Source organism: Trichosurus vulpecula, chromosome 3 (genome assembly GCF_011100635.1).
Source record: "Trichosurus vulpecula isolate mTriVul1 chromosome 3, mTriVul1.pri, whole genome shotgun sequence".
NCBI classification, from domain to species: Eukaryota; Metazoa; Chordata; class Mammalia; order Diprotodontia; family Phalangeridae; genus Trichosurus; species Trichosurus vulpecula.
In genome coordinates, this window is record NC_050575.1 from 376773134 (window position 1) to 376845222 (window position 72089).

A 72089-nucleotide genomic window follows, 5' to 3' on the forward strand; every position below is an offset into this window, starting at 1 on the left:
ACTCTTTTACAACTTAAGGCTTAAAGAGCTGCATAGGGCACCAAAAGGTTATAGGATTTGCCCAGGGTTACAAAACCAGGGGCTAGAGCGCTGGCCCTGGAGTCAGGAGGACCTGAATTCAAAGTCAGCCTCAGATACTAACCATGTGACCCTGGGTCAGTCATTTAACCTCATTCGCCTCAGTTTCCTCGTCCACAAAATGAGCTGGAGAAGGAAATGGCCAGTATCTCTGCCATGCAAACCCCAGCTGGGATCACAAAGAATCAGACATGAGTGAACAACAACATCTTGTTTGCATGTAGTTGTTTATATGTTATCTTCTCCATTTGACTGGGAGTTCCTTGGAAGCGGGGTCTGTTTTTGCCTTTCTTTGTATCCCAACACTTCACACGGTGCCTGGCACATCGTGTTTGTTGACTAACTAACTGACATCTCTTCCCCAGGCTGAACATCTCTAGTTTCTTCAGACAACTTTCATTTGAGGGCTACTTTCCAGCAACTGCCTGGCTTCAGGCCAGAGCAAAAAAAGGCCAGGATGAGCCCTTGCCAGGGTCTGAGTCTCGGACTTGACAGACGATTCTCACCCCAGCCTCTCTGCTCTTCCAGAGACAGCAGTGTGGGTGAGCCAGACTTCCAAACCAGTTTCTCTTTTGCTTCTTGCTGTCTTTCTGTACTTCCTCTTTTGACAGACTCCTCCCAATCTGAGCCCTCTCTGACAGCCAACCACCTGGGTCTTCCAGTGGGGGAACCCTAGCTGGCCAATCACAGGGCAATGGGAACCCTTGCCAATGACTTCCTCCTTCAGGCCCCAGGGTGCCCCAGACAGGAGGGGAGCTCTCTCTCCCTCTCCCTGCCAATGCCTGTCCTCTGACTCCCAAAGCCATGAAAGAGACAGACCCAGGAGCCCCTGGGCAGGAGGCACTGGAGCTTTTCCAAGACTACATCACTTACTACCGGGCAGGAGGCCGAGATGGAAGGCTGTGGGCCTGCAGGCAGCCAGCTGTCACCCAGAAGGCCAGGAAGCTCCTGGCCTCAGGGGCCAGGCAGCCCCGAGGACTTTGCTTGTATGAGGAGGCAGTGACTGGGGGCTCCTGCCAGGGGCTTCTGGGACAAGGAGAGGATGTATGTCCAAGGCTGGTGCCAGCACTGGAATTCCTGGAGCTCATATGTGTCAACCTCTTTCTCCTCCCTTGGAGGAGAGAAATAAAGTCACTGAAGGTAGGTACTGATCCCAGCAAATAAGAGACTGACCATCAGGGCTTTTAACTTAGTTATCAGCCCTGAGTCAGGCTCGGAGGTGGGAGAGGAGTGCGGGGGAGAAGGGAGGGGAGTCTGCAGAGAAGAGGAAGGGATGAAAAGGGAAGGGAAAGGAGGGGAAGGATTAAGAGGGTAAAGGTGGGATCCTTCGGCTCCTTAGGAGTCAGAATCATGGTACCATTAGGTTCAATGCTAGAAGTCCAGCCTAGCCCTGACTTCAGCAGGGAAATGGTTTTTAGGAAAATTCCAGAGATGAAGTAAAAAGGAATCAGGAGATCTGGAACTAAATCCTTGGTGCCACCACCTGTGGACTTGAGCAAGTCACCTCTTGGTTCTGTGCCTCAGTTTCCTCATCTGTAAAATGGAGCTAATAAAACTTCCCCAGCCTGCCTCACAGGAGTGTCATGAGAATCCAATGAGATGGTTTATAAAGCACTATGTAAATACAGGGCACTGGGAACCCCTGACAAGGACTTCCTCCTTTAAGGGGAATATGTAAACATGCAAAGTACCATGTAACTTATTATTAGTCTGGTGGTTATGTGATGGAAAGTCTTTCAACCACGATAGTGACAGCAAATATTTATCAAGATTCTAATATTGTCAAGGTCCTGTTCTCAGCATTGTAGAGCAAAGTGTCCAACGTGGGGCCCCACAGCCTATCATACAACCAGATTAAAATGTAACTGGAAAATATTTAACAAAATAAATAAAAGTACAATATAATAAAGATAACATTATATTCTTGGTGATCCCGTTTCTATTGGAGTTTGCTACCACTGGTGTAGGGCACAGGAATCAAAGTAACTGCTGTTTCTCAGGGAGAATCATAGATTTAGACCTGGAAGGAACCATCAAGTCCCTCCCCCTCTCCCTCCCTCCACCCCCATTATATTACAGATGGGGAAACTGAGGCTGAAGGAGATTAAGTGACTTGCCTGGAATGACACAGCTAATAAGAGTCTGAGGCAGGATTTGAACTCAGATCTTCATGACTCCAAGCCTAGCACTCTATCCATTCATGTCACCTAGTTGTCTTCCAGAGGAGAGCCATAACCAGCACAAGACCACCAGGGGTTTTCCAATGAGCACAGACATGACAGATCACACTACTCCCCCCCCCAAAAAATATTTAATTTGGGGGAACATGCATCTTTCTTTCACATGCTGTTCTATGTAGAGCTGATGGGGTACTACAAGACACACAGGATTGCTGTGGGGATGAAGCAGTTTCCTTCCCCACAAATCACGAAACAACACCTCCTCCATGGTCTCACCACTGACGTACTACTCTCTTACCCTCCCCCACTACCACAACTACATTCAACCATAACAGAAAGTCCCTGGGCTATCTGGTCTGGGCACCTGCCTTGTCCCACGCAAGCCATCTTGGCTTAGTGGTGTGCATCAGGTGTGGGATGTCTGTGAAATTATAATAACCAAGAACGGCCGCAGAGAAGAAGTGAGAAAATGTATGTGCCTCCCTTCTTTGCAGGGGACTAACAACGTGGAACACCATATCCATGTCATGTCTGGTTTGGTTGATAGGATGGTTAGTTTTGCTAACTTGTCTTGTCCCCCATCCCTCCCCACTTTCTTTATCCTTTGATACAAAATATAGTTCTCTGCATGGGGTGGGAGAGGGAGAGAATGTATTTGGAAATGAAAGTGATACAAAACCAAAAAATCAATTCAAGTTTTTTGGTTTTTTTTGAAAGAGCCTTGCACTGAAAGTGAGGACTAAATTGAAGTCCCTTGCTTTGAGATTTACTCCCCATACCAAGCTGAGAAAGTAACTTTCCTTCTCTGGATAGACCTCAGTTTCCCTATCTGTAAAATGAAGTCTGACTTGATCTTTCCATTCCCTGCCAAGTCTTACATTCTATATTCTAATATTCTATGTTTGAAGGTCCTCTCTGGTTCTAACAGTACTATAAGGTACTTCTCAGCTGTGACCTTCTATTCTGTGTTCCAACAAATACCTTCTTTTGTCACGTGCCTTTCAGCTTTAACATTTTACGATCTTTATTCTAGCATTTTTATGGTCTATCTGTAATCTAACATTCTATGTTCTTAGATCCCATTCCACTCTGATTTTCATTGTTTTAATGTCCCTTTCAACTCTATTAGGTTTCTTTGATTTTTGAGGTCGCCAGTCCCATGATTCTATATCTCCGGCCATCAAACCCTGGGGACCCCCAGTTCTCAGACAGTAAGCAGGATCCCCCTCCCTTGATTGTTTGATTTTCCTCAAAGGTTTCCCTCACTCCTAATGCCTTGTTTTGTTTCAGACATTTACAGGTAATTTTGTCTACTCAGTTCGGTCTGTGCTTCCAGAAAACATTGTGGAAATGATCCTGAAGAAAATAGGTTATGTTGCCTTAACAGCCACGGAGTTTTCACTTGTCAGAAAAATAAATGAGGAGGAAGCAATGCAGACAGCATTTGAAATCTTCCTCACCAGAGTTGAATGTGAAACCATCCTTGAAATGTCTCCTGAGTCAGGTCACAGGGAGGAAGTGGGCACCCTTCTACAAAATGCCCAGCCATCCAGGATTCCAGAATGCTCGAAAGACATGGAGACTCATCCCAACCAGGCGGCCAAGCTCATGGGCAAGAGGGAGACAAACAATTTGCTTTCCAACCTAAGGGATGCACAGGACCCAGCAGACAAAGGCAAATTTGAAAGCCCATGGAGTGGGAGAACAGAGGATGGTTGTCATTTGAAATCAGATCTAAGTCTGCCCAGGGGAACATCTCCCACCGAGGTCCTCACCCAGAACCAGGAAGTGGTCCAAGATGTTCACAAGTGTTCAGACAGTGATGAGTTCCTAAACTGCTACAGGGACATCTTCATTGGCCAGATGCCCATCTTCCCCAAGGACCTCCCTCCAAGTAGCCAGAGGAAGCCCCAGTCTCAAGGTAGCTGTACTGACCAAGGCATCTTGGTCTCTGACAAGGCTGCTATGTCCAGAGTTGTCTCCATCCTGCCCCCTCTGGCATGCAGTGGCCCCCAGGCCCTAACAGTCTTTGCAGATCCAACATCTGATGGCCCACAGGTAAGGCCTAAGCCAGCAGAGGTGGCAGGCCTTGGCAGTACCACTAAGCCCACCCACCCAGGCACAGCTCCAGAGTCCCAACCTACCAACATGGCCCTACCCCTTTGTGACAACGCTCCCTGGGAAGATGGCTGGTCCAGTGAGGATGACCTTGATGACCTTTCCTCCTCCTTTAGTAGGCTCCAAATTAAAGCTCACAGTACTGAAAGCCTTGAATATCCTGTTGAAGAGACCAGGAAGGTCAATAAGAGTCAGACTACTGGAAGCCCCAGTCATTCTGAGGGAGGGCACAAGCATCTTGATGTAACTAGTAAAATACATCCCACCACCCAGCCAGGGTCAGAATTACTGTGTGGACCCTGGGAGAATGGCTGTTCTGAGAGCAGGAGGCAGCAACTGCAAGGAACTACACCATCCTTCCGACATGTCCAGGAACCTCCAAACATTACCTACATTCCTCCCAGAAGTCTAGAGGTGCTTGCTCCAGATAGCACCATCAGCACACACCATCAGGATGACTGTCAATGATTGGCTTAAACCCACTGGGTAACAAGGCTTTGAAACATGGGCTAGGCAATGTAATTACACTCCCTGCTTGACTTTCTGAATAGGGACAGTGCCAAGGGCTCTAGGCTGAGGAAGACTGAAGTAAGGAACACAGAAACAACACGTCCTTCCCATTCCCCTTTCAGGTGCTGTCACACAGCCATTCAATCTTATTTCTGCAAGGGAAGAAGAAGGAAGGAAGAAGACAGGAAAGCAGCAATCTAGAAGAGTTCAAAGAATGTGGGACCTGGAGTCAAAAGACCTAGGTTCCAACCCCAGTCCTACATCCATCTCTGGACCTCAGTTTCCTCAGCTTCATGCAAAACAAGTATGTCAGACTAAGGTGCAGCCCAGTGCCAATACTTTTATGTTTTAACATTCTAAGATCTCTTCTAGCTGGCATTCTATGTTCTAAGGTCTCTTCTAGCTCTGATCATTGCTCTATCATTCTATGTCCTAAGGTCCTTTCAAGTTATGACATTCTGTATTCTAAAGTCCTTTCTAGTTTGGGTAGGAAGGAGAATCACAGAGTTTACAGAGATTAGAGATTTCTCAAAGATAATTCAGAGAAGTTTCACTACCACAAGCACAAAGATGGTGAGTTACCACAGAAAGACCTAGGAGTGTATAACCGTGGAAAACTTGACTGTCATGCATTAGCCATGTGACTGTGGGAAGATCACCATATTTCCTTGAGCCTTGGTTTGCTCATCTGCTAAAAGTCAGCAGTAATCTTTGCCCCTTCTCCCTCCCAGGATGGATGTGAAGTCATATATAAATAGGACCAGATAAACACTGGGGAGCTGACATTATGGTGGACCCTTCTGTGGTAGCTGCTGCTACTTGACTCCTTTACTTTCTGCCCCTCCATTCTCCTACCTAGCAGAGGTGATTCCTCTGCCACCTGTGGGCACCAAGGAACCCTGACTTTGGAGTCAAAGAACTAGGTTTGGAGCCTGGCTTCTTTGCCAGCTATTACTATGAGTATCACTTCACCTCTTGTACCTCAGTTTTCTCAAATTTAAAATGAGGGAGTTGTGGTAGATGGTGATTATGGTCCCTTGCAGTTCCAATATTCTTTGATCCTATGAATTCTGTTGCATAGTCTGAGACCAGTCTTGGTCTTGGTTATCACGGAAGCCCCAGGATTAGTGGGTTTTTGGCTCAGCATCATCACTCTTAAGGCTAGTCTCCCTACAGCTGGAAATTTTGGCTTTAAGCCCTTATCTCCCAGTGCCTAAACCTTGAATCTTCATGATGCAGGTTCAGACCTCCTGACATCTTCTGTGCAATTGCCACGATATCACCTAGCTATCCCAGTGCCATCTATGTTTATTGCCTCAACTCTTCCCCACCCTCACCCCTACCCATGACACTGTCCATATTGACATCCCAGATCCTAGACTCTGCTCCAAATGCAGGATCCAGGGTTAGAGTTCCATTCTTTTGCCTGCAATTGATAAGCAAGTTGGACTACAGTTTCTTAAGTTTCCTTCCAGTTCAAACCCCTATGATTTCTGCCTTCTTGGTCTTGAATCTGCTTTCTAAACTCACTTTACTAAGTGGTCATCCCGAGATTAACAGTTGCTGCTTCATGGAATCTGCAACCAACTCTTCAACCCCTGCCTGACCCCACACATCTGCCCTGATGCCTATTTCTGGCCTTCCTCAGTCCAGCGCAGCCCATCCCTGCGATCTAGATTGGGCAATTACTATACTTTTCTAACAAATAGAGAGCAGGGACAATAGGGAGTGCTGTAAAGAACACTGGAGAAGTCCAGGGAATTCTTGTCTGGTTTTGGCACTAGCTGATGCAGCAAGGGACCACAAAAAGAGAAGAGGTGGCAAATGCCAGACAAGCCAAACCACTCTGACCACCACCATGTCCCTTCAGATCCCAGTGGAGTCAGCCCAGGATCCTGAGCCCAAGAGCCTTGGCACTAGCAACATATCCGCCTTCCCCCAAGATCACTAACCCCAATTCCAGCTCAGTCCCCAATGCAGGGAACTAACCCTTATGGAGATGTGACCTAGCCACCCCTTACCCTTCTCACCAGCCAAAGCTACTGATCTGTAAAGGAAAATTCATGCCACCAAAGTCCTTGGCACCTCAGGTAATTCAACATCCAAAGTGGAAAAGGTTTTATCAGTGTTAATGATCCCAGAGATGTATTCGTCTTCTTTGCCGCTGTGCCTATGGGGCCTTCCCATCCGACTTGCAGCTGGAATCTTCCACGTGTTGTCTCCCCTTTAGAACACGAGTGGCTTGAGGGAAGGGACTGGCTTGCTTTTTTTCTACTTGCGTCCCAGTGCTTTGCACATAGTAAGCACAATAAATGCTTTCTCATCCATTCGCTCACAAACTCATTCTGTGGCTTTAGACAAGTCACATCTCCCCTTCCTGGATCTAAGTTTCCTCTTTTATAAAATGAGGGGATTAAATCAGAATCCAATTCTGTTACTACGATTCTAAGCAGCTCTCAGTTCAGAAAGAAATAACCTTAACAAACAAAAAACCTGTTGATAGGCAGACCAACCCCATCAAATTAAGTCCACAAATTTGTCTTAGTGCTGGGCCTATGGGTCTTTTAAGGGGAGAAGGGAGCTGCTAGGATTTCACCCAGCAAAGGGTTTCTCTCCTCCCCTCCCCATATGATAATAGCTAATATTTACATAGTGCCTACAATGTGCCAGGCACTGGGCTAAGCACTTCACAGTTATCATCTCATTTGATCCTCACAACCACCCCAGGAGGTAAGTGATATTATTATCCTCCTTTTAAGACTAGGAAACTGAAGCAAAGAGGTCAAGTGACTTGCCAGCTAGTAGGTATCTGAGACAGAATTTTAACTCAGGTCTTTCTGACTCTTGGTCCAGCTCTCTATCTACTGTGACACCTAGTTCCTTGTCCTTGGTGGGCCTGACTGCAGAATGGGAGAGTGAGAATAAACATTGTCACAATGATAATAATAGCACTTACACAGCACTTTAAGGTTTACAGACCACTTTACAAATCTCTCATTTGATGTTTACAACAATTTTGGGGGACAGGTACTGTTATTATCCTATTTTACAGATGGGACAACTGGGGGAGCAGAGGTTAAATAATTTGCCCAGAGTCACACAGCTCCTAAGAGTCTGAGACAGGATTTGAACCTCAGGTCTTTCTGACTCCAGGTCTAGCACTTTAGCTGATGAGAAGGGCCTTTAGTCCAGGCTAGGAAAGTTTCCCAATAACGTTTTTTTGGAGGGGGGGTGGTCCAAGACCTGTGGTTTCACTGGTATAGAGAACTCCTGGTGAGGAACCTCTGTAATATATCACCTTAGTCTGGACCTGTGGCATACGGCATCACACAGCATGCACTAGAGGCTGGCTCTCCATGCTGCCTCTCATTGTAATAGCTGACACTTTAGTAGTGCTTTATCATCTCACTGAGTCCTTATGAGGGCACTAGGATCCAATTAACAATCATAAATGCTACAACTGATTTTGTCTGTCAACCTCCACCTGCTTATCCTGCCTTTCCTACTTAACAAGACTTTTTTCTCCTCTTTTTAAAGCAAGTTTTTTAAAAGTCCCCAAAATATTACAAGAATTTGGCAAAGATAAACTATTACATGAACTGAGAGTGTCTTGGGTTCCATAGTGTTAGAATCGCAGAACATCATGGGAAGCAGCTCCATGAGTTGGGAAAAGACCTGGAGCCAGGGAAGATGTTAAAAGATCCCAGCCCTCTTAAGGTGGTAAGTGTTCTCCACCTTAGAACACTCACCAGCTGGGTGATCATGGGAAAGTCACAATTCCTCCTCTTGGAGGCAAGAGCTATAATACCTTCCTTATAGGTTGTTATATGTCACATAGGTCAAATGAAAGTATATGTAATGGGCTTCAAGAGCCTTAGGCTGCTATGTCAGCTCCTAGGATCAAAGGTCAAGAGGTCATCAGGTCCAACTTCTTTGTTCTCCTGACCAAAAAAACCAAGGCCTACAGAGGTTTAGGTCCCACATGTGACTTTGGTGGGGCTAGGATTTGATCCCAGGCCCTGTGACTTTTAAGTCCAGAACTGTACTAATAACAGGGGACCTTAGCACAAAAGCTGTTATATATTACATCAAAAGAGAAAATGTGTTCTACCCTCCAACAGGATTTTAACATATGGACTCATTACCCTTTCTAAAATAGCTTCTTACCTTCCCATTACATGAAAAAGAAATGGCCATCGTAATAATAGCTTGCATTTGCTCAGCACTGCATTCCTCACCTCCTTTGGTCCTCACAACCTTGTCAGAGACAGAGCGGGACAACTCTTATTCACTTTAAAGACGAGGCTCTGACACAGAAAAGGACTTTGCCCAGGTCCCACAACACAACCGAGATGTGGCAGAACCAGAGGATGTTGCCGTGTCTTTCTAAGTACAAGATCCAACACTCCTTTCACTGTGACCCGCTGCCTCTCATGTGGAAATGAAGTCTTAAGTGCCTGATGATGATTTGTTCCCTGCGTTCCCATGATAGGAGAGTAGTGCAGTGTAAGACAACCAGAAGAAGGGAAAACTCAAGGGGCATGAGAATTGCCTTCAAGTATTTGAGATCTTGTCATGGGGAAGAGGGATTAAACTTCCTCTGTTTGGCCCCAGAAACAGAACCAGGCACAAGCCGCAGACGTTTCAGAGAAGGAAATTTAAGCTTGACATTAGGAAAAAATTCCCAAGGAGGAGAGTGGAGTGAGCTGCCTGGGAGGTAGTAGGTTTCCCCTCACTTGAGATCGACAAAAAGACTTGTTAAGTATTACAGAGGGAATTTGTTTTTCCAGACCTGATCCCTTCCAACTCTAAAATTCTATGATTCTCAATTCACAGCCCAAATCTTTCATTTAACAGCTAAGAAACTGGGGCCTAGAGAGGGGAAATAACTTTCCTAAAGTCAGAAAGTGACTCAGTGGTAGGGTCAAAGCTCCTGATTCCTAACCCAATGCTTTTTCCAGAATCATACCCTTAATTGGGAAAAAAAAAATAAAACATTTGAACAAGCTTAAAAATAGTGGAAGAATGCAAATTGAAACAAGCCTGAGGTTTCACTTCACACATTGCAAATTAGTAAAGATGACAAAAGGTAGGAAGATAGACACACTAATATATTGTTGATGGAGCTATAAATCAATACAATCATTTTAGAAAAGATTTGGAATTATGCAAATAAAGTGACTAAATTGTCCATGTCCTTTGACCTAGAGATTCCTTTACTAGGTCTATCCTCCAAGGAGGACATTGTTAAGAAGAAAGTCCCCATATATACCAAAATATTTACAGAAGCCCTTTTTTTAAGAATTGGAAACAAAGAAGATACTCATTGATTGGTGAATAACTAAAGAAATTGTGGCACATGAATGTTATGGAATAACTATTCTATGAGAAATGATGAATGTGACGAATACAGAGAAGCATGAAAAGACTATGAACTAACGGATGCAGGGTAAAAGAAGCAGAACCAAGAAAACAATGGGCAAAAATGGTTACAACAATATAAACAGAAAGAACCACCACAAAAGTGCATGTTACAAAACTACAAAGAATAAGCACAAATATACTCAAAAGAAGAGACAGGAAAAGACACCTTCAACTCACCTATTTACAAAGGTGGGAGAGGTCTACCACTATTGTATATTGCACATATTTTCAGACTTTTCATTGTACCGATAAGTTATGCTGAAAATTTCCTGTTTTTTCCTTAGAAAAATGCTATTATATGGGAGGACGCTGGGGCAGGAAGAACTAGGGGAGGGTTCCTAGGAATTACAGTGATGTTAAAAAAGACATTAATAAAAACATATTTTTTAAAAATATAAGCAATGGAGCAGGGGTTCCTTGAAGACTATGGGGCCTCATGGTATTGCCTAATCTTAGGTTCCCAGTGAGACCTCAAAGAGCACAAAGTAGTCAATGAGAGTGGCATGAGCCCCCAGATATCCTGCTCTTTCCTCAATATTTAATAAACTACCCAAATGTCAAGAATAATTTCCCTCAAAATTAAAAATAATACATTTGAATATCATAGAAAATGTGCAATGCCATCACAGATCCTTAGTACTAGAAAGGCTCTTAGAAATCAACATATCCAATCTCCTTTCTGCCAGATGAAGACAGTGACTTCAGATTCAAATGGCATATCTATTTGACGTACACATTTCTATTTGCCATCATGCTAAGTAAGTCTTTTTCTCTTCAACAATCCTGTATTTGTTTGAGCCAAGGGATTTTGTGGCACACTTCCAAGCATGGTGGGATACAAGCAGTCCAACGGACGGGCCTGTGGCTTTGAGTTCCCTACTTTAGGGTATCCCAGATCATCATCTTTTCTCTCCTGGTACTCTACCAGTAAGAAAGGGTGCCACCGAGAAAACAAAGCCTTCGCTCTCATCAAAGTCACATGATTTCATACCAATACAAGCTGCATCTCAGACCCAGATTCATGCTGCGGTCAAAACTAGCGTGTAAAAGCATTAGTATTTGATGAGACCAAACACAACATTCACTTGTTTAAAAAAAAAAAAAAAAGAAAAATCCAATGATTGTTTATTCCCCTCAATGAATTGGCAAACAAATTACCAGATAATAATGACGCTTGGCTCCATTCACTCCCTGGCTTTCTCTCTATAAATACAGGCTCCCGTTCCCATGCTCACAACAAAAGGCTGGACTATCAAGTTGTCAGGAGGATCCAACTCTACCATTGCAGCTATTCCTAAGTCATCAAAAAGCAAAATGAGGATTCCCTGGGATTTGGGACAGAGAAAGTACCGAAGGTTGAAAGTCTACTATTATACCTTCTACAACTGAGCTACATAGCAGAACAAAAGCCTTCCGGGTCCTCAATAATGCCAGTGACCATATATGTTTATGGGGGCTGCATGAATTTAATTACATGATGAATGACATTCAACTTCAATTAGGATTAATTGGTCCAAATCTGCTAGCACAGCACCCATCAGCAGTCAGTTAAATGGCCTGCTACAGTTAGATGCTAGGTGATTTTTTTTTTTTTGGCTAAAAATCTCAGGCAGACCACATCCCAAGATCAGGTGGGCCATCCCACCAACAAGCCTCATGTTCATAAATGAACACCATGGCAATTAACAAAGACATACATGTTATACAAATGTGTATATACGTACACTTCAAAACTTAGCATGTTGAAGTAGACGTATACATATGCATGTACATATGGGAATACCCTTCACGTCTCATGTATGTTACTGTGTGTTGTATGTGTACATATATATAAACACATTTATTTTTAATCAGATGTGATAGAAAATTCACTTGAGTGGACCTCCTGGCTAAACTGACAGACCCTGGCAGGCTCCTACTATGATCACATAGATTTATTTTCCTGGTTCTATAAATGATGCTTCATATTCCCTGCAGTTAATATTTGGTTCCGATTTTTTTCATAGAGTTCCAGCATTGTCTGTGTGTCCTGGTCTGCCTCAATCACCTAGAAAAGAAGTAAAAAAAGAAATTAGTTGATAAAATTCATTTCTATAATTAGCCAAGAGGACCATTCCATGAGAGAGGAAGAGGTTAATTGTTGCTTTACTAATGAGACTCAAGAAATGGAAGTGGCCAAATCCATCACAGCACACTGGAGTAAGTTTTATGGATCACAGAAGGACAGAGCTGGAAGGGAGCTTTGGGACCATCTCGTCCAATCCCTACCCTAGAGTCAAATGTTGTAACACCTCACTTATCTGGAAATCATTTAACTTAGCAACCTCATCCATATAGAATATATTGTGGTTCTGTTATTTCAATTGTGTATGACTTTCCATGACCCCGTTTCAGGTTTTCTTGGCACAGATACTGGGAGTGGTTTGCCATTTCCTTCTCCAGTTCATTTTACAGATAAGGAAGCTGAGGCAAACAGGGTAAAGTGACTTGTCCGGGGTCACACAGCTAGAATGTGTCTCAGGCCAGATTTGAACTCACAAACATGAGTCTTCCTGACTTCAGGCCTGGCACTCTATCCACTGCACCACCCACCTGCCCATGGAATATACAGCCAGTAGCAGAAAAGGCCTTCTGAGGAGTTTAATTAGCTGTCTCCAAGAATATAAATTAAGTTCACGCATTAAACTCACAGAAGAGACCTTACTCAGTCTTCTGACTTGTTTTAGACAGGACTCTTAACAAGTTAGGATAAAACTAGCCTCTCCGCTCACAGGGGATGGCAGACACAAACTTGTGAGGAAGCCCACTAGGGGAAATACATGGATGCTGATCAAAAACGACAAGGGAAAGCTGCCAACACAGGGATAGCTGAGACGTGTGGGGCCTTTCAGTGAAGGGGGACATCTATATCTTGACAGCTCTTATGGCCATCACTGGACACGGCACAGAACAGCAACTAGTGCTTGTTATGATGATACGAATTTTCAAAAAAAGTGCATGAATTCTGTGTGGAGTCCTCTGGGGATTGCAGAAAGCCCACCATTCAAAGAGGTTAAGGTAAAAAGTGTTTCTGTTGTCCAGACAATTCTCTTTGGCATGGTGGGGGGAAAGGTAGTGTGAGTGCTGCTGTAGAAAGTGTGAAAGATCTGAAGGCAGAGAACCTGGGTTCAAATTCTAGCTCTGACATTTACTTCCTGTGTGGAGTAAATAGGCCTTAGTTTCCTTAATTTGAAAAGGAGGTGGGGCTGGATTAAAGGACCTTTTAGGCCCTTTACAGATCTAAATCATGACTCTACAAACACATCATTTCCTGAAAATACTGGATAAGCATACCATCATTATTTTTCTTCTATGGGTTCAAGAGTATAATCATTTTAGCGCGCTCTCTCTCTCTCCCTCTCTTTCCTGCCAACTTACAAAAAGTAGTCAGTAATAGTAGTAGTGGTTAATACTAGTACTACTAGGTAGTAGTAACAGAAATGGTAGTAGTAGTACTACTAGTTAGTAGTAGTCATAATGGTTAGTACTAGTAATACTAGGTAGCAGTAGTACTAAGTAGCAGTGATGGTGGTAGTAGTAGTAGTAAGCACTTTATATAGAACCTGAAGGCTTGCAAAGCACTCTACAAACCTTATTTTATTCTCAGAGCAACTCTGGGAGGCGAGTTCTATTATCATTCTCATTTTACAGAAGATGAACAGAGGCAGACACAGGTTAAGTGACTTGCCTGGGATCACATAGATAGCGTCTGAGGTAGGATTTGAATTCAGGTCTTCTTTGACTCCCAGCTTGGTGCTATAACCACAAAACCACCCAGCTTGGACACCCGTGCCTCACCCTCTCTCTGGGCCTTTCTATGTCCTTCTGTTTCCTCTTCTCTCTTTTCCCCTGTCTTTCTTCCCCACTCCCTCTCCCCCTTCCTCTCTCTCTCTTCCCTTCTCCCTCCTTCCCTCTCTCCATGTATGTATGTACACACACACACACACACACACATATATACATGTACACACACACACACACACACACACACACACTTCCTCTGGCATCAAACAGGGATCATATTTGTCTTACCTCCCTAACAGGACTCTTGTGAGAATGAGACACACTTAGTATCATACACGTAATGCTGGAAGGGACCTTAGAAATTGTGAAATATAATATCCTAATTTTTACAGATAAGGAAATTGAGTGCCAGAGAAGTTAAATAATTTGCCCAAGGACACACAGCGATAGTGCTAAGATTTAAATGCAGGTCCTCGGCTTCCAAATCCAGGGCTGTGAAGTGTTTTGTAACTCCAAAAAACACTACAGAAATGTCAGCTGTTATGTCATCAGCTCCTTTTCCTCATCTGTAAAATGCGGACAATCACACCTGCACCATGTACCTCAGGAGACAAGCACGTGGTAGGTACCTCAAGTACGACAGAAATATGAGCTCTTGCTACTATTACCCTCCCAGAAGAATCTAACCATGTTCCCCTGGACAGAAAGTTGAGGAGTCCTGTTTAGAACCAGATGATGCTAGCTCCCTTTGTAAACTGACTCTTGAAATCCTACAACTTTCCACCCCCTGACAGATGGAAAGTGCCTCATTCTAACTCTCAGCATGGCGAGTGTTCTTCTGGAAAACCCCAAGACAGCCTGATGCTCTTGTGAGAGCTGGGGTAAACATACTTACAAGAACAGGAGAGGGCACTTTGAAGAGGGTTTGCTTAATGAGCCACTCCTCATACAGCTGGTGGATGGCTTCCAGATATTCCTGCAAAGTCATTCAGACACACAAAGCTATGGTGAGTCTCAACATGAGCAAAATCTCCTTCGGCAAGCCAACTTCATTATCAAAGGTGATGGCCAAATAGAGCTACCAGGGCTGGAACTCGGACAAACCATGCAATGGAAAATGGTGGATGCCACTCAACCTTTGATAACAGACCTCAGCGGGAAGGTGGTTTGGCCAACAGAACAACATATGGAGGCTGCTGTATCACAGGCACCTGATCCTTAGCGCCATCAGTAACGCCCTTCCCCTCAGGCCTCACCTAACAGTCTACTGTACATCTCTCTGACGCATTTGTCACATGTATTAGTTATGAGTTATATGTATTGCATCTCCACATGTCAGGACTTGGTAGAACAGAAAAATTAGCTGGATTTGAAGTCATTAGACTCATGTTTGAATCTCAATACCTGTGTGACCCTCAAAAAATCACTTACTCCCTCTGGATCTCAGTTTCCTCATCTGTAAAATGAAAGCAATTAGATTAGATGAATCCTAAAACGCCTTCAATTGCTAAATCTGTAATCTGAAGAGGGAAGAGGCTGTGTCAGAGCTCAACTTTGCAGCTCTCCCCAGGACATAACACAGCTCTCTAAACACAACAGGTGTTTTAAAAGGTTTGCTGAATGAATGATTAAAAGAACACTGCACTTGGAGTCAGAAAGGTGGGATGTGAGGAGCAGCCCCACTATTCACTTAGTGGCCATGTGACCTTGGACTTCACTTCTCTGAAAGCAAAGGCTTCCCCTCTCCAGGCCTCAGCTTATTCATCTGATAACCCTTAAGATCAGAGATTTCGTAGCTGAAAAGGACTCCCTCATTTTACAAATGTAAAGACTGAGACCCAAAGAGTATAAGGGAGAAAGTCACCTAGAGAGTCCTAGTCTTCTAACTCCAAACCCAACGCTCTCTCCACAGAAGTTGCATGATGCTGCTTCTCAAAAGCCCTCCCTCCTTCACAAGCCATCTTTGGAAGATCAAGTCAATCTAATCCAATATGCATTTATTAAGCACCTGCTGTTTTCCAGGGATTATGCTTGGTGCCTGGGATACCGAGACAAGAAGGGAAACAGGTTCTAGAAGCTTCTCAGAGAATTTGCATCCTTTTGGAAGAATACAGCATATAGACAGAGAAGTATGCATCTGATCATTTAAGGAGACAAAGGGGTCACTGGCAACTCAATGGATCAGGAAAGACTTCCCATAGGAACTGGTCCATGAGCCAAGCCTGGAAGAAAGTTAAGGATTCTAAGAGGCAAAGGCAAGGAGGGAGAACACATTCTATACTTGAAGGCAGCCTGTGCAAAAACATAGAGGTGGGAGACGAAGTCTGGCTGAAACCAGAACATGTGAAGGGATCAATGGGATCATGTGTACAAATTTCTCTGCAATCATAAAGCACTATATAAACGTAAGATACATTTATTATGCATTGTATTATATTACAACCATCTGATACATCAAGGGAACTATTTTCCAAACATCCTGCTCTCATCTCATTAGCAAGAACTTCTGCTTCCCTAGCTATCGCAATTCAATTTCCAGACAAAATGACATGAGACTCCCATCTGTCTTGCTGCTTTGACTCCTACCTCTCCAGCAGCAGCTGGTCTCCTGCCTGGTCTCTCCCCCTCACCCAGGAGACCCTGGCCTCTCTGTGGCCAGCTCACCCCAACCCTTCAGTCCTTCCTGCCAACGAAACAGTCACCTTCACAGTGACTGTCAAGAGAGGGAGAGAAGGAAGCACTCTTGAACTCCATTAGGTTTCTGCTTCTTGGCAGCAGCGGCAATTTCATAACAAGGAGCTTGGAATGTTACCACTGGAAGGGGACTATACAATCATTGTTTCTGTTGTTTATACAACTAATTATTCTCCTAATGTTGAATCATCCTTTTAGCCCTGGCATAAATCCAACTGGGTCACACACAGCAAATAATCTGGGGGCCATATTGCTGAAGTCTCTTTACTGGGATATTAGTTTAAATTTTATAGCAGCAGAGAAGATACTAGAATTATCAAGGCTCAGAGCTGAGTGGGACCTGGAATCCAGTCTAATTGTCTGCCTGATGCATGATTCTCCTCCCTAGCAACTCTTTTCTTTTCTGAACATCCATTTGTTCATCCAGAAAACAGAGAGAACACTACTCTGCACCCTCGTTGTTGTAGTGAGGAAAGTGCTTTGTGAACCACAAAGCCTTGATTTTTAATCACTAGATGACATAATAATAAATGTTTTTTCATCCATTCATAATAGTAATAGCTAGCTTTTATAAAGTGCTTTAAGGGTTGCAAAGTGCTTTACATGTTGTCTCATCTGATTCTAACAACAACCCTGTGACGTAGGTGCTATTATTATCCCCAGGCAGAGGTGAAGTGACTTGGCCAAGGTCACACCTGAGGCAGGATTTGAACTCAGATCTTCTGGACTCCCAAGTCCAGTGCTCTGTCCACTGAGCCACCTATTGATTCATTCAAGAGCAACTGGCTTCTTTCTCAAGCTAACTGTCAGTAATGTTAACTGATCTTCCAGAGGGAGCTGACAAACCTTGAGTTTTCAGAAACATCAATGGCAGATCTTAGGTTTTAGAAATGTTAATGGCTAAGAAGATGCATGCCACAAGCCTACAAGAGAGTCAGACTCTGCTGGTGCACCTCTAATTTATAATATGGTTACAACTGTGATGATAATTCATGGTAATTACACTTACTGTACTCCTGTGTAGTGTATCTGTGTTGGTGTCTTATTCTCCTCATCTACTATGAGCTCCATAAGGGCAGAGACTCCATCTTAGTAACACTTCAAACCTCCCCAGCACACTGCATGGATCTCGGCATACAGCAGAGGTCTAACAGACATCTGCTGTTGTACTGGGCTTCCCCTTCAAAGAGCAGCTGTTCCCCACTGAGGAGTTCTACAGGCCCAGGGGAAATTCAGGGTCAGCTAGAAGCAGTGACACTGGTTTAGAAAAACCAATGTTCTTATATATAAAGTTCCCATTTCATAATTAGTAGAGTTAGTAGGGAGAAAACAAATTAATGTGATAGGTATTAAGCACCAGCTGTATGCAGAGCACCATGCTAGACACTGAGGAAGAAATGGTGCTATTTCAGACATGGTTCCTGCCCTCAGGGGGGCTTGGAATCTAGGGGGAGGCCTGGAGAAGAAGGAATTGCACAAATATGTAACACACTAACTTTGCAATCACTATAGAGCAAAATAGACTATAATAAGGAAATAAGAATATAGAGGAGAATTAGAGTCCTCTTCCAATGCCTCATCATGGCGAGGGTTCCCAAAGGCCATGTGAGGAAAGAGGAAGTTCTGGAAGGGCCAACAACAACAAACATTTCTCTCAAGCACCTACTAGCATACTGGGGGGAGGGGGTGCTTAGATACAAAGTTTAGATAAGACACAGAAGTAATGAGACATAAGACTATAAAGGCAAGTTGGTGTACCAGATTGTGGAAGGCCTTGAAGGGCCGGAAGAAGAAAGGCTTTCACAGGTCTGCTAACAGACTGCATAGCTACAGGGAGAAGGGAAGAGAGAGAGAAAGGGGGAGAGGGAGTGGGGAAGAAAGACAGGGGAAAAGAGAGAAGAGAAAACAGAAGGACATAGAAAGGCCCAGAGAGAGGCTGAGGCACGGGTAGTTAGAGGACCAGCCTTGGTAAGTCTGGAGAGGCTCATTACCAGAAGGCTGGCCACTCAGTGATTAATTTTTTTCTGGTCATAGCAATTCCTGAAGACTATCTATGAAGGCAAGCAAGGGTAATAATCCCCATCAATGGATGGCGTAACCTGTATAACAAACTCTCAGATCCTTGAATTACTGGAGAAGAAGGGGAGAGGAAGGAGGAGCAGCAAAGGCACAAATAATAAGGCTGGAGGAAAGAAGGCAAAGCCATGGGATTTGGGGGCTTGACTTTGAGTACAGAAAGGGTTTCCTTACCAATGGAATGACTTTTTCTTCCTCTCTGCATCTCATCTTCAATCTCTTGTAACAAGTCTCAGGAGAGGTCCGGAGATAAACTGCCATTAGGAAACAATATTTGAATGTGCAATCACTGGGAAGAGTTTACAACGTGGTTATTGAAAAACTGCCTTTGACTTCTCTATGTAAAAGCTGATTAGTGAATGACAAAGGGCTAAAGAAATGGGAGTGGGCATGACCATCACTAACAGCTACCACGTGATGGGGGCTGCCTTCTTCCACAGACTAAGAAGCAGCAGCATTAAGATCTGCAAACTGCTTTGCAAATATGATCACATTTGATCCTGGCAACAACCCTGGGGGAGAGGTGCTACTGTTAGCCCCAATTTACAGATGAGGAAACTGGGCAGACAGAGCTTTAAGTTACTTGCCCAGGGACCCACAGCTAGTTAAGCATGGATAGATGTAAATATATGCTTATGCAGTTAGGTCAGAGGTGGGGGACCTGTGGCCTTTTGGCTACATGTGGCCCTCTCAGTCCTCAAGTGCGGCCCTTTGCCCAAATCTGTCCATCAAAAGGCCACACTTGAGGACCTCAAGGCCACAGGTTCCCCATCCCTGAGCTAGGTCCTAATCAGTCTAAAGTGGTTGCATGCATTCAAATTCACACTATTTGAAGTTACAATTACATAAAATGTGGTCACTGGCTCTAACCCAGTGGAAATACACAATGTGGATTTGAACAAGAAAACTATATCACCAGAGAATCCGTGATCTCACCAGCATAGAATACTCCCAATGAGGAAGCACCTTGTACCAATGTAGATAGCACCTGCTCTGCAACTCTGCAAATAGTCTCCGAGAGCTGCCCTTCCAAATGTGTGTATATATGTATAAACACTCACGATGATCCCACTCTTTGTCCTCATGATGTCCCGTATCACCTCAACCTCCCACTCCTTCCCTTTATTGGTTTACCTCCCACCTTCTGGCTTCTCCCTACCCAGAGTCTGATAACTGGAGAATGCTGGATCTAGAAGAGAAAGAATATATGGTCCCAGCTCCCTAAAGTTACAAAAAAAGATACTGAGGCCCTCACAGATGAAGTGACTTGCCCAGGGTTATACAGCTATTAAGTGAAAGGATTGGGACTGAAACCCTACTCTCTCAACTCCTGGTTCAAAAGCCTGCTTCCCCTCTGCGATGCTCCTCCTTAACCCAATAGCCATCATTTTAATGGTACCCTTGAATCCCTCCCTCCCTTGTTGTTCACAGTGCCCACCCTGCTCACCATGCGCCGCTCCACCTACACTCAATGCACCCTTCCCACACCAACCCCTAAGAGGCTGGAGAAATCTGTGCTCTCTAACCCCAGGCAGACCCTCACTGCTCCGTGGCTATCCTTTTATCCTTCTCCTATGAACTTTCTATAACATACCCTAATTCTTAGAAATCTTTCCCACTCTCAAGCCCCCAACTCCACTTTCATTCTCCTCCTTCTCAGCAGATTTTCACCTGGAAAAACAGAAACCATCCAACATGAGAGTTTTCTCAACTACCCTACTCTACAAGGCTATAGGTTCATAGGATTCTCAGCCTGAATGAGAATACCTGGTCCAAGTCCCTCACTTCTACAGTGCTGGAAAGTAAGGCACAAAGAGGGGGTGTGACTGGTCCCAGGATACACAGGGAAGTAGCAAAGCCAGAATTATAATTTGGATCTTCTGACTCCAAATTCAGTGTTCTTTCTATTCTACTAATTCTAAGTTCTTCCATTAGACTGTGAGCTCCTCGAGGGCAGGAGGTGTCTTTTGCCTTTCTTTATATCCCCTGCACTTAGGCAGAGCCTGGCACCCAGGAGGCAATTAATAAATGCTAGCTGACTGACTTCTAGCCCCCACCTCCCTGCAAGAGTTGCAGGGTGGGAAAAGGCATTTCAAAGCAATAAATATCTAACTTAGGCGAGCCACAGGACAGGTAGACACACCTCTTACCTATTAAATCAAGGGAAACATCAATGTTCTTCACAATCCAGTCAAACCATTCAGATAAGACCGCATAATCCACATCAGGCATCTTCCCACTGAAACAAGAGAAGCAACCATCACTTTTTTCCCCTTCATGAACTCTACTATCCAGTGACACTGGCCTAATTGCTGTTCCTTATACACAACACTCCATATCCCATTCTTTATGCCTTTGCACTGGCTGGTTCCCATGCCTGGAATTCTCTACCTCCTCACTTCCACCCAGGCCCTGCAGCTGCTGGTGCAGGGGTGGGGAACCCATGACTTCAAGGCTACATGTAGCCCTCTAGGTCCTCAAGTGTGGCCCTTTGACTGAATCCAAATTTCACAGAACAAGTTTGGATTCAGTCAAAGGGCCTCACATGAAGGCCTAGAGGGCTACATGTGGCCTCAAGGCCGCAGGTTCCCCACCCCTGTAGCTAGTGCCTTCCCCTCTAAGGTTACCCCTCCATCTACTCTGTATATTTCTTGAATGTAAATGTCCCCAGGTATTTATATGTTATCTCCCCATTTAGACAGTAGCTCCCTAAGAGCAGGGACAATTTTGCCTTTCTTTGTATCCCTGGTGCTTAGCACAGTGCCTGGTACCTAGTCAATGCTTAATAACTGCTTGATGACTGACAGACTATCAGAAAATAGAACCACAAGATGTCAAAACTAAAAGGGACCTTTGAACACAGAATGTCAGAGTTAGAAAAAGGCCTTAGAACACAAACTATCAGAACATAAAATCACAGAATGTCCAAACTGAAAGGGACCTTAGAAAACAAACGTGGGAATAGGAAGGAATCACAGAGGACAGAATGTTAGGACACACAATAAAACACAGAATGTCAGAGCTAGACAAGCCTTTACAACAAAAGCTGTTGAAATACAGAACCGTAGAATGTCGGAGCTAGAGAGAACCTTGGAGGTTATGTAACCTATCCCCCTGCTTCATTTTACAGAAAAGAAAATCAGGCCCAGGAGGAAAGTGACTTCCCCGCAGTTGCAGAGCTTTGAAATGGTGCATTCAGATCTCTTGGCTCCTAGAAATCAAAGGTCAACCCTATGGTGATTAGCAGCAAGTCAGCACTTGGCATCTTAAAAGAGTTTTCCTAATCATTTTATCTCAGAATGCTTTTCCCCAAAGCAAGGACAGGAATGGAGGCGAAACATAAAAATCACTGGTGTACCACGCATGCCATCTTGTGGTTACCGACAAGTCTTTGTTTTCCTATAATAGAAGCTGACCAAAAAAAAAGAATTTGGTGACCAGAATAAGGTTTAAGTCAAACTAAATTGATGTCACTTTAGTTTGCCCTTAAGACTTCATTCTCCCCCAACAAGAAAAAAAATCTGAGGAGATATCAACCCCCTCCAAACTAGAGTAACTATTTTCTTAAGATCTTATTTTCTTAGGCGTTGGTCCTTTTGCAGCCAAAATTTCATCAAAATAGATTTATCAAGAGAACTGAACATGTGAGCCAACATTTCCAATATTATTATGTTCCTATCAGATACTGATTAGCCACCAGTTTCTGTCATTCAACAGATATTCATTAAGCATGTATTCTGTGCAGAGCACAGAAATACAAAAATGATGTATGACATAATCCCTACTCTCAGAGAGTTGATAATGCCCGGGGGGTGGGGGGAGAATCTGGAATGTATACAAGTACAAGACAAGGTAGAATATGAAAGAGACAAAGGAGAAATCCAGATAAAGGGTTCTGGGAAAATTTGAGCAGGGAGGAATCCAAGAAGGCTTCATGGAAGAGGTGGCACCTAAGTTGGGTCTTGGTATCCTATGATATAGAGGGGGTCTTAAAGATCACCTGGTCATAGGAACAAAGATTTAGGATTATAGATTTAGAGGTAGAAGGGACCTTAATCCAATTCCTTAATTTTACAGATGAGAAAACTGAGGCCTAAGCAGATTAAGTTATTTGCTCATGGTCACACAGATAACAGAGCGGCAAAGAACCTTATCTAATCCAATCCCCCCACTTTGCAAATAAGTAAAGTGAAGTTCGGAAAGGAGGAACTGACTTGTCCATGATCACACAGCTCCTAAATTGCAGAGCTGATATTAAACTCAGGTCCTCTGAATCTCTAAATCCAATTCTCTTTTCATCGAGTGGCATCCATAACCAGTCTTGGATAGTACCAAGGCCTTCAATAAATGTAATTCCCCCTATCAGATCGTGCTGTTATTTAATAATCAGGCTCATCAAAAAGAAAAAAACAAAAACCAATTACTATAAATTAACATGTGTGGATTATTGTCCACATTGTCTTAGACTAGAAATCCTAACCACTATCGAATTCTGGGGCATGATCCCAGAGGAGTAAATATAAGGTCCCCAAAATCAGAAGAAAAAAAAAGTAACCTCGGCATTTTTGTTGTTTAGTTGTTTTCAGTCACATCTGAGTCTTGGGGAGCCTTTTGGGAGTTTTCTTGGAAGGTCCTGGACTACTTTGCCATTTCCTTCTCTAGCTCATATTGCAGACGAAAAGACTGAGCCAAACAGAGTTAAGTGATTTGCCCAGGGTCACACAGCTAGTTAAGTTATCTGAGGCCACATTTGAACTCAGGAAAATCAATCTTCCTGACTCCAGGCCTACTAGCGCCACCTAGCTGCTCAACTTCAGCATAAAAATCCAAAAAAATGCATCAGATAAGGTATCATTTTGATATGTCCCTGGACCGCCACTCAAAAATACTAAAGCTTCAAGAAAATGATTTATCTTTAGTTACAAGATTATTTTTAGTTATCTGTAAATGGCAGACATGGAGAGCCTGAATCAAAGGAATGAACTGATAATTCAAAAATGTTACTGCAGCCAGTAGGTTTGGCCTCCCAACCTAGGAAAACTCAAACCACAGCTGAGTGTAAAGCAAAGTACAGTAGTTAACTTCTTATCTCTTCTCTTTGCCATGTCCTGAAAAAGAACAAGACTGTCAAAGTACAGGGAGCAGAAGACATGTAGATGAAAAATAAGCAAATTGCTGTGAGAATTAGAAGACACAGGTTCTTATCCTAATTCTGACACTAAGAAGCTGGTGAACTTGGGAAAGTCACTTCCCCATGTTGGGTCTCAGCTTTCTCCTCTATGAAATAAGATGATTAGATGATTATAACAGCCCAGGATTTAAGGGTCTCCTCTAAGCTCAGCACTCTATGATCCTCTTATTCTAAATGTAAAGTCTACAAGTAGATGCCCAAGGTGAACAAGAGGGAGTCAAATGAAGATTGTGTCTAAGGATAATAAACAACTGACATTTCAATACCACTTTTAAGACTCATAAAGGACTTTCCTCATGACAAATGTGATGAAGTAGGTTGTTCGTGTCACATTATTCGCATTTTATGGTTGAAGGAACTAAGCCTCTGGGACATTTCAGGATTTGTCCACATTCACAAAGATTCTTAATAAAACCATCTGCAGTGGGATTTGAACCCAGTTCTCTTGACTCCAAGTCCAAGGCTCTATCCACTATGGCATCCTAAATACCTTCATGATGTGCTAGATAGCAGAGTAGGCTTGGGTTGATGGACTGAATCTAACATGATGTAACTTAATAATAATAAGTCTGAAGGGCTAATGAGGAAGAAAAATAGGACTGGTGCTACTTGGCCCCAAAGGGTAGTCCTGTGACTAGAAGTTACTTGAGTTGAAAGGAAATTGGGAGGCCATCTAGTCCAACCTGCTCCTGGAAGACACTATACACACACAACCCCAATCCTCCAGGATGTACCTGACAAGTGGTTATCTTGTCTTTCCTTAAAGTAAGATGGAACCCACCATTTCTCCAGGAAACTCTCTCTTTGGCGCAGTTCTTCATTGTTAGGAAGTCCTTCCTGACATCAAGCCAAAATTTTCTGGACTGTAACTTCCTCTCATTCCTCCTAATTCTGACCTCTGAGGCCAAACAGACCAAAACTAGTCCCTCCTTTTTGTGACTGCTTTTAAAGTCCTTAAAGGCTCTTCTGCCTTCTCTGTATCTTCTCTTCAAGTAGCTTGATCTAAGGAGGAAGTTCCTACCCAATGGAGCTGTTCAACGGTAGAAGAGACTGCCAGAGGAAGAAGGTGAGATTCTGGTCTTCGGTAAGAACTTCAGGTAGAAAAGGGGCAGCTGTTCATAGAGCTGCACCAAAGGGGCTCTTGCTCTGGGCTGGGGGTTGGTCTCAATGACTTCTGAGGGACTTTACAAATTGAAGAATCTGCCATCTAAGCTGAATGCTAGCCTGTTCTAATACTGCTCTCTCTTCTTCAACAAGAATTAATCAGAAATTTTGAAGAATCACATGACCCATAACAATGAGTTATTAAGTTGTAGTTAATCAAGAAACAAGCATTTATTAAGCACTTACTAAGTATTAAGCACTTATTAAGTGCCAGATACTAGCTGAGTCCTAGGGATACAAAGAAAGGCAAAAACAAGATACCTTCCCTTGAGGAGCTTACATTCAAATGGGGACATAACACAAACACCATAGAAACAAGTAGGGGAGATGGATGATAATCTCAGAAGAGACTGACCAGCACTAAGAGGCACTAGGAAATGCTCCTTGTAGAAGGTGGGATTTTGGCTGAGGCCTGGAAGCAGGTGTGGGGGGAGTAGAATTAGAGGGGATCGTTAAAGTTAGCTAGTTCAACCTCTCATCTTACAAAGGAGAAGCCACAGGTCCAGATGAGGGAAGTGTTTTCATGGTTCATAGGATCCGAGTATTCCAGATTTGAAAGGGTCCCTGTATGTGATCTAGTCCAAGGATTCTTAACCTGGGGCATATAGATGTCTCCAAGGCATCTGTGGATAAATTTCATGGAGTCCGTGAAACTTTACAGGTAAGAAAAAAATCCCATTTATTTTCACTAACCTCAAACCCTTGATCTAATTCAACCTCTCGTTTCATAGGGGAAAAGAGGTCCAGAGGCTGGATGTTGACTGAGTCAAGATCACCGAGGCCTCATAGTGGTAAAATGTGGGATGTGAACATAGGTCTTATGATTTCGTAGCCAATGTTCTTTGCAATATATCATGCTGTGATTGGGACTAAAATACTAGGCCACTGATGTTAAGTGATGTCTTGCCCCAGTTTGGAGGATACATACCAGCTAAAGGGGTTCCACCAGACTTTTCAAACCAAATTAACTTTGGGTTGGAAGGAACATGAGATCACCCTTAATTCTACGTTTGAGGAAACTGAAGGACAGAAAGGGGGAGCAGTTTTCGCATGATGACAGAGTAAGTAGCAGCCAGGGGATGGAACATAGCACTTCTGACTTTAAATACAGTGCTTGGCTTGACCAAGGTCTCACAGGTAAGTGAGGTAAGCCCAGCTAGGATTTGAATCTAGGACTTCTGATAATAAAACCCGTTCTCTTTTCACTATATCTAAGACAGATGGTTGTTTTGGATGAAAATCAGAGTCAGCACCACACATACCATAAGCACTCAATAAATATGTTGAACGAATGGGGGGAGGGGGGAAAACCAGTTTAACACAAACTGCTCAATGGTTATTTTTAAAAATCAACAAGCCAAGAACTATACCTTTTATACAAGTTTTCTACAAAAACATATTTAGCACTGTGAATTGACCTCTCCATCATCCGCACTGGTAAAATCTAAAGGAAAAAGAAAAAGTGGCTCATTAGTTTAGTACTTAATGTGGACAAATACTGTGAAACACAGAGAAACCAATTCTCTTCATTCTCTAGGCTACACATTCCACTGTTGAAAGAGAAGGTAAACTGAGAGACAATGCTTGTCCACGCCTGACAAATTCATTAGTTAGGCTAGTAGTAACCAATAAATTGTGTCCATGGCCTCTCAATAACCAAACACTCCAAGGTAGGGCTTACAGATAATTTTGAGGAGTACAGAGTTGGGTAGGCGGGGAAGACAATGTTATTGGTCATAGGGTAGACAGCATCATAGGGGTGGTGACATGATTGGTTATATCAAGGAAAGCTGACTAGCATCCACGTGGGGCTAGTAACCACCCCTCTCCAAAAATTAGGAAATGTTCATTGTTTTATGGGACCCATCTGACTCTTGTAACCTGTGCTAGGAAATCAAAACTACCAGACTAGGTGTCTCCTTGGAAAAGATAAAAACTCCTCTAATTGCACAAGGGCAGACAACATATTTCTGGGAAATGGTACCAAGTTAACTTGTAATTTTAAACTAACTCAGAAAGAAAGTAGAACTTAACTCAAGGACATAGGAAGGTGGCTTCAGGCAGATGCAGACTCAATTACAAAATTAATACATCAAAAAATCAGTTACGGGGCGGAGCCAAGATGGTGGCTGGTAAGCAGGAACTAGTATGAGCTCCGTACCGAGTCCCTCCAAAAACCTATAAAAAATGGCTCTGAACCAATTCTAGAATGGCAGAACCCACAAAACAGCAGAGGGAAGCAGGGCTCCAGCCCAGGACAGCCTGGATGGTCTGTGGGTGAGGTCTATCCCACACGGAGCTGGGAGCTGGGAGCGGAGTGGAGCAGAGTCCAGCGTGGGCGGCGTGCACCATCCAGACCAGAAGCCGAGCGGAGGGGGTCCTAGCGCCCTAAATCAGTGAGCTGTGGCAGTTACCAGACTCCTTAACCCACAAACACCAAAGACTGCGGAGAAGGTTAGTGGGAAAAGCTGTGGGAGTAGAAAGAGTTCGCGGTTCGGCTTCCAGCCCCGGGGGCAGCGGAGGTGGGCAGCTACAACTGTTGTTACTTCCGGCTCCAGGCCCACCTGGTGGGAGGAATTAAGTGGCGGATCAGAGCAGGATCAGAGCAGGAGTACACGGCCTGCAGAAGATCTAAGCCCAGTCTGGGTTGGAGGTTGGGTAAGGAGCAGTGCTGGTGTGGCAGAGCTGGCACCTCCCCCCCAAACATGGAACATAGAACTCTCTAGTCTACAAGCAGTCGTACCCCGCTGAAAAACTCAAAGGTCAAGTTAGTTGGCTGGGAATATGGCCAGGCAGCGAAAACGCACTGAGATTCAGCTCAGACTTTGCATTCTTTCTTTGCTGACAAAGAAGACCAAAACATACAGCCTAAAGAAGTCAATAAAGTGCAAGAGCCTACACCAAAAGCCTCCAAGAAAAACATGAACTGGTCCCAGGCCATGGAAGAGCTCAAAAAGCATTTGGAAAAGGAAGTTAGAGAAGTAGAGGAAAAATTGGGAAGAGAAATGAGAAGGATGCAAGAAAACCATGAAAAATAAGTCAATGACTTGCTAAAGGAGACCTAAAAAAATACCGAAAAATACACTGAAGAAAACAACACCTTAAAAAACAGACTAACTCAAATGGCAAAAGAGCTCCAAAAAGCCAATGAGGAGAAGAATGCCTTGAAAGGCAGAATTAGCCAAATGGAAAAGGAGGTCCAAAAGACCACTGAAGAAAATACTACTTTAAAAATTAGATTGGAGCAAGTGGAAGCTAGTGATTTTATGAGAAATCAAGATATTATAAAACAGAACCAAAGGAATGAAAAAATGGAAGATAATGTGAAATATCTCATTGGAAAAACCACTGACCTGGAAAATAGATCCAGGAGAGAGAATTTAAAAATTATTGGACTACCTGAAAGCCATGATCAAAAAGAGCCTAGATATCATCTTTCAAGAAATTATCAAGGAGAACTGCCCTGATATTCTAGAGCCAGAGGGCAAAATAGAAATTGAAAGAATCCATCGATCACCTCCTCAAGTAGATCCCAAAAAGAAATCTCCCAGGAATATTGTTGCCAAATTCCAGAGCTCCCAGATCAAGGAGAAAATACTGCAAGCAGCCAGAAAGAAACAATTTGAGTATTATGGAAACCCAATCAGAATAACCCAAGATCTGGCAGCCTCTACATTAAGAGATCGAAGGGCTTGGAATACGATATTCCGGAGGTCAATGGAGCTAGGATTAAAACCTAGAATCACCTATCCAGCAAAACTGAGTATCATGCTCCAAGGCAAAATATTGACTTTCAATAAAATAGAGGACTTTCAAGCTTTCTCAGTGAAAAGACCAGAACTGAATAGAAAATTTGACTTTTAAACACAAGAATCAAGAGAAGCATGAAAAGGTAATCAAGAAAAAACAAGAAAAAGAAATTGCAAGGGACTTACTAAAGGTGAACTGTTTTGTTGACATTCCTACATGGAAAGATGATGTGTATGATTCATGAGACCTCAGTATTAGGGTAGCTGAAGGGAATATGCATACATATATGTTTATGTATATATATGGGTGAATGTGTATGTATGTATATATCTATATGTGTGTATATATATGTGTATATATATATATATATATAGAGAGAGAGAGAGAGAGAGAGAGAGAGAGAGAGGGAGGGAGGGAGAGAGAGCAGACACAGGGTGAGTTGAAGATGAAGGGAAGATATCTAAAAGAAATAAAATCAAATTAAGGGATGAGAGAGGAACATACTGAGAGAGGGAGATAAGGAGAGATAGAATGGGATGGATTATCTCCCATAAAGGTGGCAAGAGGAAGCAGTTCTGTGGGAGGAGGGGAGAGGGCAGATGAGGGGGGAATGAGTGAACATTGCTCTCATCAGATTTGGCCTAAGGAGGGAATACCATACATACCCAAGTGGGAATCTTACCCCATAGGAAAGAAGAGGGAAGAAGATAAAAAAAATGGGGGGGATGATGGAGGGGAGGGCAGATGGGGGTGGAGGTAGTCAAAAACAAACACTTTCGAAAGGGGACAGGGTCAAGGGAGAAAATTCAATAAAGGGGGATGGGTTGGGAAGGAGCAAAATATAGTTAGTCTTTCACAATATGAGTATTGTGGAAGAGTTATACATAATGATACACATGTGGCCTATGTTGAATTGCTTGACTTCTTAGGGAGGGTGGGTGGGAAGGGAAGAGGGGAGAGAATTTGGAACTCAAAGTTTTAAAAACAGATGTTCAAAAACAAACAAAAATGTTTTTGCATGCAACAAGAAAATAAGATACACAGGCAATGGGGCGTAAAAATTTATCTTGCCCTACAAGAAAGGAAGGGAAAAGGGGATGGGAGGGGAGTGGGGTGACAGAGGGGAGCGCTGACTGGGGAACAGGGCAACCAGAATATATGCCATCTTGGAGTGAGGGGGAGGGTAGAAATGGGGAGAAAATTTGTAATCCAAACTCTTGTGAAAATCAATGCTGAAAACTAAATATGTTAAATAAATTTAAAATAAAATTAAAAAAAATAAAAAATTTAAAAAAAAATCAGTTACATTGTACAATTAATACAGTAGAAACTCAAGGTAATATTAATTTTGACCTTTTCACCACTCTGAGGAAGAGCCTCATTCTCTCCACCCTGCTGGCTCTGGATAGTGGCTTTCCCTTCATCAACACCCGATTTCCCCAGGATGGTGGTTAATGAGTTAGTGGGTTTCCCAAGTATTTCTATTTTCATGGTTTAAGAGATTGACTTCCGTGGTAACCACCAATGGTAGAGAGCAGTGTGACAGAACACTGTCAGTGAGGCAAAGATACTGAAGTAGTTTGCCCTTTCCTTCCCCAGCTCATATTACAGATGAGAAACTGAGGCAAAAAGGGTTAAGTGACTTGACTGGCATCACAGAGCTAATAATAGTAAGTATCTGAGGTCACATTTGAATTCAGGGAGGCGAGTCTTCCTGAGTCCAGATCTGGAACTCTATGAATTATGGCACCACCTAGCAGGCAGGCGTGGTGGAAAAAGTCAAAGATAAAACAAATTTAAAATGGGGTGCACATATCTAACCTCTGTAATGCAGAAACAAATTAGCTTAAACTCACCATTAGGCACTTTTTTAAAAGTGAAATTTTGGAATTTTAGGAGTGTGTGTGTATACTATTTTCATACTCCTAAATTACAAGCAAAATGTGTTTACATATATAAAAAAATAATCATGGAAAAATTCAATTCTAAAGATACTGAGATATTTTTCCATTTCTTCCTTTCCCTAAAAGTCCTGAAAACAGATTTCATACATTATATTAGTGCTTATAGTACTGCGAATGGGGGAAGAAAGGAATAAAGAACTTATACACTTTAGACTGTGACCCTCCCTCTCTCTCTCTCCTGCTATGTCCCCTACCAGAAGGGCCACCAAGATCTCCTCAAACGTAGAAACAGGTTTATTGCAGCTAGTTCATATAGTTTAGGACTTGGAATCAGATAGACCCAAGTTTAAATCCTGTCTCAGAAACTTACCAGATGTATGACCTGGGCAAATCACTTAACTTTTCTGTGCCTTGGTTTTATTATCTATAAAAAGGGGATAATCCTAACACCCACCTCTTAGGGTACTGTTAGGATTCAAATAATATACATAAAATGCTTTATATTATATAAATATATAAATGTTGACTATTACTATATATTATTATATTATTATTTCTGTTGAACCCAGGCTATTAGTCTATATTATTATTTGTTACATTATATAAAATGATAATAATATATCATATTACATATTATTATTAATAATAACCTTCCAAGTGCATATTTATAACAAAATGTCACTAGAAATTGGGGGACAATGGTAGGGAATCACCTACTTTGATTCTTAACCAAATATTTTTTTCTACTGGACCTGGGATTTTCCCAGGAAGGAAACTCCACCAATGCAGTTCTACGACTGCTCAGCAATTTATGTCTGAGTGTTGCCTGAGACATTAAGAGGTCAAATAATTTTGCCCAGGGTCATTCAGCCAGTGTGAGTCACGATGTGTCACTTCCCAATTCTGAGGCCGGCTCTCTGGCCACACTATACCACTCTTTGCCAACCTGTTAACTTTAAGAAATGTAACTTGGGAAAAGTGAAATTCAGACTTGCAAAAAAAAATTAAGTATTTGTTTTCCAAGGACACATATATGAGCCTGTACCTCACTCTATTAATTATTATGGAGGTATAGTTATACAACCACGGGAAAAATCATTCACATTCACTAGTCAGCATATCTAATGTTGTTGAAAGGGGTCAAAGGACAGAGAAAGTCAAAGCTGGAAGGGAATCTGGAACAAAGAATGCGAGAGCTGGGAAGGTCCTCAGAAGAGAAAACATCAGAGCTGGGTAGTACCTTAGAACACAGAGCTGGAATGGACTCTAAAATAACAAAGAAAGCTGGAGGTAAAAGGAAATCACCTCCTCCACTCTCTCATTTTTCAGATGAGGAAACTGAGGCCCAGAGAAGGAAAGCAGCTGGCTTAATATAGCTAATGGGGCCAGTACTAGAACAAAGGTCTTTCTTCCAGTCTAATGGACAGATTTTCCAGTAAACCTTGGTATACCTCAACTAACTATAGGTAAGAATTTCTTCCTACTAAAAGAAAAAAAGAAAGATTCTATAAAAGCTTATTCTTAAAGAGAGGAAGGAAGGAAGGAAGGAAGGAAAAAGAAAGCAAGAAAGAAAGAAAGAGAGAGAGAGAGAAAGAAAAACAATCAAGTATGTGAAACCCACCAGAGGCCTAGTGTGCTGGTCCAGCATGGTCAGCTGCACGTAAGTCTGAAAGGTTATTCCCCATCTTGAGGCATCCTGATACATCAAGCCCTAGAAGAGAAAGGGAGACAAACATTACACTTATACTACAGGTAAAAGGATGACAAGTCCACAGGATTTAGGGCAGGAAGGAGCCTCATTCCCCTGAGATTTTACAAGGAAAACTAAAATGGGGAAAATGCCTCCACCGAAGTCACACAGCCAGCAAGGAAGAGAGCCAGGAATTAAGCCAACTCCTGACTCCAAATCCAGAGCTTATCCCAAGGCTTTCGACAGTCTTTCCTCTCCCGCAAAAAGCAGTGGTTCTCCAACTTTTGATCTCAGGACTCCTTTACACTCTTAACCACCTAAAGAGCTATTGCTTAAGTTAGTGATATCTACTGATAGTTGGGCAGCTGGGTGGCACAGTGGATAGAGCGCCAAGCTTGGAGTCAGAAGGACCTGAGTTCAAATCCAGCCTCAGAACCTTACTAGCTGTGTAACCCTGAACAAGTCACTTAACCCTGTTTGCCTCAGTTTCTTCATCTGTAAAATAAACTGGAGACGGAAATACCAAATTACTCCATTATCTTTGCCAAGAAACCCCAATTAGGATCACAAAGAGATGGACATGACTGAACAACAATCTATTGATATTTACTATATAAGAAATTAAAACTGATAAAAATTTTAAAATATGTATTGATTCATCAAAAATTACAGTGAACCCATTACATGTTAATATAACTAAGTTTTTGATGAAAAGTAAGTATATTTTCCAAAACAAAATGAAAAGTTCAGTGAGAAGACTGGTCCTGTTTTACATATTTTTGCAAATCTATTTGCAATCTATTTTAATGGCAGACAGCTGGATTCTCAAAAACTGCTTCTGCATTCAATCTGTTGTGATATGTTGTTTTGGTTGAAATACACAAAGAAAATCTAGCCTCATACAGATAAGCGATAAGAAAAAGGAGAATTTCAATAGACAAATGTCTTAGTAGTATTATGATGATACTAATATTGAACTAGAAGCCTCCAAAAGGGTCTCTAGGACTTCTAGTCCACAGACTGTGCTTTGAGAACCACTGCTCTTCTAGGATAAGAGATAGAGGTGGAGGGGGCAGAACAACCAGGTCCAGGTGAATCTACAGCAGAAGATGCAGGCACAGAACACAAGGTACATTGTTGCACGTGAAAGGAAAGACAAACCTTAATTTCTTGATACTATAATATACCTGTGCAAAATCATCTATGCCTTTGGGGGAGATCTATAATACACTGACCTCTAAACTGGAATAGATTTGAATCTAGTTGTTGAATCCTGTTCTACTCTTCATGACCCCATTTGGGGTTTTCTTGGCAAAGATATTAGTTTGCCACTTCCTTCTCCAACTCATTTTACAGATGAGGAAACTAAGGCAAACAGGGGGAAGGGGCATGCCCAGGGTCACAGTTAAAAAAATTTCTGAGGCCAGATTTGAACTCAGGAAGATGAGTCTTCCTAACTCCAGGTCCAGACTCTATCCACTGCACTACCTAGACCTGATGTTTATAAATACACACCCTCTCTCCCTACACACACACACACACACACACACACACCACACCCCTTTAAAATCAACTGCACAAAAATTGAAACAATCTTGAGATATCATTTTATACCTACAAGACTGGCTAAATGATAGAAAGGGAAAGTGATAAATATTGGAGGGGATGTAGAAAAACTGGGACACTAATTCATTGTTGGTGGAATTGTGAACTGATCCAACCATGCTGGAGAGCAATCTGGAAGTATGCCCACAGAGTTATTAAACTACCTAGACCCTTTGACCACTACTTGGTCTACTAACCCTAACCCTAAATACATGTGGAGCAATACCACTACTTGATCTATTTACAAAGATAATTAAGGAAAAGGGAAAAGAATCTATATATTCTAAAATGTTTATAGCAGCTCTCTTTGTGGTGGCAAAGAACTGGAAATTGCAGGGATGCCCATCAATTGGGGAATGGCTGAACAAGTTGTGGTATGATTGTGATGGCATATTACTTTGCTATAAGAAATAATGAGCTCAATGATCTTAGAAAAACATGGTGAGACTTGCATGAAATAATGATGAGTGAAATGAGCAGAACCAAGAGAACATTGTATACAGTAAAAGCAATAGTGTTTTAAGAACGACTTTGGCAAGTAAGTTATTTTGCCTATTATAAATATCCAAATTACAGTGGAATAGACACAGAAGTCAACGACTATAGCAATCTACTCTTTGATAAACTCAAAGAATCCAGCTTCTGGGCTAAGAATTCACTATTCCACAAAACAGCTGGGAAAACTGGAAAATAGTAGGGCAGAAACTGGACAGAGACCAATATCTTACACTGTATACCAAAATAAAGTCAAAATGCGTTCATGATTTAGAAATAAAGGCTGACACTATAAGCAATTTGGGAGAACATGGAAAGGGAAAGGGAAGAGTTCATGACCCAACAAGAGATAGAGAGCACTATAAAATGCAAAATGGAAAATTTTGATTATGTTAAGTTGAAAAGTTTTTGTATAAAAAAAGCCAATGCAATAAAGATTAGGAGGGAAGCAGAAAATTGGGAGAAAATCTTTACAACTAGTATTTCTGATAAAGGCCTCATATCTAAAATATACAGGGAACTGAGCTAAATTTATAGGAATAGAAGCCATTCCCCAATTGAGAAATGGTAAAAGGATATGAACATGCAGTTTTCAGAGGAAGAAATTAAAGATATCTACAGGCATATGAAAAAATGCTCTAAATCACTACTGGTTAGAGAAATGCAAATCAAAACAACTCTTAGGTACCACATCTCTCCTGTCAGATTGGCTAACATGACAAAACAGGAAAATGATAAATGCTGGAGAGGATGTGGGAAAATTGGAACATTAATACATTGCTGGTGGAGTTGTGAACAGATCCAGCCATTTTGGACAGCCGTTTGGAACTATGCCCAAAGGGCAGTTAAAATGTGCATACCCTTTGACCCAGCAATACCACTCCTAGAACTATAACCCAAAGAGATCACACAAGTGGGAAAGGGACCCATATGTACAAAAATATTTATAGCAGCTCTTTTTGTGGTAGCAAAGAATTGGAAATAAAGGGGATGCCCATCAATTGGGGAACTGCTAAACAAGTTGTGGTATATAAATGTAATAGAATACTATTGTGCTATAAGAATTGGGGAAGATACGGACTTTGTAATAGCCTAAAAAGACCTACATGATATGATGCTGAGTGAGAGAAGCAGAACCAGGAGAACATTGTACACATCCACAGACATATTGATTCTGTGATGACTAACTTTGATAGACTTGGCTCTTCTCAGCAATACAAGGTTCAAAGACCATTCCAAAAGACTCATGATGGAAAAAGCTATCTACATCCACAGAAAGAACTGTGGAGTCTGAATGTGGATTGAGGCAAACTATTTGCTCTTTTTTCTTCTTCTTCTTTGGTTTTGTTTCTTCTCTTTCATGATTCATTCCATTGATAATAATTCTTTACAACTTGACTATTGTGTAAATAAGTTTAATGAGAAGGTTTATATAGAATCTATATGAGACTACATGCTCTCTTGAGGGAGGAAGGAAGGGAAGGGAAGAAAATTTGAAACCCAAGAACATGTAGAACTGAGTGTTGTAAACTAAAAATAAAAAAATTCTAATTTTAAAAAAAAATCCAAATTAACTATAAAGGTCATATGAAGAAAGACACTATCCGCATCCAGAGAAAGGATAAGTAGAAGTATGTATAGAGTAATTTTACATGTTTACACCTATCTGTATCTAATGGTACCCCCCTCTCTGGGGGTTGGGGGGAGAAAAAAAGAAATTTACATGCTATATATTTGAAAGGAATAGTAAGTTTTGCAGAGCAGATTTGCAGTTTCATGTGCAATCATCCTTTTTATTGTACTGTGTTATGGAAATTCTTGTTTTATTCCATAAATTAAAAACAATTTGGAAAAAAAAGTAAAAAATAAATAAAATAAAATCAACTGCACAAGAGGAGAATATAAAATCAACTCTGAGCCTCCGGCAGTGAGCTCCTGACCTCTCTGGGAACTTCCTGGAATATTGCTTTTAATTTCCTTGTCTGGGACTTTTAATCATCTTGGAGACTGCTTTTACCTGGGGTATTTGAATATGTTTTTATTAAAGGAAATTTTTTTAACCAACTGCATAAAAACAAGATGGGAGAGCTATGGTTAGGAAGGTATTAACAACAACCACAGTAGTTAACATTTCTATAACCCTTTAAGATTTGCAATATGCTTTAGTGCTACAAAGTTTACAAAGTGCTTTACCCATATTATCTCATTTGATCCTCTTGTAACAGTCCTGGGAGGTAGGTGCTACTATTATTTCTATTTTATGGATGAGGAAATTGAGAATGAGAGAAGTTAAGTGACTTACCCAGGGTCACACAACTAGGCTCTGGGGCAGGATTTGAACTCAGGTCTTCTAGACCACTACCCCAGTCCTCTATCAACTACATCACCTAGCTGCCTATTCATGTTTTTTTTTAAAAAATGGCCAGAGGGCTTCCAGGAATTATAAGTAAGCTCAAGGAGTCAAATGTGTGGCAAACATGTGAGTGAATTCAGTCATGATACTCCCTAGCTCAAAAATCTTCCATAGCTACCTGTTGTCCTTAGGATAAAATACGAACTACACATTTAAAATCCTCCACAACTTTACCTCATGCACCTGTCCCTAATATGTATATTATTCTCCATTCCAGGAAAACTAGACTACTTATTATTTCATAAACTTACTCGCTGCATCCTGCTTTCAAGCATTTGTACTGGCTGTCCTCCATGCCTGATACATTTTCCTTCCTCATCTCTGCCTGTTGAAATCCTTCTCTTCTTTCAACTTCTTGCTCAGGTTCAGTCACCTCCTCCATTAAGCTTTCCCTGATTCCCTCGAGCTAAAAAGGATCTCTCCTCAGACTTTTCTGGAGAGGTTCTCTAGATGTCTCCTTTGTATATTCTATCAAGTATATTTGTATACACAATGTATTCCCTCTCTCAGACTTTAAGCTCAATGACGGGAAAAGGACCATGGTTTTTCAATTTTATATATCCAATGCTTAGCACAGGATTTTCCATATATAGGCACTAAATAAATGTTTCTTGAATTAATATATTTTAAAGTTAATTCAAGGTTTCCTTGATTAAAATACAGTATCTAAAATGAGAAAGATCATGAGTTCCCTGCTCTACAATCCTTAGAAGAGTAGAGAAGACTAGAAGACTTGGAATCAAAAGGGTCAGCTCTACTACTTACTGTCTGTGACTCTGGATAAATCATTTCTCCCCTCTCAGCATAGTTTGCTTCATCTATAAAATGAGAGATCTGGACCACATGGTCTCTGAGGTCCCATTCAGCTCTAAGGTCTCATGACTTTAGACAGTATTTAGGTCAGCAAGGCATGTTTTAAGAGGACCACTGACCACTTTTAGAAAATCCAAAAGAAGGGCATAAAGGACAAAGAAGTGACTATATATAAATATGACTATATTTGGTTAACATTAATAGATACCTGTTATTGATTAAAACAAGTTGACAGCTCATAGTTTGGATATGATTTCTTTTTAAAATGTTATTCGAATGTTAGATTAGAGCAATAGTTATGTGTAATAATAATAAATAATTTAATAACTTACTAATAAATACGCTAATTATATTTTCTATTTATTTATATCTCTTTAAAATTATCATTCAGTCATTTCAGTTGTGACTGATTCTTTGTGACACTGGAGTGGTCTGCCCTTTTCTTCTCCAGTTCATTTTACAGATGAGGAAACTGAGACAAACAGGGTAAAGTGACTTGGCCAAGGTCCAACAGCTAGTGAGTGTGTGAGGCGTCCTTACTCCAGGCCCAGAACTCTATCCACTTAACCACCTAGCCACCCAATTTAAAAATTGGTAAACCCTGCCATGTGAGCATTGGACAAAGAGGCCAAGAATACCTGGCCCAGTTAATATGACATTTAGATGACCCTTGATCATTCACTGTCTTCAAATATTTAAAAGGCTGCCACGTGGAAGTGAGATCAGATCCTTTCTACTTGGCCCCAAAGGGTAGGAATGAGGTAAAGCTATTAAGCTACCTATCAGAACTAAGACCAATGGAAGAGGTTAGGAGTAAGCAGGTTTCTGCTCCATACAAAGGACAAAAACAATGACAGTTGTCCAAAGCAGGATGGATCACCTCAAAAAGCAGTGACTCTTCCATCACTGAAGGGTCTCAAGCAGAGATTCAATGACCATTTTTTCAAGGCTGCTACAGAGGAATTTCCAGATGGAAAACAAGGCATGTTTTAAGAGGACCCACATTTCCATCATACTTTATAATACATTTTTCTCAAGATAACTCAGGGAGCTAGTGGTAAGAGTTGTCTTACTCCCATTTTCAGATGAGAAAACTCAGATAAAGTAACTAGCCCAGGGTCACTCAGCTGGTAAGCAGTGATGCACTTTTGTAATGGGTTGAGGGTCAGACTAGACAACTGCGGAGGAACTTTCCAATTTTACAATTCTAACAGCACAGCAACAGTCATTATATACGATATCCTATCATAATTCTTAATGGTATTAAAAAAGGTGGGGAAGGATCTGAAAATGAAAATAACCCTTCCCCAAGCCCATAGCACCAAGAAGTCTTGCTTCTATTCGATAACTAGCAAATACCTATCTGGGCTGAAAGGAATAGAGAGGGCAAAGGAAGAAGACTTGCTGAATTCAATTAGGCAGACAATCTTTCCTTGGTAATTGCCAGACAGGCTAATACTGATACCCATCCAATGGCTTTCTGGTAGTAAGCCCAAGGGAGGGGAATCTGCTGGTCTCTTTCTGTTCCCCAATTCTTCTGCTCCCTGTCACCAAGGCAACACAGGCAGGCTTAGTTCTGGATTCCTTGGAAAAATTTCCCCTCTACATATGCCCTCTCATAAGCTCCTACTGTCAGAGCCAACCACAGGATCAGAGAATTTCAAAGCAAAAAGAGATCTAAGAATATTAGAGTTAGATGGGACCGCATATAAAATGTCAGAGCCACAAGGCACTTTTAAAACAGAATCCTGGAGCTAGAAAGGTCTTAAGAGCTCAAAGGCAAATTAGAACACAGAATGTTAGACCTATAAGGGACTCCAGAACACAGAACATTAGAGCTATAGGGGACTCCGGAACAGACTAGAACACAGAATTAGAGCTATAAGGGACTCCATGTATGAGCCCAGAGGGCTTTTAGAAAATAAAACACCATGACCAATATCATAAAAGGAATTTCTTTTGTTTTCCATTGGAAAGAAGAAAGATTTTCATTCATTGAAAATAATTTAATTTCATTTAAAAAAAGAAAAAACTGTCAAAGCTGAAAGTGATATTAGAACATAGCATGCCCAGATCTTGGCAATGATCTACTCTAGTCTTCTCATCTTGCTGTACAGATAAGGAAACTTAGGCCCAAAGACCAGTTTTCTCATCTTACTGTACTGATAAAGAAATTTAGGTCCTTAGAGAGGATGTGGCTTGCTCAAGGTCACACAGAAAATGTTAAAATGCTCCTTCTGAAAAAAATCTAAGCCTCAGAGTCTTGAACTTCATGTTGTCCAGGCTAGCAATCCCCCGCAAAATCCATGATTCTCTATTAATAATTATGAATTTTAACTTGCATCATCCCTGAACAAGCAACTAACAACAGCTACAAAAGTTGTGCAAAGTCACTGGGTTTTGTTTTTGTTTTTTACAAATATCATCTCACTTTATCCTCACAGCTCTGGAGGGAAGGTTGACGATTATTATTGCCATTTTACAGATGAGGCAACCGAAGCAGAGAAAGGTTAAGTGACTTGCCCAGGATCACACAACTAGTCCAGAGGCAGGATCTGAATTCAGGTCTCCCTGACTCCAAGTTCAGTGTTCAATCTGCTTTGCCACCTAACTGCAAACAGTAAACTGTGGTTTTCCAGAGCACCACTGGAAACCATTGTCTGCAGCTTATTTCACTTCCTGCCCCTCCCATCAGCCCTGCTATTCCCAAATTAACCATAGGTAGAATTTTTCCCAGTGGCCTCTGTCTATACTCCACCGTTATTCTCATTCAAATATCCTCATAGTGTGCCAAGGCACAGCCCTGAACAACGACTGTGACTGAGATGCTCTAGCCTCTCCAGGCTAGCAGGCTCCCCCCATAGCTCACTCACCAGAGGGTTGTGGCCACGGACATTTCTCCATTTAGATACGGGTTCTGCCAAAACCTGGAAAACGGAAAACAGAAACCAAGGGTCACCAAAAGAAAAATCAGAAATGAAAAGAACCTAGCCCAGAGTAGGCACTTAATATTTGCTTCCTGATTGATTAAAGTTGATAGGCCTTAGTACATGAAATGTTAAAACCCAGAGCAAAGAATATTAGAGCTAATGGGGACCTTAGGGATTCAACCCCTCATTTTAGAAGTGAAAGAAAACTAAGGCCCAGAGAAGGGAAAATAGAGAGTAAGTGGCTGAGTCCAGACTCTCCTCTTAAGAACACTGTCTCACACTGCAATAGACTTTGAGTTTTTCCTTTCAATTTATCTGGGCTTCCATTTCTTCAATTTGTCCAATTATGCCATACAGGAGTAGAGAGCCACTTGGGAGGGGTCCTGTCCTTGCTAGGCCCTAGTCAAGAGAGAAAGAGAAGTAGCCTCAAGGCATTTCCAACCTTAGCAGGGGCGCACTTGACCCATCTGATCCACGAACAAATGGGCTACCACTATGAAGAGCTCCAGCTAACTCCATTTCATTCACCAAGCAGTTAGCCAACCACATTTGATACTCAATGGATTGTGCTAAATCCTAAGGATATAAAAACAAAACAGAGCCTGCCCTCAAAGAGCTTATACTATACTGGAGTTAATTCCACCTGGCAGCCAATAGAGCCTCTCCTCTACCAACCTAAGTCATTTACTTCCTTTGACACTCAACTCAAAACTCACTTAGGTCCTTATTGTTAGCTGGCCTCCATCCACCTCAGCATTTAAACTCATCCCACATTGTCTTAAATTTAATAAGGTACAGCTTTGAAGCTCTCCTTCAAGGCACTTCAAGGCTGGGTCTTCTATAAAGATTCAAAAAGCCTTCCAAAGCACCAACTTAAGAAAGGTATGTTGGCTGGTGGTTAGAAAGCTGATTTTGGAGTCAACAAGACTCGTAAATGACCCTGGGTAAGTCACTTAGCCCTGGTATCCCAGGAAACCCTCTCCAAGCTGAAGGACAGTTGCCAATTCCACTTCAGGTTACTGAAAAGAAATTAATATTATACTCTTATATTAATAACTAATTATCAATTTGTAATCTAAGATTCCACCCCTTTCTTCCTATTTCTATTAAAATTTAACTTCTGAAAAAGTCAGTCAGTATCTGAAGGGCATGGCTGGGAAATGAGATTACTCTTAGCCTCCAAAGCACATGCTCCCTACCCAACTGGAAAACCCAATTTCTATTTAGAGTATAAACAGAATCCATTCTTGGCAAGCCTTTACCTGGGGGAGGAAGCCCCTGTCCTTGATCCCCTCCATTAGAGTTTAGGGCAACCCAGCTTACGAAGGAGAAAATTAGCCAGAAAAGTCTGAATGGAAATGACTTCCCCTGCACAGAAGCCTTGAGGCTGCTGAGTCTCATGATCAAGCCATGTTCTCTGCAGGAAGAGCTGAAGACTTTTAGCCCACCTCCTAATTAAATGTCCACCAATCAGGATTGGGTTTCACTTGTCAGAGGAGTTCCCTTTCAGTAGGTACACATCTGATTTGAAGCACTTCAGGGTGTCCCTTGGACTCTTTGGTTACAGAAAGAAACCACTAACCAATCAATTTATTGATTAGCTAGTCTAATTAATAACTGATTATTAATTACCCAGAAACTCTGTCTCTCAGTGGTTTTACTCATCACACTAAAGGCTAAAATTAGAGGAGTTTAAAATTTTCCCTTGAGACAACAGGGAAGCACATGGGGGGAGTGACATGGTTAGATGTACATTCGAAGAAAATAACTTTGACAGTGTGTAGGGGAGACTATAGTGGTGAGAAACCCTAAGCAAGGAGCCCAGTCCAGATGTAGCTTCAGTAATCCAGGTGAGAGCTAGAGATCCTGAACTAAGCTGCTAACTATGTATATGGGTAGGGATAAGAGATCATTTATGAGAGATCACAGAAGTAGAAACAGAAAGACTTGAAAACTGACTGACCATACGTGGTGAGGGGGAGTGTGGAGTCAAGAACAGAGGGGAAGCTACAAACCTAGGAAGCTGGAGGGCTGATAGTACCCTCAATAGAAATAACCAAGTCTGGAACAAGAGGGCTTAGAGAAAAAGATGAGCTCAGTTTAGGAAATGTAGAGTTTAAGATGTCTCTGAGACATCCAGTATGAAATGTCTAATAGGCAATGAGTGATGGTTTAAAATGTCCAAGAGGCAATCCAGCTTGAAATATCCCATAGACAATTGGTGACACTTAAGCTCAGAGGAGAGACTGGGGCTACAGATACATACATACATATGTACATACACACATTCATACATAGATATATGCATTGATAGATAACAGATGATAGGTAGATGATAGAGAGATAGCTATATGTAGACACAGACCTCTATCTACATAGAGCTATCTCTTTCTAGATATACATATATATGTGTGGTGTGTGTGTGTGTGTGTGTATATAAATATATATATATATATATATATATATATATATAAAACGTCTCTATATCTGTATTTATCATCTATATCAATGTCTGTATCTATAGGTAGATATACATATATCTGTGAGTCATATTAAACCTATCAAACCCACAGAAGATGATGAGGTTACTGAGAGAAGAGGAGAGGGACCAGCTCAGAACTCTGGGGCACACCCACAGTTACGGCGCATGATATGGACAGCGAGTCAGCAAAGAAGATAGAGAAGGAACACTGAGACAAGAGGGAAAACTAGGAGAGATCAGTATCATGGAAACCCAGAGAGGAGAGAATATCCAGAAGGCAAGGAGGATCGACAGTGTCAAATGAAGCTAGTAAATCAAGAAGAGCAAGGGCTGAGAAAAACCATCAAATTTGACAATTAAGAGATTGTTGGAGCATTTTTTCATATAACTATAGAAAGCTTTGATTTGTCTGAAAACTGACTGTTCACATCCTTTGACCATTTATCAATTGGGGAATGGCTTGTACTTCTATAAATTTAATTCTGTTTTCTATGTATTTGAGAAATGAGGCCTTTATCAGACATACTTATTGCAAAAAAATTTTTCCCAATTTTCTGCTTTCCTTTTAATTTTGGTTGCATTGGCTTTATTTGTGTAAAAACTTCTTAATTTTATATAACCAATATTACCTATTTTATACTTTGTAATGCTCCCTATATTTTCTTTGGTCCTAACTTGTTTCCTTATCCATAGATCTTTCAAATAAACTATTCCATGCTCTTCTAATTTGCTTATGGTATAGCAGTTTCATTTACATCATAAGATCAGAGACTAAACCTCTCTAAGAGTCAAGGAATGAGAGAAAGGAAAGGAAAGAGGGAAAGGGAATACAGATAGCTTCTTCAAGGAGTAGCAGATAAAATGCATATTCCTCTGTTTGGCATTTAAAGACCTTCACAATCTGCCTCTGGCCTACTTTTCAAGCATACTGTACACCACTGGTGCTAAACTCAAATAGAACAGGAGGCCACTGTACTGTACATAAGGACCCCTCGGGGCTGTATATTGACTTTGTTTTAAAATATAATAATATCTATGTTTTACTGTATTTTAATTCATTTTGTCAAACATTTTCCAATTACATTTTAATCTGATTCAGACCCACTCAGGAGTATCGTGGGCAGCATGATTGCCACCTCTGCTATACACTACTATCCTTCACATAGTCTATGGCCCAACCAAACTGGTCAATTTGCTGATTTGCATTAATGACATCCCATCAGTGCCTTAAGCTCCTCCCCCATCCTAGAATGCACATCTGCCCTTCTCACCGACCCATTACAGAATCCCAAGCTTCCTTAAAGTATTAGCTCAAGACTGCCCCATATGCTAGTGCCCTTACCCCCAAAAAATTACCTTACATTTATTTTGTTTGTTTTGTATTGATTTATTTGTGTACACGTCCCTCTCCCCACCTCCCCAACCCCTCGAATAAGCTCTTGAGGGTTGGGACAGTCCTACTTTTTTCTTGCATGACCACACAGCGCCTGACCCACAATTGGAACATATATGCATTAATAATGAATTTTATAAATTAGAAAACTGAAGCCCAGACACATTAACTTGTTCGAGGTCACAAAATAAGTGGCAAAGTCATAATTCAAGGTCCTCCCACTATAAATTCGCTGCCCCCTAGAACACAACAGATAGCAAAGTGAATGATTAGGCTGCTATTATGCCTCCCCTAAGGGGATGGAATTCATCTTCAAGTTTTCTTTCTCTTCCTCCTTCGTTATTTTACTGGGCATGACATACACCTACTGAAATCAGAAACATTGTGAGTCAGTGACTATTTATCCCATTAGGGCACAGAGTTCCTTTTGAAGTACCAGGCACCCTAGTCACATTCAGGAATGTTTCTGGGAATGCCTCAGGCTTTGCCATTAATATGTCTCCCAAGAGAGCTACTGGGCTCTGGCCTCAGCACAAGCCCGTTAGTACATGGAGAGTCGGCTAGCTGAATTGCAGCTGGCAGCAATCGTTAACAACAGGTTTCCTAGCTCCTTTCCCCTGGGGACTAATGAATAATAAAACACTTTTTATTTATCTAGTGCCTATCAACTAGGGCTGAAATAGAGCAGAATATCCCAGTGGTATCATGGAAAGAGCAGTCAACAAGCATTTATTAATTTAGGCTTACTGTGTGCCAGGCACTGTGCTAAGCACTGGGGATACAAAAAGAAGGAAAAGACAGTCCCTGCCCTCAAGGAGCTTATAATCTAACGGGAGACAAAATGCAAACAAATATGTACAAAGCAAGCTATGTGCAAGATAAATAGAAAATAATCAACAGAGGGAAGGTACTAGAATCAAAGGAGTTCCTACAGAACAAGGCTTCCTGTAGAAGATGGAATTTTAGCAGGGACTTGAAATCAGAGAGGTCAGTACTCAGAGTGGAGGAGGGGGATCATTCCAGGCAGGGGGAACAACCAGAGAAAATGCCTGGAGTGAAAGGATGGGAGACCTGAAGGCAGAGACCAAACAGAAGGCTACTGCAGTAGTCCACATGAGAGGTGATAAGAACCTGGATCAGGGTGGCAGTTACGTGAGTGGAAACAGGAGAGATATACCAGGGATGTTTTCAAGGTAAAAAAGACAAAATGAGACAACAGATTGGATATGTGGGGTGACTGAGGACTAGAGAATGCCACTGAGTGTTTGAATTTGCCTGGATAACTTGGAAGATTGGTGGAATCCCTGACAGTAAAAGGGAAGGATTGAGGGGAGCAGGAAGAGCAGGAAGAAGATGAGTCCTGGAACATGGGTTTAAATACCGTCTATCAGTAGTAATGTTATCCAGGTGAAATTGACAGAATGCTGAACCTGGAGGCAAGAAAGCCCGAGTCCAAATCTGGCCTCAGACACTAACTGTGTGACCCTGGGAAATGGGGATAACACAGTTATTCTTTCCACATCACAGGGATTAGGGGCATCATGCCCCCACAATCTAGAAAATCTGCATCAAAATTTTTGGCCTTCCCTTCATACCAGAAGTCTGAATTTTTTCTTTTCTTATGTTTACAGTACCTTGTTGTAAAATTTGGATTATTTGGTCATATTTTAACTTTAAAAAAGAAATAGTGTATATTTATGGTATTAAAAGACAAAATATGTCAATATTACATAATACATTTTATATATTTCTGAGTTTCTAAACTTCTTCCATGTCATCTGCTGGCCTTCTGTCCTCTGCGGCTTCCACAAAACTCCCCCCAAAATTCCCATTTAATTTCTTATGCTGCCACTTGATATATCAAAACCAAGATGGGGAAAGTTGGGTTATGGAAGGGCTGTCATGAGTATAAAAAAAGAAAATATTTACAAAGTACCTTGCAAATCTTACAGCGCTATAGAGATGTTAAATATGTAAAATATAAAATGAGGGGGTTGGACCAGTTGGCTTTTGAGGTCCCTTCCAGTTTTAGGTCTGTGATCCTATGAACTCACAGCAAAGCAAGCAAATAAGTGGGGGCAAAGATTCAATACCTTGTTTTGGGTTTTTTTTAGTGGGGGTGGAGTTCTAGACCTGCAATTTCATCAATGGGAAGCATTCCCAGGGTAGAAACTCCATCCTCTGATACAAGAGCCATTTACCTGTAACTTGGGGACTTCAAGGACTAAGTGCTTTGTGGGCCTGAAGGGTCTATCCAGACTTAAACCCAGGTCTTCCTGACTCTGAGGCCGGCCCTCTATCCCCTACATACCGCTGCTTCTCAGCCCACAGCACGGGCAGAGTTTCCTTTTACTGCTTACATTCAAAAAGCCAAGTCAGAGAATTCTCTCCTTTGAGTCTCAGGGCAGCCGTCATCTCCAGTTTCACAGGAACTGTCCAGTTATCGGCTTGGGGAGGGACAAGGTAGATAGAGCTCAGGATCTGAAGCCTGGTCTCTTGGCTCTTCCACTTACCATCTGTGTAACTTTGGGCAATCACTTTCTCTTACCAAATAAAGGTATGGGGCTAGCAAGTTGATATCTAAGATCCTTCCAGCTCTAAATGTTTAATAATTCCACAGGCAAAAACAACAAGAATCTCATTGGATGAGAGGGTGTTGAGAGATATAATCTGTGATGGGGAATAAAAGCATCCACACTGAAGAGATCACATATCCATTGAAGTCTTCAATGCCAAGTCCCTTAACCTCCCTCTGCCTCAGTCTCCTCAACTGTAAAACAGAGATTATAATAGCATCTGTCTCCCAGGGACGTTGTAAGAAGCAAATGAGATAATAACTGTAAAGTGCTTAGCACTCAGCACTTTAGTGATGGGGCTTTCACAACAGCCTCGCTATATAAACATTAGGTATTACAATCATCATTATTATTATTAAAATAACAGCACCTACCTCCCAGGGTGAGGTTCTGGTAAGCTTAAGATTTGTAAAGCACTTTGCAAAACTTTAAACACTACATCAACGCTAGCTATTGTCATTTTTTTCCCATCCAAGGTCACAGACCCCTTGAAATCTACACTGTACTTTGGGGATCCACAGACCTAAGGATAAGAATTCCTGATTCAGACAAAGTGCTATTAGAAATCTGAAGAAGGAGAAATTACATTCATTTGTGGGGTGAGAGGGAAAGGTCTAGGAAGGCTTTGTGGAAGAGGTGGTCTTGAAGAAGAGGAGACACATGGATATGGAGGAGAACCTATTCCAGGCTTTGGAGAGAAGGTAGGAGTAAAAGCCAAGGGACAGGAGAGCGCAAGACAAGAATGGGGGCAGGAAGCAGGGCAGTTTACTAGAATGCAGAAATGTCTGAAGATTCCTATGAGATGATGAGGATTATAATAAGAATAAAAAAACATTCAAAACACAGAAGACATGTAAGAACAGGCTTTCATCCCTTGCCTGCTACTGAACTGAGGATTACTTCAGTGATGAACTCATATTTTTATGCTTGTACTCAATTACAAAAAGCAATCATTTTAGCCATCTACAGAACAGTCCACAGAACATTAATTTTTTTTAAACAGTAGGACGGTGACTCGTCCCAGGACCATTCCTACCTGAACCTTTGAACACGATAAGAACATGGAAATAAAAACAAAATAATAATGATAAAAATAACAGATAATTTAGCCCCAACTAAAAGCCCATCTTTTACAGGAAGCCTTTCCCAAGCCCTCTGGATTCTAGTACCTTCCGTTTGTAAATTATTTCTTATTAATCCTGTATAATTAGCTTGCTTGTACATGTTTTCTTGTTGTCTCCTTTAGAGTGTAAGCTCCTTGAAGGCAGGGACCGTCTTTTGCCTCTTTTTCTATCCCCAGGGCTTGGCACAGTGCCTATCAGGTAGTACGTACTTAATAAATCCTTACTGACTGACAAGTAACACTGACATCAATTCACTTTTATGGGGCATGAAGGGCTTATCTGGAGGTCTATGAAAGACTTTGAGTGTCTAGTAGGCAACGATCATACTTAGATCCCAACTAGACCTAGGAAGATCATGGGGCTTTCACAACTGCTTCAACCTGTAAGACTCTCTCAGCTTTATCCAATACTTCTAATACAGCCTTGCATAATACTTCTGAATCAGTACCTCAATGTCAGTCGTTTTAGAAAAGTACTCCAGGCATGTCGTTTTCCCACTCGCGATATTACCTTCGATACAGATCTGATGAAAGATAAATTGTTGTTGGATGTTAGTCCCAGAAATATCAGGGATCAGGATAATAGTCACGGGGATGGATGGGAAATGGAGAGTCACAATGTCAACACTATCTATAAAAAACAACTAGAACTTCAGTAGTTCAAGGATTCCGATTTCCTCAGTGCTGCTACTCCCTCCACGGAAGCAGACAGAAACCCTTTCATGCTTTAGTAGATGCTCATGAGCTGATGCAAAAAATGATCCACTCATGGCCAGCCCTTTAGTGATGAGGCTTCCTCCACTTGGCCAGGCTGGTCATCAGACGAGAGACATCCATAGTCTGTCCATAAGCCTTTCTTATATGGTGGGACAGACCCAAGCTGGTGCTGTGCTGGCATGGCTTTCTTGAACCCCGAGTCATAATGGGAGGCAGGATTAGAAGAGGGCTTTAGTGGAGTCATAATAACTACCATGCAGTGAATATACAGTCATTGAAATGATTAATAAGCAAATAATGCATTTGTTTTCATGGATAAAAATAAGCAAATTGCTGTTTGTATTTACATTTATTTATTCATGGATCTAATTTCTCAGAATGCCTCTACAAAAGAGCTAGGAGAGAAACAGGATGATGAGGATGACGATGAGGACCAATGATATTTTTGTTAATAACTCCCAGGGCATTTAAAGCCCTTCATTACCTCGTCGCTTCCACTCTTCCTCCACTTTACTTTCCTCCATGTATCCTAGTGACAGTAAGAGCGACGTTGGCCTCCTTGCTGTTTCTCAAACAAGATACTCTATCTCCCATCTCTACATTTTCACTGGCTGTCCCCTCAGGGGGGATGCTTTCCCTCCTCACCTCTGTCTGCCTCCTGGCTTCTTCCAAGTCCTAGCTAAAATCTCACCTTCTACAAGAAACCTTTCCCAGGACCCTCAATGACAGTTCCCTTAACCCCGATTGCCTCCAAAAAAAAAAAAAAAACAGAAGTAGCTAGGTGGCATAGTGGATAGAGCACCAGCCCTGGAGTCAGGAGGATGACTCAAATCTGGCCTCAAATACTTAGTCTTGGACACTGTTCAAGTCACTTAATTCAGATTGTCTCCAAATTATTAAAAATAAAAAAGCAGTTCCTTATCCTTCATGATTATCCTCAATTTAACCTATATTTATCTTGTTTGTACCTAGTTATTTCCATGTTGGCTCCTCCATTGGATTGTGGACTCTTAGAGAATCAGGACGTTTTTGCCTTGCTTTATATTCCCAGTGCTTGGCACAGTCTTCTGCCACATAGTAGGGGCTTAATAAATGCCAGTAGGTCCAGGGCTTGTACCAGGGCCTACTGCTTCCCAATCCTACGTTCTTTCTGCCTTCTGAGAAAGACAAAGGTGAAAAATAACTCTAAGTGTTAAAGTAGCTCTGATACAAAGTAAAGATAAGAGGGTACTAGGAGTAGTAATAATAACGATAGCTAGTATTTATACGTAGCACTAGGAGGTTTGCAAAGTGCTTTACAAACACCTAATAATTCTCACGACTCTGTAAGGAGATGCTATTATGACCATTGATGGAGAAACTCAGCCTTAGGTCAAATTGACTTGACCAGAGCCACATAGCTAGTAAGCATCATTTTCTTTACTTTTTTTTTGAAGGCAAACTGGGTTAAGTGACTTGCCCAGGGTCACACAGCTAGCAAATGTCTAATCCTCAGATCCTCCCGACTCCAAGGATGGCACTCTATCCACTGAGCCATCTACCTGCCTCGCTAGTATGCTTCAGAGAGAAGATCTCAACTCTGGACTTCCTAAATCCAAGTCTAGCACTGTTCTAACTGTCTCTAACACAAGATGTCAATTCTACAAGTCCTTAAAAAGGATATTTCTTGCTTCATTATTTTATAATCTTTTTCATTAGTCTGGCACCTAAAGTTGGCCGATATGGCTCCTACTCACATTTCTAAGCTAATTTCACATTATTACGTTACAAAGTGGCCTTTGCCAGTCTACCTCCCCTACGATGGTCTCAAGCTTGGAATGCACTCTCTGTTCACTTCCACCTCTGAGAATCCCCCTGAGCTTCCTAAGGGAAGCTTGACTCAATTCCTCCATACTCCCTGACCTCATTAATGCTCTCCCCCTCCTCAAATTCTCTAGGATCTATTTATTAGTGTTTATATTGTGTCTCCTTCAGTACAATTACAAAGTCCTGGATGACAAAGACTTTCTTGTTTGTATCTCTGTATCCTTTCCACACAATGGATGAGTAATAAATGTATGTTACACTGAATTACGTTCATAAAAATCTCAAGACAAAGTATAAACATATACCCTGCAATAGAAGGTGTGTATATAAATAAGTACTTACCACTGACTTTTGGTCCCTTTTATTTTTCTCATGCTTATCTAAAAAAGAAAAGAAGTGACCATACTTGAAACAGTTATTTCAAGAAGGCTAAATATCACCATATTGGGGTTTATGCTATTATATCATGAACTCTACATGAAATGAGGCAGCTAGATGGTGCAGTGTATAGAGCACTGGCCCTGGAGTCTGGAGGACATGAGTATAAATTCAGCCTCAGACACTTACTAGCTGTGTGACCCTGGGCAAGTCATTTAATCCTGTTTGCCTCAGTTTCCTCATCTGTAAAATGAACTGGAAAAGGAAATGGCAAACTACTCCAGTGTCTTTGCCAAGAAAACCCCAAATGGGGTCATAAGACTCAGACACTACTGAAATGACTGAACACCACCACAAAATGAGCATGGGACTTGTATGTTAGAAGACTTCTGTTCAAATCCAGGCTCCACCACTGTGTGAATTTAAGCAAATCACTTAGAACCTCTTGGAGCCACTGTTTCCTCATTTGCAAAATGGTAATTAAAATGACTTATAATTCCTACTTCACAAGACCAGTTGGGGGGGGGGGAGAGAAATACTTTATAAACTGTTAAAAGCTATGGAAATATGATAAAGAACTCTGGGGCTTGAAGTCAAAAGACCAGGGACCAAGTCAGATTATGTGACTGTGGGCAAGCCACAAACCTTTGCAGGCCTCAGTTTCTTCATCTGGAAAATGGGCATAATATTAGCACCACAGAGTTACTATTAGGAAGCACTCTGCAAGTTGCAAAGATCTACATAAGTAAATATAAACTATTATTATTGTGTATTATGAAAGTATTGGGCAGACTTCAAAAGGCAGTGGAGGACAGAAGGGCCTAGTGCAGGGGTGGGGAACCTAAAGCCTTGAGGCCAAATGTGGTCCTCTAGGTCCTCAAGTTCGGCCCTTTGACTGAATCCAAACTTCACAGAACAAACTGTTCAGTTGGATTCAGTCAAAGGGCCGAACTTGAGGACCTAGAGGACCACATGTGGCCTTGAGGTCACAGGATCCCTAGCCTTGGTCTAGTGTACTATGGTACATGGGATCACAGAAAGTTGGACATGATTCAACAACAACCAATTATGAAAGTAGTGATAATAAAATTCACTTCCTTAATCAAAATTTTGGAAAAACTATGTAAAACTATACATGGCCTTCCATGTTCCAGCATGGCCTTCTTGTTGTTATTATTCAGTTGTGTCTGACTCTGTGATCCCATTTGAGGTTTTCTTGGCAGAGAAAATGGAGTGGCCTGCTCTTCTCTTCTCCAGCACATTTTACAAATGAGAAAACTGAAGCAAACAAGGCCAAGTGACTTGCACAGGGTCACACAGGCCATATGTGTCTGAGGCTTGCGCTCTTAACCACCAAACTACCTAGCACTTTATATCACTGATACCACAGGCACTGACTGCTAAGCGGCTCAGGAGAGTACCCAAGGAGGTTACCTCTGAGGATGTACTCTTAGAGGCTCTCAAAGTGGGTGATACTGCCCCGACATGGGCAGGGGAGGGAGGGGGAGAGGAGGTAAATAGCCTCGAGTGAAACTGGGCAATGTTGAATAAAAATAAGGGGGCTGTAGAAGCATAAAAAAGAGGAAAAGACAAGAAAATTTTGAAAAAACGTTCATACATGTTTCCTCTGTTGTATAACAGAGTTTAAGTCACACTGATTACATTATTTTCCAAATAAACACACAAAATGCAAGTTATAACCCATCAGTGGTCAAGTCCACTGACAGGTCTTAACAAGCAAGTGCTGGCAATCAAGTGTGTCGAGCACTGTCAGGAAGTCCAAGATGAATTTGCATGTAATGACCTGCTTACAATACGATACTATATGGTTACAATAGTGCATCATTAAAATTTCAATGCAAGGAAAATCCCACAAATTTATAATAAATTATTAAAGATGTCATTTTTTTAAAAAATAATTTCTATTTTTTGAAATGATGCAAATTTCAAAAAAAAAAGCCATTAAAGGTTTTTCCGGGGGGGGGGGGGCACTGAGTAATATTTTTAAGGGGGAAGTAAGCCATATAAGTTTGGGAACCTCTGCTCTTGTCCATGGAAGATGTGACTTGGCAGTATTTTACTTTTGAAGCCAGACTTTAAACTTAAACCAATGACTGAAGCAAAAGATGCTTCAGAAGAAAGGGGAGCATGAAAATAACCCTACAAAACTGCCAAATAATGATTAACGGCAACAATCGATCTTGTTCTAGGAATATAGACCATGAAACACTTGTGGTTTTGTGGAAATAACATTGGACTTGGAGTCTCAGAACCTGGGCTTGAATCTTGGCTCTACTACAGAGTAGTTGTGTGACCTTAGCCAAGTCACTTAATCTCCCTGGGCCTCATTTTCTTCATCTGTAAAATTAAGATGTTAGACTATAGGAGACCAAAGTCTCTTCCTTTCTCTCCACTCAGAGGTTGAAGACCATGAGTGTGAATGCCACTATCAAAGTTCTTTTGCTGGTTGATTCTGCTCAACTGTTTCTCTTAGATACAAGGGAGGGTTCAAAGGAGGTTGTATATTGGGAAATAACTAGGCTGCAAAAAATATAAACCATCAAAAAAAAGCTTTAAAAATACAAATAAACTAAGGAGAGAGTTTTACCATTCAATAAACATTTATGAAGGACTTACTGTGTGCAAGGGCCTATTCTACGCACTCAAAATACAGAACTCTATCTTCAGGCTATACTCCTCTTCCCTTCAAATTAAGACAGTATTTATAAAGTGATTAGCACAGGGCCTGGCATCTAGGAGGCACTTAATACTTATTTCCTTCCCTGCCTTCACTCACTTCAATTCAATAAGTGAATTGTTTAGCGGAGAGAACAGAAAAAAGCAATCATAGCTTACACTTACATGGTGATTTTAATTTTTACAAAGAGCATTACATACTTTGTATCATTTGATCATCAAAAAAAAACTCTAAGTAGATAAAACAATTATTATTATCCCTATTTTACAGATGGGGAAAGTGAGGCTCAGAAAGGAGGAAAAATAACTTATCCAAAGTAATACAAGTAGCATATAAAAGAGCTGGGACTCAAGCCCAGGATTCACACCTGAAGTATTGTATGGTGTTCTTTCCACCACACAGTATTCATTTTAAAGGAAGGTGAAATTTGCTGAAGGTAGAAAAATCATCTCCAAACTAGTGACTATAGGGGCAAGGACATAGGACATAGTGATATAGCGAAAAGGGGGGTGGAACAAATATCAGGTAATTGGGGTTCCAGCCCCATCTGTACCACCACAGGGCTTCAGGCAAAACTCAACCACACTTTGTCACCTATTAAGTGGGTTTTACAGTTAGAAGAAACAAAAGAAGGCATCCGGCAAGTTTGATAAATTCTTTCTTAAGTGTTTAAGGAAAGGGATAGACCAGAACTGAATAGGCTATAAAAGGCACAGGATTGCCATATGCACTCAAAAAGATGCACCCACACCAATGGACCAACTGTTCTCTAAGCAACTTGGCCTAGATATAACAGGAAATGGGTTCGATGACATTAAATCCGGCCTCAGACACTTACTCTGAGAAAATAACTTAACCTCTGTTTGTCTCAGTTTCCTCAACTGTCAAGTGCGGGTTATAACAGCACCTACTTCCCAGGACTGTTGTAAGGTTCAAATGAGCTAATATTTATAAACTTGGCACAGTGCCCGACACACAGCAGAGGCTATATAAATGCGTATTGCCTTCCTCCTACTTACTGCATCTGTAACCACGGACAAATCATAAAATCTCTCTAAGCCTCAGCTTCACCATCAAGAAAAAACGAGATTGGATTGCAAGGTCCCTAAGGTTCCTTCCAACACTAACCTTCTACTCTAACAATAATGGCTAGCATTTTCACAGTACACTTTCTGTTACTTCTTTTGATCCCTTCAAAAACCCTGGGAAGTAGGCTTTACAAATGAAAAAACTAAAGCTGAGACAAGTTGCCCAGAACGATCAAGCTGGTGTCTGAAGGAGGATTTGAACTCTCCTCTTCCATGGCAGGGGTGCTTTCGGCTCTATGTTCTAAGGTTTTCCAGCTCTGCGGATGCCTGTCCTAATGCTTCTTATAACTCCAGCTCTCTATATTCTGATCATCGGCATTCCAATATCCCTTACATCCATGACACTTTCACCTGTTCTAAGGACCCTTCCAGCTCGGACATTCTGTGTTCTAACACTGTATTGTCAAGTCCCTTCCACCTGGGACACTGTATGTTCTAGGGGCCCTTTGAGCTCTAACAATACACGCGCTGGGGTTTTTTACAGCGCTAACGTTCTGTATTCTAATGTCTCTTATCTGACACCTGTCCTAACGGCGCTTCCCGTTCCAGCAATCCTCGTTTCCAGGTTCCTTACAGTCTAACATTCTATGTTCTAACCCTCTGTGTTCTAAGGGCCCTTTCACGCTCCAAATCTGAAAAGCAGAGAAAGCCTCGGTCTCTCCTTAGAGCAGCAGGGGAGAGGGGGTTGCAAAGAGAGAAACAAACAGGGGGTTTACCCATGGGCCAACCATAGGGAGGAACGGGCTGCAGCTGCCCCTCGGAGCCCGAGGCCATGGTCAGCCCCGGGGGGCGGAGGTGATGATGCCGGACCGGCGGGGCCAGGGGGCAGAGCCTCCCACGGCTGGGTGCAGACGTTAACGGGGGCCCGCGGGGATGCAGCCCCACCCCGGGTCCGGAGGTCTTCAGCAGCAGCCGGACCCACGCGCGCCCTGGCACCATGGAGCCCCGGCTGTGCGGACCGGCCCCGAGCGCACAAGCAGCCGGCCTTCGGTGCTTCCGCAACAGTCTCCTGACGCTGCCTGTGCTTCCTGCGAGAGGCCGGCGGCGGATGCTGCAAAGGGCCGAGCCCTCGAATCTTAGTGGCCGGCGACGGGCCGAGGGGCGGGCTCTTAAGGCTGCACCTCCCGATTTCACCAGGTGGAGAAAAAACAAGCCCAGGCTTGCCTGCCACCCAGGGTTCGGTGGCTTTTTCCAACTAAAAGCCACGCGAGATTTTTAGCCCCAAAGACGCTGGTTAAGTGATTCGGGAGAAAAGGCACAGGGCGGAGAATTAAAGGAGCACATTTCGCATCCTAGCTTTGCTACTAACTAGCCACCCGCCCCACCCCCCACCCCACCCCTACCCCCGCCGCCTGGCTTTAGCTGCATCTTTCATATTCGAATCAGATCCCAGGTTTTGCGGGTTATGGACCCCTTTGGCAGTCTGGTGAAGAATATCGACTCCTGTTTAAGCGATTAATACATAATATAAATAAATAAATGTGTGACGATAAAGAACAACCTTTTTAAATGCATAAAATAAAATATGTAGGATTACGAAGGAGAATCAAGTATTACGTGCTTACTATCTGAGCTGAGCACTGGGGATCCAAAGAAAGGCAAAAACAACCCCTGCCTAACATTCTAATGGGGGGAGGGGCGGGAAGAGGACTATAATGAAATGCAGTTATCAAAATAATTTTTTTTTTTAACACCCAAGTTTAGGGCCTGGATGGTCTCTGATTCTTTAACGCTAAATGAATAGACCCAAGAGCTCTTTCCAGTGACAGAGATAGATAGGCCTGGGACCCAGGCCTTCCGACTCTGAGTAAACCAATTTGATGTTAGTCAAACTAGTCACTCCTGAAAACTTTCAGCATAAGAACCTTCCACGAGTTTACACGGTCAATCAATAAGTATGCACTTGCTGTATGCAAAGTTATGTACTAGGCACTAGGAATCCAAAAGTTTAGATAAAACAGGGTCCCAATTTTATAGCAGCTCTTTGTAACAAAGAACTGAAAAAAGGGGGTGCCCATCAATTGAGTAGTGGCTGAACAACTTGTGAGATATGACTATGATGGAATATTGTTGTGCCATAAGAAATAAGGAAATGGGCAGTTTCAGAGAAGCCTGGGAAGTATGAAATGATGCACAGTGAAATGAATAGAACCAGGAGAACAAACTCTTCAATAACAATGTTATAACAAAAAACACCTTTGAAAGCCTTGAGGACTCTTGTCGATACAATGACTGGAGAGAGATCCAATGATGAAGTATGTTACCTCCTGACAGAGGGGTGATGGAACCAATTTGCAGACATACAATTTTGGACATGGCAAATTCGTGCATCTATTTTGCTTTATGATGCTTATATGTTACAAAGGCTTTGTTTTCCTTGGTGGGGGTGGGGCGGGAATCAGTCATTGAGTATTCTTTTTTAAGAATTGTGTAGGATTCTCCTCCTTGGTAGAGTGCTCTGTGCCTGCATGAAGGGCAAAGTTGTCTAAAGCTAAGGAGAAAAGAGATCCTTTTGATTCTGGCTTCCAGCTTCAAGACACCCAGTTCCAGATTCTCTTCAGGAAGGTCTTTGAAGAGAGAAAAAGACTCTGGGAAGAAGCTAATGTGTAGAGGAACTGACCCTTTTCTCACTTCCCTATCCTCAGATTACTTCATTAGAGACTTTGAATCAGTCTCCCATGCAGAGACAGGCAGAAGAGCCTCTAGAAATAGATCTATTTATGCCTTCAAGCTACATCTAAACAAATCTAGGCAGGCACACATAACCTACATGGACAACACACACACACACACACACACACACACACACCATACACTTAAAAAGAAAAGCAAGTTTTATATATAATAGAGATGCAGTTTCGTGTTATGAGAGTTCACATGGTAGGTTATTACTGCTGAAGTAAATCTACCACAATGCAGAAATTATAAAGATAAAAATCTAAGTTTTATTATGCATAAGCACAGCTTCAGAAAAAAAATAACCCTGAACAAAGATTAGAATTCTAAAAAGGCTTTTTAGACAAAATTATATCAGTGACAGAGAAATTATTATTTTACATATTGCAGTCTCATACATTCTTAGGCCATAAAAGTTTTAAAAAATAGATTCATAATGCCATGCTTCCTTTAATATAAAAGTTGAACAAATTTAGTCATGATCTCATACATCCCTAAAGGAAATAAATGTAGTTAAACTGACTCTATAGGTAAACTAAGTCAGGTTAGAGATTAAAGTACATTTACAGGGGTCACGATGGGCTGATTAAAGGGGAAGGGAGATTTTCATGTCAAGATAACCAAGAAATGGGAGACAGTTGAGATTCTTCTTCAAATAACATATCATTTTGGGAAGGTCAAACTTCCCTTTGGCTTCTAAGATATGTCAAACTGTCTTCCCATAACACTACTATTCCATGAGTCAGTTTTTGTCTAGGTGAGGTTAAAAAAAGATAGGCTTTCAGTTAACCAAAAGTTGCAGGAGAAGTAGCCCTCACCTTGCAATAATAAAAACTAATAAAAGGAAATAAAGAAGTCAAAAACTCCCATCACACATATACAATCTTCTTGCCTTTTCAGAACAGAATTAGATCAGGTGAGTTTTCTAGGTCTTTATCAAGCAGGTGCAGTGGGTGAGCTAGACTCTAAAGCTTTCCCCTTCACCATCTTGACTCCAACCCTTCCCCCCCCCCATTCTATTCTTTTCTACTACGCTTGAGGAAATACTTGTTTTATTTTGTGTTGGTTAAGTTCAGAAAAAAAATAAATTTTAAAAGAGAAAAAGAACATGACCTGTGAGATACTAAGAACTCTGAACAATACAATAACCAGGAAGACTCCAGAGAAACAAAGTATTGTTTCACAGATAAGTCACAGGAGGCACTGGAGGTTTTGGACTCCAGCCTCTAACAGGTTCACTCTTTTTTTAATTATTTTTTTTTAAGTTTACAACATTCAGTTCCACAGGTTTGGGGGTTCCAAATTTTCTCTCCCTCCCTCTCCTTTCACCTCCCCCCCCAAAGATGGCATGTAATCCAATGTAGGTTCTACATTTACCTTCACTTTGAACTTATTTACATAATGGTCCAGTTGCGAAGAATTATAACCAATGAAATGAAACATGAGAAAGAAGAAATGAAACCAAAAAAGAAGGAAAAAAAAAAGAGAGAGAGCAAACAGTTTGCCTCAATCTGCATTCAGACTCCACAATTCTTCCTCTGGATGTGCATAGCTTTTTCCATCATGAGTCTTTTGGAGCTGTCTTTGAACCTTGTATTGATGAGAGAAGTCAAGTTCATCAGAGTTAGCCCTAACAGATACCGTGTGTCTGTAATCGTGTATGATGATCTCCTGGTTCTGCTCCTCTCACTCAGCTTCAGTTCATGTAAGTCTTTCCAGGTTGTAATGAAGTTCATCTGCTACTCATTTCTTATAGCACAATAGTATTCCATTACATTCATATACCACAACTTGTTTAGCCATTCCCCAGTTGATGGGCATCCCCTTGATTTCCAATTCTTTGCCACCACATAGAGAACTGCTATAAATATTTTTGTACACACGGGTCCATTTCCCACTTGTATGATCTCTTTAGGATACAGCCCTAGAAGTGGTATTGCTGGGTCAAAGGGTATGCACATTTTTATAGCCCTTTGGGCATAGTTCCAAATTGCTCTCCAGAATGGCTGGATCAGTTCACAACTCCACCAGCAATGTAACAATGTTCCAATTTCCCCACATCCTCTCCAGCATTTATTATTTTTCTGTTTTGTCATTTTAGCCAATCTGACAGGAGAGATGTGGTACCTAAGAGTTGTTTTGATTTGCATTTCTCTAATCAATAGTGATTTAGAGCATTTTTCATGACTATAGATAACTAGTTTCTTCCACTGAAAACTGCCTGTTCATATCCTTTCACCATTTCTCAATTGGGGAATTCTTATAAATATATTCCTATAAATTTGGTTGAGTCCCCTGTATATTTTAGATATGAGGCCTTTATCAGAAACACAGGTTCACTCTTGATATAGTCAGACAGACAGACACCTTCACAGGGGTTAATAATGTTACTTTATTCTAGTCTAGTCTTCTCAGAAATGTTGCTGATAATGGGAGAGCTAGCTCCTATAGCATTCCCTAACAACCCTTCTCACAGAGGCGGCGAGAAGCAGGGCGCAACTACCCCTACATCTTGATGGAGTCAACAGGCACAGCTTCTGCACTCCCCTAAATCTCCTCAAGCCTTGATGGGGGCTGGTCAAGGCAGACTCCCCATGGATTCCTTGTGGATTACCCCCTCACTGAGCAGTGGCCATATTCTTTATAGGGCAATAGACAAAGAAGGCATTTTGCCAACATTAAGCTCACAGGTTAACCTTATCAATATCATCATTCTGCACAAGCATAGTAAATACCAATCATATCACCCCCATATGGCACAGCCTCACTAGGACTATCTGCCACTATGATTCTAGGAATTACTATCTAGAATCCTTGGAGCTATTCTGGGAGTTATTATCTAACACCTGGAAACTAGACACTGCCATGGCATGGATCCTGAGAAACCGAACTCTAAAAACAAAATCCTCCTTACTTACAAGTATGTTACCTCTTGACAGAAGGGTGATGGAACAAAGGTGCAGAACGAAACATACATTTTTGGACATGGCATATATGTGAGTCTATTTTGCTTGACTATTATTATTTGTTACAAGGATTGTGAGTCATTGCAATTTTTCTCCATTTTGAGAGAGCAGGGGATGGGGAATAGATGAACTAGCCTAAACATAGGACATTATTATGCCTCAGTGTATTGCCAAAAAGGGAGGAGCATCAATGAACCATTTAAAATGTGCAGAAGGATGTGCAGAAACACTGATAAGCAGGATAACTTTGAAATTTGATAAATTTATATACTTTAAAAAGTGTTATTGACTTTTCTGGTTTTTACATCCTCATAGTTTTCCCTAGTATCCCTCCCCATTCCCTTTCCAGAGAATCATCCCATATAATAAATAGTATTTTTAAGACAAAAAAAAAAGAGAAAAAATCAGCATAGCCAATCAACACATTGAAAAAGATGGAAAGCATGTAAAATATGCAACATCAGTAGACTTCCCCTTTTTCTTGAAGAGGCTAGGTAGAAGTGTCCTTTCATATCTCTTCTTTCAAGACATGCTTGTTCTTTATAATTTCACAACATTTAAACCCCCACCCCACCCCATTGTTCTTTCTGTTTACATTGTTGTAGTCATTGTATATACTGTTTTCTTGGCTCTGCTTACTTTACTGTGCATCAGTTCATGCAGATTTTTCAGTATTTCTCTGATTCATAACATTCAGCATTTCTTACAGCACAGCAATACTCCATTATGTTCATGTCACAATTTGATCATTCCCCAATACATAGACATCTTTGTTTCCCTGTGCCCCCTAGCTGCCCACTCTATGCATATACTGATGCACGTTGCACTAAGAGCCAGGTAAAGTGCTCTAGGTACTGGGAATACAAACACAAAAATGTAACCACCCTTGTTTTCAGGTGTTTATACTCAGTTTTGGGAGAAGGAAAAGGAACAACGTGCAGGTATAGAAAAAGATATAAAATGTATACAAATTAATTACAATGTTGTCTCCTGCACATAAACTCACTTAGTGTGTCATGATCATATAGTTTTTAATAACATGGAATAAAATTCAAGATAAATACATAAAGCCCTGTCAGCTGTATCCATCCTCTTCCAGGTTATTTGGTGGGTAAATTTCCCCCCAAGCACATACCTAAGGCTCATGAAGAAAAGGAATGTAGGGAGGAGAATTCACTTTTCCCCAGCTTAGTCTCATAAATTAAAGACAAAGCAAGGAAGATGCATTCCCCCCCCATCTTACCAGTCGCCAGACTTCAGCTAGTACCAGGCAGTGCTGGTGCGGTTCCAATCCTCCCAGCCCACATTGGCCATAATGCTCTAGCATCCCACATGCACCTGCTGCTCAGGCCACAAAAGCCTGGGATCATTCTTGACCTCCTTTGCTGCCTTCTCAGAGGAAGAGTTAAAAAGGGGAAAAAGAGAGAACCCAAAGCACAGCCATCACCCTTTTTATCCTATTGTGCTAGCTTCTGCTCCTGTTGTAACAAAAAAAAAAAAGGGAAAGATCTTGGGAGCAACTGGGGGCGACAGGCAATTCTCCTCCTGAACTAAGATCATCGAGAATTGTTCCAGCAGTTTCTATTCATCTTTTCCTTGGGTCTAGAGAATCTCCACAAAAGAAGAGGATAATGTAGATTCTACCAGGCTATAAAAGAGGTTTGTACTATCAAGGAAAATAATGAGGAAAAGAAGTAGGAAAGCAGGTGGACTGGTACTACCAGTTATACCATATGTGAATTATACTATATATAAGGCATGTGTGTTATCCATGCAGATTTTGTGTGTGTCCACAAAGAAACTATCCCCAGTGTCAACCAAGGGAAAATTCCTTCTCCAATGTCTAACAAAGCAACCCAGAAATCAGGAACATATTGCAGTACCACCTCCTTTACAATATTCCAAGTTCTTATATTTTTAAAAGTTATTTTCCTTTACATTATTGTGTTTCCTGGGCATCTTGTTCTCTTGATTTTAACTTACTCTGCATCAGTTCATAAAAATCTTCTGAAGTTTCTCTGAATTCCTTATAGTCACTATTTTATAATATTGCATTATAGTCACATTCTGCAATTTTGTTTATACGTTCCCCAAACATTGGCACTTGCTTTGTTTTCAGTTCTTTGCTGGAACTAGAAATATTGTAGCATATATAGGACCTTTCACTGTTTTGACTTTCTTGCGGCAGATGTCTAATAGTGGTGAATCAAAGATTATGAAAAAATTGGTAATTTTTAAGCAGTTCCACATTGTTTTCCAAAATGATTGGACTAATTCACAGCTCCAATAACACTGTGTTAGTATGCCTATATTTTCAGAGCCTTGCCAACATTATTTCTTTAATCATTTTTTCAAATTTGCGGGGTTTGATTTATTTCTTTAATCATTTTTTCCCAATTTGCTGGGTTTGAAGTAAAATCCTAGAGTTTTTTTTTAAATTGTATTTCTCTTATGATTAGTGATTTGACAAATGTTTATAAAGTTGTTGATCATTAGCATTTTTTTCTTTGAAAACTATTTATGATTTTTAGCCATTTTTCTTTTGGGAATGTTCTTAGGTCAATTCCCTACTTATCTTGGTTATTAGACCTTTCTCAGGGATTTTGCATGTAAAGATTTTTTTTCTCATCTGACAGCTTTTTTTTTAGTACCAACCGAATTGCTTTTGTTTGTGCAAAAGATTCGAAGTTTATGTAACCAAGTTGTCTATTTTATATTTCATAACTACCTCTATGCCAGGTTTATTTAAGAATTCTTTTCATAGTGCTATAAAAGATAAATGACATGACATCTTATATTTAGGTCAAATATACATTTGGAACTTAAAGTGTTATCTAGTACAAGATAGTGGGCTAAATCTAATCTCTACTAAACTGTTTTCCCATTTTGCCAGCAGCTCTTATTGAATAGAAAATCCTTCCTTCATTTGTTTGTGTTCCTGGGTTTAGTGAACACTGGTTTACTATGTTCAATTTCTTCTGGCTCTTGCTCATCTAGTCTATTCTTGATAATGTACATCTTGTTCCTGTTACTGATTATGTAATTTTCTTTTTTAACAATTACTAAATACTTTTGATGCTTACTGGTTTACAATATTGTTGGTAGTCTGGTCATGATAAGCCCACTCAAATTCAGATTTAAAAAAAAATTTCCTTTGCGAATTTAAGCCTTTTTTTCCTCCAAATAAATCGTTGTTGTTTTTTTCTATTTCTATAAAGTAATTCCTTGGTAATTGATTGGTATAGCACTAAACATGAAAATTAAGTGGTGTGAGTTCTGTTATAATTTTTTATGTAACTGTATTATTGATGCAAAAAAAAAACCCACACAAATTGACCTGCCTTGTAACAATAAAGTACAATTAAGCAAACAAACTAACAATAACCAAGGAAGAATAAGGCAGAAGAAGGGAAGGAAAGATAGGAGAGATCTGAAAAAGGAATTCCAGAGCTCTGGCTCATGAAGAACACTTGGATGGTTGATGAGATCAAGGATATAGTCTAGTGTGTGGTTGAGATGAAATGAAATGAATATGTGTCAATTGAGTTTAGAAGGCTGATAAACTAGAAAGTTAGGGTGGTTGAGATAATACCAATGTGCACACTGTGTATATTGTGTATACTGAAGTCCCCAAGAACGAAAGCAGGGTTTGGGGAGGGGAAGAAGACTATGGGCCAAGTACTTACTGAACAATTTAAAAAATAAGGGAGAATGAGCTGAGGGCCAGTAAATGACTCTAGCACATATCAGCATTATATCTAGCTGGCCCCTGCCATGCTACACTTTATACCTCAGTCATCTTCTTGCCATAAGCCCAGCCACCAAATACCCTCCAGCTTTCCAGCTCTGGAATCATAATCAAATCAAGAACTGCCATTGCCAATGGAAAAGTGTATTAATCTACTTACCTTCTTTGGTTCAATGTACCAACCCGGTAACTTTTCACACCAAAATATCCCTCCCTGGTCACTACTCTTTAACATGTATTGTTTCTAACTATTGGAATAAAGTCTCCTTTAGGGCAGTAACTGTATAGTTTTTATATTTGTATGCATAGCACAGCGCTTGAAACACAGTAAGTGCTTAATAAATGCTTTTTCATTCATTCATTCATCTGGAGAGGGTGATATAAATGGCTATTATAGGAGCTTTAAGTGCAGCACAACGGAGCTTTTACAAAGGTATATTTATTTCAGAAGGTATAATCACAAATATACAATTATACTCCCTCCCATAGGAGGGACGCATAATCTCCCTCACACCTTTGTACCACCTCAGTTTCTGGTGTGATGGGTGAAATCTGAAATGACCAAGTAAACAAAGATTGAAGCTTCCAAGCATATCAATTTATTAAGCCATAAATGCCAATTGCATAACAACCACCCCCTCAGCTTAGCACTGAACCCGGAATACAAGAGGAGAGAGATTTTTTTATGTACTAAAAGAAAACAAATATAAACCAGGATAGAAAGTTAGATAATCTGATTTCTAATTGGAGGAATGATTACAAACTTTCCCAGCTGGGAGGGGAATGAGTGAGTTTTGAGAGTTAGGAAGGGGGAGAGTAAGCAAGTAGACTTTTCCAGTTGTGAAATAGGATGTCAGTTAATTCCCATAATTAGTAAGCAGGTAGAATTTTCAGGAAAATGAAACTTGGGTACAAAATGGAGTCAATTTGGGTCACATAATTCCCATAATTCTCTTTGATTCATGGGGGAGGAGGCTAGCCCCCTCCTCCCATGGATCACTTATCTATAAGCCAAATTTATAAGGTTTTTATTGTGCTCATGCTTACCATCATCATTATGTACCAAGAAAAGATTGCTGAGAAACATCCTCTCACATAGCTTAGGACAACAGCTAATGCAAAGCCTAAGAATGGTGATGATATGATGATAATGACCTTGTAAATAGATTCTATGGTGCAATGGATGGAATGCTGGACCTGGAGTCCAGCACTTGAACTTGAATTCAAATCCAGCTTTAGACACTTACTAGCTGTGTGACAATGGGCAAGTTGCTTCACTTCTATCTACCTCAGTTTCCTCAATTGTAAAAGGGGGATAATAATAGCACTGACCTTCCAGGGTTGTCATGAGGATGAAATAATATTTGTAGTATTGCCTATCATATAGTAGTCATTTAATAAATGCTTGTTTCCTTCCTTCCTTCCAAAGCCTGTCAATTTTACCTTTCTAACATCTCTCCTATAGAACTCCTTCTCTCCTCTGGTACAGCTACTATTCTGGTTCAGAACCTCGTCACTTCACACCTGGATTACTACAATGGCCTTCTGATTAGTCGTCCTGCCACTAGTCTCTCCCCACTGCAGTCCATCCTTCACTCAGTGATCTTCCTAAAGCACAAGTATGATTCTCTCTCTCTCTCTCTCTCTCTCTCTCTCTCTCTCTCTCTCTCTCTCTCTCTCTCTCTCTCCCCCCCCCCTCTTTCTCACACACACACACACACACACACACACACACACACACACACACACTAAACTCCATTGGCTCCCTTTCACCTCCAGGATCAAATGTAAAATCCTCTGCTTGGAGTTTGAAGCTCTTCATAACTTGCCCCCCTCCTAAATTTCCAGTCTTCCTCCACTTTACAACCCCACTCCATATGTTCTATCTCCGCACCCTCACCCCAGCCCAGCCCAGCCCAGCTCAGGCATTCTTCTATCTGGTGAAAATGACATCCTTGTTGTTCTTCAAACCAGACACTCAATTTCCTGACTCTGGGCACTGTCACTGGCTGAACCCTAAGCTTGGAACACTCTCCCTCTTCATCCCCACCTCCCTGTTTCCCTGACTTCTTTCAAGTCCCTGCTAAAATCCCACCTTCTACAAAAAGCCTTTCCCAATCCACCTTGATACTAGTGCCTTCCCTCTGTTGATTATTCCCAGTGTATCCTGCATGTAACCCATTAGTACATTTGCACATTATCTCCCCTATTCAACTTGGAGTTCCTTGGGAACAAGGACTTTTCCCTTTCTTGGTATCCCCGGCTCTTAGAACAGTGCCTGGCACATAGTAGTTACTTAATAAATGTTTATTGACTGACTGGCCATCTGGTATTGGTTAAAAAATGGTAGATCAGTAGAACACACTAGGCAAAGGATAAGCAGAATCAATGGACCTCAATAGCCCGGTGTTTGATAAAATAGAAAACATAATTTATTTAGGAAACAACTCCCTATTTGATTAAAAAAAAAACTGCTGGCAAAACAGAAAAGCAGAAATTAGATTTGAACAAAAACCTTACCTCATATTCCGCAATACTAAATGGATATATGGCCTTAATTAAAGAGCATACTCAAAAAAAAATTAAAGAGAAGCAGATCATATTACTTTTCACAGCACGGGTAAGGAATATATTGTTTTTAAATTTTTTTTTCTATTTTTGGAGGATGGAAGGGCAAGGGAACTGGGATTAAGTGACTTGCCCAAGGTCACACAGCTAGTAAATGTGTCAAGTGTCTGAGGCTGGACTTGAACTCATGTCCTGCTGACTCCAGGGCCGGTGCTCTGCTCACCTAGCTGCCCCAGGAATATATTCTTAACCAAAGGAAGAATAGAGGCGATTAACAGAAGATAAAATAGACGACTTTGATTATATCAAACTGAAAAAGCAATCTGAAGACAAAATCAATGCACCTAGTGTAAAAAGGAAAGCTGTCAAGTAGGGGAAAAAAAATCTTTATCAAATATCTCCCTCTGAGATATACAACTAATTAAGGTGTATGCACAGATATGTGAGTACAAACTATTCCCCAATAAACAAGTTGTCAAGGTAGTCGACGGAAGGCGGACATGTGTGAACCCAGCTCTCGGGCGCCTCTGAGGTTCTGAAGGGCGTCACGAGGCCAGAAGGGAGCCTGGCACGAGGCTGGGAAGGAAAGTGGCAAGCGCCGCGGGCGCACATGCGCAGTGAGGCTCCTGAGGGGGCGTCCCGAGGCCGGGAGGTAAAGCTGCACGCGCCGCGGGCGCGCATGCGTAGTGAGGCTTCTGGGGGGGGGGGGTGTCCCGAGGCCCGGAAGGCGGGCACCCGGACAGTTTGAGGTGGGGGGGGGATCGCGCGGCTACTGCCGTTGGCCGAAGGCAAAGGCGGGTGGGGTGCTCTGGAGCTGAGTCGGAGGAAGCCGGGGAGCGGTCAGGGTCAGACCGGCTAGGAAGCCCTCGCTTGTGCCATGGACTCCCAGAGCGCCTCGGAGGTGGAGAGCAGGACTGTGATCGAGTTCCTGAGTTCCATCAAGGGCCTAGTGAAGATGCTACGGCTGGTGAGGGGGAGGCTTGGCCTAGGGAGAGGGTGTCTGTGAGAGGATGGCCGCCGGGTCAGTCGCTAGGTGACGGGGCCTTCGCATTTCGGCCTCAGCCCAGGGGGTGGAGTAGAACAGGCCCGGGTCGGGGCTGGGCCCCCGGGAGCGCCTGCAGCCGTGTCCGAGGTCTGGGCCTCGAAGCCTGAGTCACACACACACACCCAGTGCTTAGGGACCCTGAGGGGCCTCAAAAGCAGGGGACTTTCCCTTGGACCATGCGGCCCTCTCCAGAGTCCAGACAGGGGAGACCTGCCAGGTGGAAAAGGAAGGAGGACTGGGAGGCCAAGGTAGAGAAAGTAACATAAGGCCCCTAAAAAGCCTCGGAGCCCGACTGTATTAGAAAGTGGACTGTGAGGGTGTGGGTGGTTAGAATGCTTTGGTACCGTAAGAGCGTGACTGTACAGTTTGAGACTGACTTGAACCATCAGGAAAGTAGTGCTATATTTAATAGAAATTACAGGTACTTGTCAGGTGTGACTATGAAGTAATATAACAGATCTTCCCATCCGCACTCAACAGACATTGACCGGGCACCTGATGATATGTGCCAGGCACTGTGGGTGTTAGAGATGATTAAGACAAAGCCCCCAACCTCTGGGAATTTGCAGTCTGGTAGGGGAGAAGAGGCATCTACCCAGATGACATAAATATAGGATAGAATATACTAAGTATCGCTGGAAAGGTAAAAAGTGCTGTGGGAGTTCCAAGGAAGGAGAGAGTGGATCAGGAAAGGCTTCATGGAGGAGGGGGGCCTAGGAACTGAGCCTTGAAGTAATAATGACACATGCTCGCATTTGTTTATATAACACTTCTAACATTTTTGTCGCAGCTAGTAGGTTCAGCGAGTATTATCTCAGATGAGAAAGCTGAGGCTCAGAGTTGAAGTGACTGGCTCACTAGCAGAGACCGCATTCAGACCCTTTAAGGAGATTTTCTTGAGATTTCTGGTGAGAGGTGATGAAGGAAAATGGAAATAGAGAAGGGAAAGGAATGAGGAAGAAATATGACTGACAGGAGAAGGGTAAAAGACTAAGGCCTCATACCAGAGTGAGTGAGAAGAATGGTGGTGCTGTTGAAATCGATGGGATGGAATAGAGAAGTCAAAAGGAGAGTGTAGTTTGGAGTAAAGGAAGGGAAGAAACTCAAAGTAGTGCCTTGTCTCTAGATAGGTCAGATTTGAAGTTATAGTGTCATGATCCTGTTTTTCGTTGTTTTGTTATTTACTGTATGTTAACTGATTTTCCTATGGTGAACCTGGATTCTAGTAACCCATTGCCCTGAAGGGATGAGCCTTGAGGAGTAATTCATCCATCTGAGCTCTAAAAGAGGGGTGATAGGGCCTGCAGTGGAAGAGAAAGGTATCATTTTTACCTTTGGCCCCAAAGTATCTACTATCTCACCTGTGCTACTGAAATGGAGCCAAGAGAGTCATGGAGGGAGGTCCTTGAAAGGCCTAGCCAGGGTCACTGGTTGAACAGGTAAAGAAAAATAAATTTTTGGAACTCATCCTAGTAGTTCCATTGAGCTATGCATGCCCCTCACCAAGACTTGGCAGTGATCCAGCTAGTTAGCATTTATATAAACTACTGTGTATCATGCACTATACTAATTACTGAAGATACAAAGGAAAAAATAAAAACCAGTCCCTGTCCTCAAGGAGCTTTCATTCTAGTGAGGGAGACAACGAGTATATAGAGAAAATATCCAAGATGGAGAACCTGGAAGCCAGGACTATCTGGGTTCAAGTTCTGTCTTTTACTGTATGACCAAGGGCAGGTCACAGTCTTTCTGTACCCTAGAAGAAGTTTTCTTATTCAGGAGTTCCCTGTATCAATGAAATTGCAGGACCAGTTCTTGCCGCTACATTACAGAGTAATTGGAAGGTAACCTTGGAGGAGAAGGCACTAAGTCAGGGAAGCTGGAAAGGCCTCCTAGAGAAGGCAGCACTTGAGGTGAGTCTTGAAGGAAGCCAAGGATTCTAAGAAGAGGAATAGAGAGTGAGTATTCTAGTCATGGAAGACAGTCAGTGAAAAAGGGTAGAAGTCCTGTGAGGAGTAACAAGTATGGCTGCACCTTTGAGTGCATGGAGAAGAGTAATGTGTAAGAACACTAAAAAGGAAGAAAGGTGCCTACTTCTGACAAGTTTCAAATGTGAAGTAGAGGAGTTTCTGTTCGATGCTTTTTGTAATTAATTTATTTTTACTTTTCAAGATTTATTTCCACAAGATTTTGAGTTACAAATTTTCTCCCCATCCCAAGATGGCATGTATTCTGATTACCCCTTTCCCCAGTCTGCCCTCCCTTCTATCACCCCACTCTCCCCCTTATCCCCTTTCCCTTACTTTCTTGTATGGCCAGATAGATTTCTCTACCCCATTGCCTGTATATCTTATTTCCCAGTTGCATGTAAAAACAATTTTTAACATGTTTTGTAGGACTTTGTGTTCCAAATTCTCTCCCTTCTTCCCTCACCACCCAACCTCTTTGAGAAGGTAAGCAATTCAATATAGGTTATACATGTATCATTATGCAAAAAACTTCCATAATAGTCATGTTGTGAAAGACTAACTATATTTCCCTCCATCCTGTCCTGCGCCCCATTTATTCAATTTTCTCCTTTGACCCTCTCCCTTTTCAAAAGTGTTTGCTTTTAATTACCCCTTCCCCCAATCTGCCTACCTCTTCTATCATCTTCCCCCCTTATGCCCTTCCCCCCTACTTTCCCATAGGGTAAGATTCCCAATTGAGTGTATATGTTATTCCCTCCTTAAGCTAAATCCGATGAGAATAAGGTTCATTCATTCCCTTTCACCTCCCCCCTCTTTCCTTCCATTATAACAGCTTTTTCTTGCCTCTTTTATGTAAGATAATTTACCCCATTCTATCTCTCCCTTTCTGTTTCTCCCAATATATTCCTCACTCACCCCTTAATTTTATTTTTTCAGATATCATTCCTTCATATTCATATTCAACTCACCCTGTGCGCGCTCTCTCTCTCTCTCTCTCTCTCTCTCTCTATATATATATATATATATATATATATGCATATATATAATATATACATATCTGTATGTGTGTGTGTGTATATATATATCTGTATGTATATATGTATATTCCCTTCAACTACCCTAATACTGAGAAAGGTCTCATGAGTTACAAATACCATCTTTCCATGTAGGAATGTAAACAGCTTGACTATAATAAGTCCTTTATGATTTTCTCTTTCCTGTTTACCTTTTCATCCTTCTCTTGATTCTTGTATTTTAAAGTCAAATTTTCTATTCAGCTCTGGTCTTTTCATCAAGAATGCTTGAAAGTCCTCTATTTCATTGAAAGTCTATTTTTTCCCAGAAGTATTACACACAGTTTTGCTGGGTAGGTGATTCTTGGTTTTAATCTTAGCTCCTTTGACCTCCAGAATATCATATTTCAAGCCCTTCAATCCCCTAACATAGAAGATTGTGTTTCCACAATACTCAAATTGTTTCCTTCTGGCTGCTTGCAATATTTTCTCCTTGACCTGGGAACTCTGGAATTTGGCTATAATATTCCTAGGAGTTTTCCTTTTGGGATCTTTTTCAAGAGGAGATCAGTAGATTCTTTCAATTTCTATTTTATCTTCTCGTTCTAGAATATCATGGCAGTTTTCTGTGATAATTTCTTGAAAGATGATGTCTAGCCTATTTTTTTGATCATGACTTTCAGGTAGTCCAATAATTTTTACATTATCTCTCCTGGACCTATTTCCTTGGTCAGTGGTTTTTCCAATGAGATATTTCACATTGTGTTCTATTTTTTCATTCTTTTGGTTCTGTTTTATAATTTCTTGATTTCTCATAAAGTCATTAGCTTCCATTTGCTCCATTCCAATTTTTAAGGAATTTTTTTCATCAGTGGTCTTTTGGACCTCCTTTTCCATTTGGCTAATTCTGCCTTTTAAAGCATTCTTCTCCTCATTGGCTTTTTGGAGCTCTTTTGCCATGTGGGTTAGTCTATTTTTTAAGGTGTTATTTTCTTCAGTATATTTTTGGGTCTCCTTTAGCAAG

The 72089-nt window shown here is 41.5% G+C and overlaps 3 protein-coding genes across 4 annotated transcripts in view; 2 read left to right on the plus strand and 1 right to left on the minus strand.

Annotated features, from left to right (window-relative positions):
* The first annotated feature begins 871 nt into the window (after nucleotides 1-871).
* Nucleotides 872-5309, plus strand: LOC118840726. Its single transcript, XM_036748072.1, has 2 exons — nucleotides 872-1218; nucleotides 3549-5309. Exons 1-2 carry the CDS (start codon nucleotides 883-885, stop codon nucleotides 4842-4844), a joined length of 1632 nt encoding a protein of 543 aa, XP_036603967.1. The 5' UTR covers nucleotides 872-882; the 3' UTR covers nucleotides 4845-5309.
* A 6109-nt stretch (nucleotides 5310-11418) lies between these two features.
* On the minus strand, nucleotides 11419-56123 carry TK2 (thymidine kinase 2). Its single transcript, XM_036751737.1, has 10 exons — nucleotides 55796-56123; nucleotides 51258-51295; nucleotides 48842-48916; nucleotides 40762-40815; nucleotides 32494-32583; nucleotides 26589-26662; nucleotides 21014-21102; nucleotides 19038-19117; nucleotides 14989-15069; nucleotides 11419-12357 (listed from the first exon to the last, which is right to left on the minus strand). The coding sequence occupies exons 1-10, from the start codon at nucleotides 56016-56018 to the stop codon at nucleotides 12259-12261; spliced, it is 903 nt and encodes a 300-aa protein (XP_036607632.1). The 5' UTR covers nucleotides 56019-56123; the 3' UTR covers nucleotides 11419-12258.
* Nucleotides 56124-67714: 11591 nt separating this feature from the next.
* LOC118840709 (chemokine-like factor) overlaps nucleotides 67715-72089 on the plus strand; it is a 15904-nt gene continuing 11529 nt past the window's right edge. The window contains exon 1 of one of the 2 annotated variants that reach the window (XM_036748053.1): nucleotides 67715-68004. In XM_036748053.1, the coding sequence (XP_036603948.1) occupies nucleotides 67915-68004 (90 nt within the window). In that variant the 5' untranslated portion in view covers nucleotides 67715-67914. The remainder of the gene's footprint in view (nucleotides 68005-72089) is intronic. The other variant, XM_036748055.1, reaches the window with a different exon arrangement.

Bases quoted from the DNA above. Each gene is read 5' to 3' on its own strand.
- LOC118840726 (XM_036748072.1), top strand. From the start codon at position 883: ATGAAAGAGACAGACCCAGGAGCCCCTGGGCAGGAGGCACTGGAGCTT. The intron at 1,219-3,548 runs GTAGGTACTGAT...GTTTTGTTTCAG, and splicing joins GAGAAATAAAGTCACTGAAG to ACATTTACAGGTAATTTTGT.
- TK2 (XM_036751737.1), bottom strand. From the start codon at position 56,018: ATGGTGCCAGGGCGCGCGTGGGTCCGGCTGCTGCTGAAGACCTCCGGA. The intron at 32,584-40,761 runs GTGAGTGAGCTA...TTTCTCTTCTAG, and splicing joins TCCGTGGCCACAACCCTCTG to GGCTTGATGTATCAGGATGC. The intron at 26,663-32,493 runs GTGGGTTTCACA...TTTTTCCTTTAG, and splicing joins ACCAGCACACTAGGCCTCTG to ATTTTACCAGTGCGGATGAT.